Source organism: Eufriesea mexicana, unplaced genomic scaffold, assembly GCF_001483705.2.
Source record: "Eufriesea mexicana isolate 0111107269 unplaced genomic scaffold, ASM148370v2 scaffold611, whole genome shotgun sequence".
NCBI lineage: Eukaryota > Metazoa > Arthropoda > Insecta > Hymenoptera > Apidae > Eufriesea > Eufriesea mexicana.
In genome coordinates, this window is record NW_016908771.1 from 1749876 (window position 1) to 1821340 (window position 71465).

General features: G+C 48.4%; 1 protein-coding gene across 2 annotated transcripts; it reads right to left on the bottom strand.

The window, feature by feature from the left end:
• Positions 1-24462: 24462 nt before the first annotated feature.
• LOC108546151 (homeobox protein abdominal-B) lies at positions 24463-33478 on the bottom strand. Of its 2 annotated transcripts, XM_017898091.1 has the most exons (3): positions 32044-33478; positions 25026-25469; positions 24463-24911 (listed from the first exon to the last, which is right to left on the bottom strand). In XM_017898091.1, exons 1-3 carry the CDS (start codon positions 33110-33112, stop codon positions 24670-24672), a joined length of 1755 nt encoding a protein of 584 aa, XP_017753580.1. In that variant the 5' UTR covers positions 33113-33478; the 3' UTR covers positions 24463-24669. The 2 variants fall into 2 exon arrangements, with proteins under 2 accessions (XP_017753580.1, XP_017753581.1); XM_017898092.1 differs by having other exon boundaries at positions 24827-25508.
• Positions 33479-71465: the final 37987 nt, after the last annotated feature.

The window sequence follows — 71465 nt, forward strand, 5'->3', positions numbered from 1 at the left end:
TGAGATAATAGCATAAAGGATTTTGATAACTTTTGGTATTTAACCCAGTTCGCAGACTCGATTAAACTGCAGGAACGAATTGTTGTTTGAGAAAAAGAAAAAAAAGGAAAAGGAAAGTGCGATGTAACAACAGTTTTCGAAATCACTATGCATCGCAGTCGATCGTACGATTGGTCGCGCGACACACCAACACAAGCATGGTAGGGAACATTATGCGATCGGTAAAGTAGGGTGCGACTCGAGTTATCGACCCGTATAGCACTGAACCGAACAAACTCCGGAGCAGAATTAATAAACTAAAAGAAAACGATACAGCCACCATGCACTTTGTACCAAAGATTATCGACGAACATTATGCGAGAGTTAAACAAATGACATTCGAAACTCAATTTTGCTACCACGCTGTACAATTTAAAAGTCTTCTTACAAAAAGAATCGAAAATTATTATCCATAACCTCAAACAATAATAATAACAATTATTGCAATTAATAACTTGCGTATTAACCAAATATTTTAGCAACGTTATCGTACGTAATACCTGACCTACGAAATATACTCGAAGTTAGTCATCTCCAACGACCGTCAGATGTTTCGATAAAATGAAAAAATTTTTCGAAAAGCTGCATAGATCGATCACGAAAATCCCGAAATGTTACCTGGTCGCGAGGACAGCTGAACCTGGTCTCGAATTGCTTTACCCTCGAAGATTTAACATACACAAGGATAGCGGGGCTCGCTGGAGGGATGGAAAACGCTGGCGGCGGCGAGGTGGTGGGGGAGATGCTGGATAGCGAGCGGCCATGATGCTCGCGGCGGCCAATCAGCGTGCCGCATCGCGCCGTTACGGCGTAATGGCCGCGGGACACCGCCCAATGTAAAACTCGGTGGACGATACGCTTATTGGACACGAAGGCGTTAAAAGTTTTATTGCATCACTGACAGTTACACCCCGCATTTCAAACCCCGCCACGCTCGTCTTTCTCCCTTAAATCGTAAAAACCAAGGCGCGGATCTGTCGTAGCCGCGGATACTCTGGAAAACCCTCTATGACTGAGAATGCCCCCTGGGCTACGCCCTATGAACTGCGCTCCGCGTTCCTTGGCAACTCCATTTTCTAGTTACTTTTCCACCTCCATTTCCCTAATCACGGTCGCTCGTGGAATTTCCAACTCGAGCCGGGATTCGATGAATTTTCCTCCGCACTTGCGCAACCGTTCCGCTTCGAAATTCGCGCTAGTGGATGATCTACGCGTCTCGTTCTTCCCTAATCTTCCCGTTATTTTTCTTTTTCCTTTTTTCCCCTTTCCGCCGTTTAATTACCGCCTATCAGGGAGGAGTACGCGATGCAAAAAGTCGTTACGACCTGACCATTAACCAGATACGGCATCTGAAATTCGTGTAGCGTGTAAGTACCTAGGCGGCACTATCGACGTTGGAATCACGGAATTCGACGAAGCATTTTGAGAATTTGTACTTTATTAATCTCACGACTCAATCGGGTTTCAGACTGCTGAAGAAACGTGCGCGAATTTTTGCCGCGAATCTCGTGCCTTTTTCCCGAGTCACCGGGAATATATATTTAGTTGTCAGCGTTACAAATTACAACGCCGCTGACGCATCATAGTAAACCCGCAGGAATTACACGCCGCAATAACGATAAATTTAATTAACAGACAGCTAAAGGAGCACTAAAATGCGGAGAAAATACGCTCAGGCTAATCCAGCTATCTCATCGAAAGTCTCTTTAATAACGTTGCATATTAATTACGTCATATCGCTGCAAGCAGATTGAACGGACATAATTATGCTCGATACCACCGACGGGCTATTGTATATTCGAGCTGTTAATTACGCGGGCCTTAATTATTTCTTATTGCAACGCCGATGTAAGCCACCAATAGTAGGTGGTGCACCCAGCATTGTAATTAGCTCATTCGTTAACGATTTATACGCGTGTTTCCTGCGATCGACTAGCGGTACTGGCCACCCACATGACGTATTTATTTTCGCACCCATCGAATTTATATATGGCGCAATATACACCGATCGAATTGAAATCGCGATAAATAGATTGGTTTTACAACCGCATGGAATCGAAATGCAAGCGTACTCTTGTTCGCGGTATCGGGAAAACGGGTGAAATAAAAGAAAGAAAAATTATCCGATAATTCGATAAATGGCAATGATACATATTCGAAAGATCAACAGGCATAGAAACAGTTTACTCACCCCTGGTCTCGATCGATGAACTCCTGATCTCGTGGTCTTAGGACACTGCACTCTATTACAGTCAGCACGCGAATGTTTAATAATAGACCACTACGGCACTACGGTCTTTCCAATATCACAGAGTTCGTCCATAAATTTTCTTAAGGAACCACGATCATCATTTACGAGTGGTACCGACACAAAGAGACCATTGATGACTTTTTGCCCTGGGTCAAGGACGTCGAGTTTGCGACCTCTCGGGCCTCTTGCATCTCGCTTCCTCGGTTAATTCGTCTCGTTTCTGACGTACAACGTCGTTTTACTACCTTCGGCATAATTCGCCTGCATTCCTCGGGTCTTGCTCTCATTCACTCTCGACCTAAACAAACGTAATCTTTGAATCCGAACGAGTTCATTTTTGCGTCGTTCCTCGTATGCGTTAACGTACCTTTTAATTTTGTAACTCGAGGTGCTCTCTTCTTTCGCGAATTTTTCCTCTCTCTCTCTCTGTCGCCACAGTGTCCAATATTTTGTGGATTAAGTATCGTATAGTTATACTAACTTTTAGAGTACGCTTCTCTTCGTTTGACTTGGTCCACGATACGTGCTATAACTCTGTTTATTCTTCTCGGAGCTTATGGGGCAGGATAGTGCGCTTCCATTAGCGATCTATATTTACAACACCGCAACATCTATCGAGTTTATGCACCGAAAGTTCGTCCACTCTCCAACGTTTGATGTTCCTTTTCTGTCCCCTCTCTTCGTTTCGGGAAACATCTTCTCTCCGAGCACTCGTCGTTTCACTCCGATCGAAATTTCGAGGCGTCCCTTTGCGCGTTTCCCGTTCGCGAAGCACGTGTCATCGTCCCCGTTCGTTCCCGTGCAACGTACTCGATCGCGCGTCGCGAGAAGTTGTTCAAGGACACGACGAACTAATCGTGCCTCGGATAAACAAGTATCCTTCACCACCGTCGAGTCTTCTGTCCGGAATTGCGAGATTCCTCGCCGAGCCGTCGCCCCTCTTTCGTCACGGTGGTCCAAGGTGGAATAAACAAACACTGGGTTTAATGGAGAGAACGGCGAGCTCGCGAGCAGAGCGATTATTTACATGTTTCGAGGCGAAAGGAAAGATAGGAAGCCGAGAGAGGACCGCGGAATAGGAGTCAGGGCGACCATGTGCTCCGCGAGTCTCACGAATATAACTGCGCTTGCGCCCCTTCCCTATGTCTGACCCCTGCAAACGTCACACAAGCTCTTCAAGCCGGTGTTCCCTGGCCCGGGTACAGGAGATGGATATGCTGTAAAGGCACGTCGAGTGAACTGTTACGGCTACCGTGTCGGCCATCTACGCGTTGCGGCCGTTGAGAAGAAGAAAGGGGGTGGCTGCGTCGAGGCTGCGGTTGTCCGAGGTAACGTACACGCGTGCTTCTCCTTCGATGACTGTATTTCTTCCTCTCGTCAGGGTGACTCGTTCACTGTCCACTTTAATTGCCCGTACTCGTGCTTGCTCGCATACCGAGCTCGCCACGGACAAGCCTCCTCCGTGCGTCACGCACTTTACAGCACGTCCCCGTAACTGATTCGGAGGGACAGCGAGAGAAGGGTAGTGGTCCAAGTGGGCGTCATTTAATGGATCCGGACAGAGACATCGGAAATTAACTCGATTAGACGTCGAAGGATGGCGACGGTGACGAGATTAGCGCTCCCGTACACGGATAATTCTAGCCAAGCCATCGATAACACCAACACTGACTCTCCGTTGCTTTCGTGAATTTGGTTTAATTTCGCAGCGAGCAGCGAGTCGATATCGCGAACGGGCACCACCACCGCGATTGCTTCCTCTCTTGGTCTGTCCTTGGAATCACCACTAAAGGGGACGTCTCTCGGAAGAAAACTCGAAATCGTGCGGTCTACATGTCTCCATCGTGATGGTGCGCGATCGAAGTCGCGGACAACACCAACGCTGGATACTCGTGGCGACCCTTCCACTGCGCTCGAGGCGCATCCTGTGCACCCGATGCACCCCCTTTTACGCACTTGCTCCGGCTGCCGGCGTACTTCCTTCCAGGTATACCCATGCGCACTGCACGAAAAACGAAAGAGGCAGCATCGTCGAAGAAGGTGAAGCTTATTCGTGTATCGAACATTCGCGTCACGTTGGTAGTCAGTAGGAAGCCAGCGGTCACAAACACGAAAGGTTACGAACCAATGGCGGCGAATGGGCGTTCACGTGATGCCTCTCTTTCTGTCTATTAAATCGGCGAGATGCTCATTTTCCGCGACCGCACCAACTATCAATTAAAATTTCCGAGAGTCGGGTATGCCTCGTTTTCACCCTTCGTCTTCTCTCTCTCGTCGATTCCGCTCGACCACCACGACCGAGTCGAATTAAGCCTGAGAAACGTCTTCCTTCTCCTTCGGCAATTAACCACTCACTGACGCGCGTATTCTTCGTGGAATTTTCGAGCGCGCGTATTCGTCGCTACGATTTCGGGCCAGCGTTTAGAGGTCGCCTCTCGTTTCTGCCGATCCAGTCTCTTTGTTTATATTCGCGCGCAGATAACGTTCGCCTCCGATGGCTTCCGAGTGTTCCTCGGGTGTTTTCAAAATTCCACCATGCGTGCCGACCCGATGACCGAATGACGAACGAGTCGATAGCATACCGAGTCTCGAATCTTCCTCTCTGCGTTCCTCTCTTGGTCAAGGCGGTATTACGAAACCGGTATATCGGGGAAATATTCGTGGCCCGCGAGCGTAAAGAGCCCGCGATAGAAATAACGCAGACAGAGAGGTCGTAACGCTGGCGAATTTAAAAGCCGTTCTTTACCCTCGCCGAGCTAATAATTTACTCGAGTTTCCTTTGAACCGACAGAGTTCTCGACGCACGGGCATTAAGGTAAACAGTATGACGTACTGTAACTCGGTGGATCAAGAGATTAGCCTGCTGGCTAATTTCCAAAGCGTTAAAAATATTCCTGGACTCGAGGGGAATGAGACGAGTCCACGGAACACGATGGGAAACGAACGGACAATGGGACGTCGGATAAACCCCGTAAGATTTTCGAAGAATTTCGCGAAAAATCGATCGGACGCGATGGAAGGATGGAGGAAGGAGTGGAGGGACAGGATTATCGCGATTCGTTCGGAAGATATATTCTTAGAGCTGCTCGTCCGCGGTCGAATGGCAGCGAAGCAACCGCGGATGAAAAAATGCACGCGGACAGAACGTCGTCTCGTAAAATCCGTGATTTGCATACGATATAAATTACGCGATAAGAGCATAAAATCCTGATTGCTTCATACGCGTTATAAACCTGTTGTCATGCACGATCTTTGATGCAAATCGTTGCGTGTTATTGCCGTTGATATCTTCGTGACCGGGGAATAGAACACGCCTTCGTTGTTACTTTGCCCGTGGAACAACGCGAACACAGCCACTTAGCCACGCGAATGGCCACACCGATCCTAAAAACCAACGATTTAAGAGTTTCCCCCGATCGCGATAAGAAATCGTTACTTCGCGACAATGTGCTCGCACGACTGCGCCCCGTTCCGAGAAGCCTCGCTTCCGGCTCGAGTCTCCAACTTTCGACCACGGTCACTCGAGTTCCGTAAATTTCAAAATGGAAGCGTCGAATCGCGCTTCTTCGAACACGCGTTCGTGTTTAGCCGCGCGGATCTACCAGGATTCGTGGAAAATAGAAAGCGAAAGCGCGGAGCGAAGCTGCTCATTGTCCCTCACGATTCGTGCAGCTTTCCAAGGGATCGCGTATAAAAACTCGGGTCGAAATTGAAAACATAACCTACTTTCACTTCTGGGGATTCAGCTGCGGGCCAGACGAACGATGACAAGAAACAAGAAAAAAAAAGGGGGGGGAACATGCAACCCTGACTAGACGAAACAAGGGAGGGCAAAGAGAAAGTACGGTACCTGCGTGTACGCGGTTCGGCGAGCAAAGGAAATCCTCGATGCCGATCTCACGGGCATAGCCCGAGATCGAGAAACGGGTTCCAGGAAAATAACTTTTCCCGAAATCCCGGATGAGAAACGCTAACCGGGAATAATTTGTCACTTTATTCATCGCGCATAGTAACCTCGATAAACAGCTTCTTTCGCAGCCGCTATATTTACCCTGTCCGAATATTTTCAAACGTTTACACAACCCTGATTTGATTTACGCTCGTCGTATCTTCGCGTTGGTAAAACAGCAAACCGATAAATCGGGAATTTTGTAGACGACCTTGAGAGAAACGCGAGAGGCACATGGGGTACCTGTAAATTTAGCGCGAATTAAGATAATATCTGTAACAGGGACGCGCCTCGGGCCCCTCGGTTCTCTTTTCCCGCGTAATTTAACGCGACTGAACATCGCCCCCGTTTAACGCTATTCAGATCTGCATCGCGTTCGAGCGACAGTGACTATTGTTTTCAGCGCGCTCGCTCGACTTTATCTGGGCTTTTTGTACCGATCCGGATAAAACAGCCACTCTCATTTCCATACAAATTAGACAACGGCGATAACGCCGGGTAAATTACGGTGGTAAATTCGACTGGCCGGAGTTAAACGCTCGTGGGCGTTATTTATCGCGGGGGCAGCCGCGCGCGACACACTCCAAATCCATTTCGATTCCTCTCCCGCTTCGGCCGAACAATCGTATCCTATGTTATCCCGCGTCGACAAGCTACCGAATACTTTATTTATCCCGTGGAAACGCGCGATCGTTTAGAAGATACGATCGTGTCGGAGGAATCCGCGCGAATCGATTTACAACTGGATACAGACGTGTCCGTTATTTATCCGATCAAAGACTCGAATATTTCACCCGCTTCGTGTAGATTGCACGTGGAACGAGAAGGAGGCCCAGCACGGAAGGCAAGAAAAGAAAAATAAAAAGAGGAAGAGGAAAAATATACGAGAGTGTACGGCAACGTAGACGCGAGATAGAACGTTGGTTAAAATGTCGTCGCGGGACAACACGTTCGCCAACGTTATCTAAACAGCCGAGTGGAAACGCGTTCGTTCGGTAGAGGTGATCAGCGATGTCATTCGAATCGCCTCGAGAGTCGGCATTCATCACAGACGATTCCGACGCACCGGAGCGTCGGTTATTATACGATCGGCGACGAGGTTGATTTGCGAAGGAGAGGAGAGGGCGCGGTGTATCAACAAAGAGCGGAATCGGACGGAGGACCAGGGGTGTCAGGTGGAGAACGCGTGGGGAGGATGAAGGCATCGGCGAAACATTTACGAGGAGGCTACTTTGCATCCGGAGGTCGATAACGCGGTGATCCCGACCTGCGCGAGTATTTTCCTGCATCGCGAAAATGCACACGAGAGTCACATGGCGCATGGTCGCGATATATGAACGGCTGACGGCTGCGGCCGATGGGCGTGGCCAAGCGCGTTACGGCCGCACGGCCAATCGATAACCGCGCATCCCCACCACGCGGTCGCGGCCGTCGCTGCCGCGACAGCGATGCACCGTTCGACGAGGAATTCGCCGGGTTCCCCTCTCGCGTTGCGATCTTCCTCGTTGCCGTCCTGACGCGGTTCTCGACCGCGAAAAAACCACGCTAATCGAGTATTTGGGTGGCAACGTTTGTTTATCCGCCGCGGCGCATTCTTCGCGAACAGACGAACGGAGACACGCTGACCGTCATGGCCACTGGAACCAGCGGCCGGGCATTGCCATGCTTGTCGATCGAAGCGAGGAATTTCAGCGTCCGCCGAGCCGCGGAAATTTGCGCGATGTTTGTTTAGACGGTAGGCATGCATGCGCGATTCGGTTAGGTCCAGCCGAAAGAACGGGAACGTTGGTTACGAGTCTGTTCGGACGTTGGAGATAGGCGAGGAGTGGTGGATCCCGATGGCACGCATAGGAAAAGGCCTCGGTCGAGGTTCGCTCTTTTCCTACCCGTACAGAGTGGAGCAGGGAATCGCGAATAACGACGGGGATATCACTCGTGGTGGTCGGTCGATTTCGTTGCACGGTGTTGATCTGAAGCGTGGACAAACGAGTGGCGGAGCGACGCGGAGCGGTATAAGAAGCTTTTCCGAGCACGCGAAAGCAGAAACCTCGTATCGGAGGAGAGCATAGCGAGAAGGAGACGATGGTTGTTAGGACGCTTACCGTGAGGATCGTAATAGGCTGCTCGACATCCCCGTTGCTCCGACGGCGGTGGCGGCGGCGTTGGCGACGCTCGTCGCGACGCGGCACGCACTCAACGGCACGCAACCGGCCAACTGATCCACGATAATAGCGGACAATCACGTGACTCGGGTTATTCCGCGAGGTAACTGGAGGAACGTTGAACTTTCCCTGGCACATCACTGACCGGTAACACGCTCGGCGTTGGCGAAACTCGGCGGCTAGACCGCGAGACGCGCACGAACGGAAGTGGCCGACTCGTCGGTTTCCCGCAGGTTTTCGCGAGTGATTCGCGAGTGAGATTCGCTGGCGGCTAGCAAAGCTACGAAACCGCGAGAAGGGAGACGGTAAAAGGGCCGGTGGCTGTGGCGGCAGCGAGAGGAAGCGTAGAAGCCGGCGAACCGCGAGCGTGCTGGAGCGCGGCGTCTCGGCGAGAACGAGAGGAACGCGGCGCCGGCCCTGACGGAAAGGGCGATCGTTTCGCGACTAGAAACCGAAAATACCGGCGAAATACTGTTGGCTAACGCGATGGAACAGCCGTACGTTCGGCGTTCGGCGCGCTATACGCCTTTGGCTTTGCTATACTATAAGGTAGTAAGTGAGTGAGAGACCAAGCGGGACCCCTACCGGCGCAGCCGTACATCTTAGTATTATGGGCAACTCACATTGGAAGATACGCCATCAAGCATAGCCCTAGCGAGAACGCGAGAGCGAGCGAGCCAAGCCGAGCGATTGTAAAAGTTTTAGGGACACTTTGCGAACGCTCTCCCCTCTCACCCTGCCCCACCCGCCGTACTGGAACAGCTCCGGCTACTCTCCTCTCTTTCTCCGCCATGCCGTTCTCCTCTCCTCGTCTCTCCTCTTCCTTCCACCTTTCTCGCTTTTCTCTCTCGCCCGCTCTCCTCTCGCTCCGCTCCTCTCCGTTCCCCTCTACGGGTGCGCGGAGCCGCGCCCCGGTTCTCTCACCCCGCAGCAGACCCGAGCCGATCGCGAATGTACGTGCCGCGCGAGTACGACGAAGAGGAACCGAGCGTGAACCACGTCGGGAACGGAGATGCTCGCTCCCGTCCAAATAACCGCCCGCCCACCCCTCGTTCTCCCTTCCCCGACCGGCTGGCTGGCGTTGGCCACCACTGCAGGAAGATGGCGAGGCCGGAGGCAAAAGCGAGACACGGGGTCCGGAGAAAATGACGATGCTTCTCGTCTCTCGCCGTTGCTGCCGTTCCCTCGTTTCTTCCTCGCCACGACGTCTTGCCCCCGTGCACGGGTCGGACAAGGACCGAGTTAACCCGCTCTCTCTTCTCTCGTTCGTTCGATACACGGACCAGCGTCGCTCCGGCGAGCCTCGACGATCCGCGTCGGAATGAAGACGACACACCGGGACCAGAGAATTACGCGTCGCCCTCCTCGTCGCTCTTTCCCGACTCGCCGGAGCGTGCACGAGGAGCAGGCGTTCTCTTGTCCGGCCAAGCAGGAAGACGAAGAGGGATGCCTCGAAGGGGTACGCAGCCGACGAAGGCGTCTGTGTTTGTCCACGTCGCGTCGACGTCGTCGTCGACATGGGCGCGGCACTCGATCGCAAGAGGAGAGTAACCGACTGAAATGGCAAAGGTGAGACAATGGAAGGAGAGATAGCCGAGGAAGGAACAGGGAAGGGGATTATGCCAGATAGAGCGTCGCAGAAGGGAGAAAGAGACGCGGGAAGAATGGCTCTCTGTCCGGCACTGGTATCGCGGAGAGAAGGGTTCGGAGAGAGGAAGAGAGACGGTGGAAAACGGAGACAAGGAGAAAATGTTCCCTTGCTCGAGGTGTTTCCTGTCACTGTGCAGTGGCGCCCTCAGATATTCGTTTTGAACACGTGTAACGCGCACGCATTCTTTACTTTACGTACATACTTAACCCTCGTAAGTCTCCGATATTTATTCCGTAGTCGCTATTACTGTGTACCGTCGTCGCGTAAAATGGAAGCGAGTGACCAACTTCAGAGTCTCCGTCCGTGTATCCAAGTCTGTTAAACGTCTAGCATATTTGTCGTTACCGATTCGAGAATAAACGGTAAAATTTCCGAAGGAGAGACGGCGCGGATCGAGATGAAAAATGACAGCCACGACCCGTTTCTTCCGTTAAAGTCTCTCTGCGAGATGGAAATCGTGCTGTCCGGCCAGCTTACTGGACCGTGTCTTCGTGCTCTGATAAACTTCGACGTAATGCAGGATGAATTAGTCACGAATTTTCGGAATCGACTTTCACGCGAATAATCCGCGTAATAACGAATTTAGAAGGACGCGTTTCCTCGATCGTCGGTTCGGGAACGTTGCGGGAATTAATCACTTGCGCTAGAAGGACGTGCCACGCACGTCGAGATGCTTTTCTCCCAAAATCACCAGCGACGTGTACCGCAACCGTGAGTTTATTGGAAGCGCAAGTGGTTAAAGCGGGAAATTCGACTAATTTTGAATTACACGGAATTCGTAGATTTAGTCGTCGTTATGGTTTTAATCACAGATGCAGAATAAAAATGCATATTTTTCCTTCGTTTCGCGTTGAAGCGGATCAAAACGCGATGTCAAACACCTTCTTTCCGTCTATGTTATCTTCGACAGTGCACTGTCAGTTATTTTAACGGATTGCGATAAAGAACAGTCTAATAATAACGACACGTGCTTCCCCGTAATCGACGCGATACATCGTAACGAAGAAACGTTAAATATATTACCACACGGAGGCATTCCTAGTGGCTAGGTCACGTATTTAGTGTTCACGGTCAAGGCAAGAGATTAGAATCTCAATATACACCGTCCTCGTTTCCTAATCGCGGAGTATTTCAACAAATCTAGAAAATTCGTCGCCGTCGGGGAGACGTTTCTAACGTTTCCAACGAGCAGCGTAGCTTTGGTCAGCGCGCGAAACTTGTCCCGGCGTATGACCCAGTACGATTCCTGGAAAGAAGTTAATGTACCGCGACTCCATAGGCATTGTCTGGATCGATCGCATCGTCGTTTCCGCGAACGCGCAATTCCCGGTAATGGTGCTCTCCCGTGGAACAAGCAACGAAAGAAACGTTATTCTCCCATTCCGTTCTCCCTCTCCTCGTCAGCGTCCATTCGCGAATATTCCTCGCCGAATGAAAACGCGGTGAATAATTAATCTTCACGCGGTTCCGATTAATATCGCGCGCCATCTTGCGTCGTCGTTCATAGCACGATCTTGTAACCACGATCAACGGCGTTCAGAGGAACGCTTAAATGCCCTCATCTCCGTTTGCGTTATGGAATTAAAAGCAACGAGGAACGAGAGAAACGAGAGGAACGAGAGGAACGAGAGGAACGAGAGCCGGAGGAACGTAGAATTTTCGATTGTTCGTTGCACCGTGGACGAAATCCTCGGAGCAGGCCCGTCAAAATTTGCAAGAGGATCCGTCGTGGCAAACGAGCCCCGTCTCGCGGATAAAATCGGCTTTCCGTTGGAAGGCGTATAGAGGAAGCGGCTCGAAACGCGGAGAGAAAACGGCCTGGGCCTCGTGGGAAGCCCGGGGCAGCTCGGGATCCATCGGCGCTCGAGGTATCGTCCAATTACAAACTTGCAAAGTCGGCGAGGATAGGCTGCCGGGCGCTGTTTCGCGGGCGAATCGCGAAAAACGTTAAACGCGGAGCGGCAGCTCGGGCCCCGTTTCGAATTAAAACGTGAAGAAACTTTAAGCACCGCTCGTGCACGCACACAGGTGAACGATTCGGCCGCAATACATGTCGCGAACGTCGTCCGTATTAATCCCAATTAAGGCGGATACCGGGAGCGCGCGCTTAAGTCCTGTCCGCGAGGGGAGGACAAACGGCGATATAATAAAATCTCAAAATGACGGCACCGACCGTCTCCCGGCGTTATTATCCGGTTGCTGGCAAGAGCACCGGCCATGAGGGAGACTGTATCCTACACGAGGAGCATAAAATAGCCGGTTAAATGCGCCGAAGGAATACGAAAAAGTCTAATATGAGGAACCCTACAGCAGAAGCAGCTCTCGACCTGAACGACCACGGTTCGAGTTTATGCCGCGGACCTAGCACCGACCAATCCGAACGCCGGATTTCGCCGGACGAGTAAATAAATTCCACGCACCCCGCGATCGGCTTCCCGGAACCGATGAAACACGAACCCAGATTCCGAATTTTCAGGTTTCCACCCGAAATCGAGTCTACCGCGTCGATGAACCAGATCATGGCCCCGTGATTTCCTTTTCGTTCTAGTTTCTTTCCTTCCATTACTACGACGATATCGTTTCGTCCAATTGGCGATGTGGAGAGTTGCTGGAGAGTGACAGACGGAGTCGCAGAAATTCCAGGATGGAACGAGGCACGATTTCTCCCCGATTCGATGCATCCTGGCCACCGTGGAACACGGTCGACAGGGCAGGGGAGGAATGCGAGGCAAAGGGAAGAGAAACGAACGAATCGGGGAGGAGAGGGAGAAAACGGTGTGCAGGTTACAACGGGCAACATGGTGGCCGTGACAGCGACGATTTCGCTGTGGCGAGAGAGCCGAACGGACGACGATGGTCTCGTCCCACCCCATAACGCCCCATATACTCGGCAATTTATGCGCCGAAACGTATTAAATACCTTCCTGCCCCCCACCACGCGTGCAATCTTCGTGGCGCGCATGGTTCCAGCCACGACGGTCGCTATATATTAAGGCAATATTTTAAATGCGGTACACCTACATTGTAAATACGCCTGTTCGGGCGATCCTTTTCTAAGAATAGAGTCGCTCGCAACATTCAGACAGCGCAAAGAAACGCGAATACGGAACACGCGCCTTCTCGCTTCTATGCCCCCTTCGCGCCTACCGCTCTGCGCCTCTTTCCACCGCCTCCATCTTCTTCCTCCTTCCTTTCCAATCTCTCCAACCTTACCAATACGTCCCACAGTGGAGAAATTAACGAATAGAAAAGTCGACAGAATTTTTCCAAATCGCCTGATTTCTTTATCGTTTGTTCCTCCGCATTGACAGATTTTCCTACCGATTTCGACTTATCCTCGAGTATCGCGATGGTGGACGCGCCTCGCTGGTTGCCACGACCGATTCGCGGACCCCCGACTTCCTCGTACACCTGAAAAAGCTCGACACCCACGGCCGTGCGACGTTGAACGCGGGTTTGCACGAAAGGCTGACTCGAGCCGATTATTTTTAGACGACTCGAGAAGTCCACAGAGGAGATACGATAAAAAGGCTGTCGCGTTCGCGGAGAAGCGTCGTTACACTCGATACCAGTAATTCATTGGACGCTGAGTGTGGCACTGTACGAAAAAATGTCCCGCCAAGAAGCCTGCCCGCCGAATGAATTATTTATGAGGCAAGCAGAGCGAAGTTCCGAGATAACGAGCTCGATCGTAAGTGCTTCTGAGTCCTCTTCCTTCGCGGACGTGATAAAAACGCTGGACAGTGCCGCGATGCGAGTACTGCGCGTTTTCAGCCAGTCTTTAAAGCGATTGTTTTATCGTCGTTACGAAATTGTTCGGCTCAGGTGACGAATAACGGATATTGTTCAAACGAAACCGCAATCTTAATTGGATTAATGGCCGACCAGCCACTCTTTTTAACGCATTCCATGCTTCGTAGACGTCTCTCTTCTCAGAGACAGTCATTCATTCCGTTTATTAAACGCGCGATCAAAGTCGGCGTTTTAATGGAACAGAGGACTCGGTTTCACGAGCGAATCACAGTGCACGTGGAAATCGAATGATCGTAAACAGGGGTGTGTCGGAGCCGGAACTTTCTTCTCAGCATTATGGCGGAAAATCATTTCCTTTCTCACTTTGCAAATTTTTATTAAATAATTATACCGGTAAATACCGAAGAAAATTTCTTGTCCCTGTTTTATTCGTTTCTGCGAAGAAAAGAATCGGGTATATAGATAATTATTATACTTCGTTGTGATACGTCCTATTAGGTCAAACCGATCACCGTTTCGCTATTATTGGTTCGATACCTTAAAGCTTAAGTAACAAATACGAGGCGATAAATAGATTAGAAATAACTATAAATGAAATACTGAAATAAAATACTCGCGATTTTTCCTTTTATATTTTAGCACAAGGGGTACCAGGGAGCGTGGAAAAATTTGAGGAAAGCTTCGAATTGTTGAATCTCTATAGCGAAAAAATTGTAGAATGTAAAGAGCGAATGGACAACACTGCATATAAATAAGTCGACTCGAATTAAACATAATTCCATTTGAAATATTACAAGAATTAATTTCGGAGCTAGGGGTTCTAGGGGTCTAGATCACGATTTAGAGGTTCAATTGTTTGCTGTGTTATTATTAAAAATAATATTATTTCGAAATTACTATTGAATCGATAAAATCATTTTTCTATATTTTCCTCGAACCACTCTCGTAATTATCGACGTAGTTGACTAAAAATCAGAGAGGAGACGAGGAAAACGAAGCGGAGGATTTGCAATTTGCGCGTGAAGGTTGGCAGCACGGGTTGTGAGAGGGAGTTGACCCTCGGCAGTATCCATTGGTCCGAAATATTAGCAGAGAATCGCAGAATCGTCGGGTAACGTCTCAATCGGGTACACAGAGGAAAGCCCACCCCGATCGAACGGGGTTCGCGACTCGGTCGAATTGTTCTCTGACCCTCGTCGAGTCAGTAGACACTCGTCCGCCTCTTAATGGAATTGCTCCGTTATACGCGAATGGGATTAGTTGAAACAAAAACGGAACTCTTCCCTGCTGCCTCCGATCTGGCTTTCATCCCCTTTCCTTATCGTGTCCTTCGATCGGTCATTCGCTAAATTAACATTAGCCTCGCGTTTCATAGCATCTGCCTTCTCCGCCATCTTCTTCGTTCCGCGAAACTTTTGTTAATTACCATGAATACTAATTTATCGCAGTGTAATAGAAATTTTTTGGAATTGAAGGGTAATAGTTTCACAAGGGTGTAATTCGAAGTTCCTCATTCCTCATCGTCCATCTTCTTCTTACGAAATTTCCGATAATTACTGCGGTGTTTAATTTGTCGTATAATAATAGAAATTTTTGTTATGTAAATTTATTGTAATTTTGATAGGAGATGGTTCCCCTTTTTTGCCATCCATCTTGTTCATTTTATCAAATTTTCGATAATTACTATGAACGCTAATTTATCGTGGCGTAATACAAATTTTTTGGAATTGAATGGTAATTTTTTGAGAAGGGTACAGTTCGATATTCCGCGTTCTCTATCGGTCATCTTGTTCGTTCAATAGAACTTTCGATAATTATTGCCGTCATTGATCTTCTCTATTATTATAGATATTCTTTTTAAGTAAATTAAATAGTGATTTTGGTAAGAGATCATAGTAGATCCGAAGGTTTACTCTTTTCCACCAAGCGATTAATTTTAATTTTATCGAATCTTTGATAATTGTGGTGAACATTAATTTACTATAGTATTTACAATAACTTTGTGGAGAAGGTAGGTACAATACCAATTCTTGAGTTCTCTGCTATCCATCATGTTTCCTCTGCAAAATTTTCGATAATTATGATGAATGTTAATTTGATACACCATAATAAAAATTTTTTTCAAGCAAATAACAATTTCGCAAAAATATTGCAGTACGAAAACGTCTTCTTTATTCCACGAAATTTCCAATCATTATAATAATCATAATAGACATTGACTCATCGCTAGAAACTTTGATGAATTATATATCACTACACGTATATATTATATTATATTCTATATCACTACACTCATATATCACTAAGGAAACTTTCTCGAAATAAATAATAATTTCGCAAAGATATTACAGTGCGAACTTTCGCGTTCCCTAATTTGTTTCGCGAAATTTCCGATACTCGTAAGGAGCATTAATTTACATACCGTAATACACGTTTGCTCGAACTAAATAATAACTTTGTTTTTCCGAAACATTACGATACAAAGTTTCTTTTCCACGACGTCGGCGGTAATTTCCTTATCGTCCATTTTGAATATTTCTTCGAGACCGATAAGATATTGAAATATTCCAAGGGTACGGAGAATATTTTTCTATCGTTCGAGCGCGGGCAACCCTCGACGGGGGCGACTCTCCTTGTATGAAATTCAATTCGAGAAGAAGAATAAAATTCGCAGCGGTCATACGAACGAGTGGGCGTTCGTCTGGAAGTCGAAGATACCCGGTTGCCGGCGGTCGTGGCGAGTTCGAGTCGAATAGGTGGAACACAGTGGGCGGGTGTCTTCGTTGCCTCGAAAAACTGGCTCCTCCATTCCGCCCGAGAAGGACGTTTGGTCAACCTTTTATTAGTCCGCCGGCCGAACGCCTCTTCTCGGTCATTTTCCGCACAATGTTGCAGATTCCAATCCCGCCGCCTGGCCGATTCAAAATTTTTATTTCGCTGAAATATAGCGGTGGCCGATGAACCATTTCTTCCCTCGACATTAACGACGCGCACTGGCAAGGATATCGACTTTCATCCAGCAACCGTCTCATTCCGCTCGCCGTGGAATTTCAGAGGAACATGGCATCTCTGTGGTGCCTTCGATTCCGTGGCTCTTCCAATCTTTTCCAACCACCGCCATTTTGTATTTCGTCCGCGAAATGCTATTGCGCGTTGCATTGTCGCGATCAGGGACAGGTTGTTACCGTCCATACTCTGCCACGCGATATTTCTCGCAAAGCTCGCGCTAAAAACCGAGCTGCGTTCCGCTCGAACGTTTGTCGTTTCCAGTAACGAGGCGAGCAATCGACCTCCGTTACGACAGCCAGATAAGAAGGTTGCAGTGTCCTTCGGGTGCCGGATGACGTGTACGAATCGCTACGAAAATGTCAGCTATTTCGCGAAGGTTCGTCTCGAGGTATTCCCGTAATACCCTGCTGCGAGTTACGTTACTTTCGTACGATTTTTATTAAAACCATTGAGATTTTGGTTTAAAAGGTGGATATTGTCGAGGACGCGTAATTTATTGGATAATTCGGTGTTTATGAAGCCTCGCGTATTTTATTCGCGAATTGCAAAATTACCGCGCGAATGATCTTGGACGAATCTCAGGGCGCGAGAGAGAAACGAGTTGTGCAAGAGCGCCGATGAGATTTCATTTAAGACTTATTTGCAAGTGAACGTGGGAGCGGTAATCGTGAAATATTGTCCCACAAATTACACCTACCCAGCGAGTACGCGTTATTAGATCTTCCGCTACTCCGCTTCAATGTTTTTGCATTGAGCGCGTATGCCGTAAACGTTTATTTTCCTTCGATAGTTTGTTATTCGTGGCCTGAATAATTGTAATCGCGTCGTCGAATGAATCTGAATTTTCGGCGCGAAAATAAGCAACGCGCAATTGTTATTCCTTAGGAAAGTGTATGGAAAAAATGAAAACTGGAAAATTAAATGACAAGAAAATTCCCAAATTCCCAAATTTCTAATTTAAACAAATTTAAAAATTAAAATATACATTACAGTATTTTTCTTCTTCTTGCTGTTATATCACTGTGCGACTATTAAACACGCTACACAATAATCACAGACACTCTTATCAGTCACGATGCATCATTCACCGGCTCTATGCACTCTACTTCTTGGTCACACTGACACAATTTCACAGACACGAGACTACCAAACCGATTGTTCGATATTTTTCCAATTTTGTGCACGATGGAGCAGCTTCGAGCGACAAAACCGAGATTCGAAAATCGCGTGCTGATCGAGGAAGGCTTTTGAGAGGACTGAGGATATAGATGAAACGAAAAGCGGGTTAGAAAGTTTGGGAAGAAGTTTCGAATTTTTTTTTTCCTCGACTGGCCGGATATTCAAGGGCTGCGTCGTTTGTGCGGATAGCAATAGCACGAGCCGCCTAGCGAGGCCGTTCAATTTTTTTTATCGATAGAAAGTTGGTCACTTGACCCAGAAGGCACCATGTCGGAGTTTCCAGCAAGCGGTTTTACAACGGTTTCCTCCCGAGTGTCTGAATGTTTATACCTAGCACGATTCTTTCTACCCCTTTTCCAGCGATACCTTCTTCCCTTATCTACGACTCGAGCGAGAATCTACAATTGGAGAAAATTTCACGTGAGCATGGCGCAAGACACGGTGTCATTGCCAAAGTACAGGCATTAGGAAAAATTGTAGAAGAGTTACCAAAATGCTGGCCCGGTGAAGGTTAACGTAGGAATACTCACTGCGTGTGACGGTGCCTCGAGTTTCCTCCATTGCAGCGTGATTTATCATCTGTAAAGGATTAAAGTCGGGAATAAAGATAAGGTTATTGGTATGCTTATTGTCGCATTCGTCATCGGAACGATCGATGTAAACGAGACGCGATAGGATATTAATGGTAAAAACGGCACCTGGAATTTTCCCACACGACCGTGGCGCCATCAATGAAACGGATATCACGCGAGCATAGGTGGTTTCCAGTTTATCACGATCGACCATAAACGTATTACCTCCTTGGTTAATTAACATACGCGGTAATTTACAGGTGATACCGTGCCGATGGAGAACAGGTTCGATTTAAGAGCAAGCTCGCCGTCGATTATGACATTAAGCTTGATTTAAAAACTTTCCCGCGTTTCTGCCGTGACGCGACGTATTTTTACAACCTTCGTTTAATATACGATGATTGCTAAATCGTCGTTTAAGATAGGGGCATGATTAAACTTCTGAAATTACCTACGTACGCCGGAGTGGCTGAAGTTTCACGGAAAACCGTTTATCTTTTCCCGTTACTTCCGCGATAAAGTGGCTTACTTTATAAAGCTACTATTCGCCGTATTCCTCGGCGGGCTGCTAGGTTCGAGGATATCGTGTGTCTTCTTATCTCTGCAATTACTTTGGCACTAATTAAACATGTTTTTATTATTGCACTTCGATACAGGATAAATCTTGTGTCTTTATTTACAAGTAGCGTATAATATCTACCTTACGATCATAATTAATATCGTACAAATACAACTAAAACCAGACAGGTGTCCGATCGCGAGGGACGAACGTGTATTTCTCTCACACTCTCTCTCTCTCTCTCACTCTCTCTCTCGTTTCTTCTTCTCGTTGAACGAAATCCACTGTTCCTAAATTATCGAAACTACCAAGCAGGAGGACTCGTCATGGCATGACCCATCATGGCTAAAATAACACGGACGAACGACACGCGAATTGGCATATCGTTACTCGGCCTTCGACTTAGAATAACGTTGCAAATAATTAATTACACCGCAACGCTCGTAAGTATACGTTCGTCTCGTTTCTCACCGCGGAATTCTCGACCCTTATCGCGAACCTACGCCATTGCATCGATGAACGATCGAGTCGCGTGTGTGCGTGAACCGCGACACGACACGCGTGTCGAATCGCGCGCGAAACAAGGAACAGGACACGCTTATCCTAGCTTCAGGCTCTGCTACTTACCTCGCAGCTCGTACTGATCGGTCGCAGGTACAAGGAACCATCGTGCCAGTCGCGAGTTTCGTGCGTCCCGAAATTATTTCAGCCATGAATTCTCGCGAGGTCTTCGAAGAAGGGGTGCGCACCCTCTCCGTTGCGACGTTCTTTTGTCTGCACGTGGGGAATTCGCGAGAAAGCAGGTGCGAAGAACCGGAGGGCGAATCTCTAGGAGACTAGGGGGGTTGTCGAGGGTGCACGACGTACATAGTAAACGCGGAGTAGATAAAATTTGTCGCGGTTACAGCGGATAACCCGTGATAATGGAAGGACGTTCCGCCATGTTGAAGGTCCGGCGTTCGTTGATCGAGTAAATATAACAACGTTGAGCATGAAACAATAATATAATTGTAATTCTCTTCACATTTCCTTTCATCCACCAGGAGAAAATATAAACGTGACTTGATCGCCCAGTCGTGAATGTACAAAAAAAAAAAAAGAAAAGAAAAATTGAACGTAATAACGCAAGAACAATCTTCCCTCTCTCTCTCTTCGTTCCTCTTCGTTCGGCAGTAACTCGAATATAAAAAAAAATAAACGCGCGTTCACGCAACGCGTAACATTTTCCTCTCCTCTTTCGGGTAAACGAGATTACCTGGCGCTCCACAGACACACACGCACGCACACGCACTCGCTCGCACACGTTTTCTCTCTCACTCTCGCGCTCGTCCTATCTCCTCTAATTCCTCGGGAACCCGAGGAATCGTCCCGACGATCGTGAGACATCGTCGATCGTTCTCGCTAAACGTTGCCCGGTGATGTTATACGCGCGGATCGATATCGATGGAAAGCTCGTCGCTTCGAACGCGCTTTAAAGCTTTCGCGAGACGCGTGAAATTCGACGCAGAACGCAGCCGTCGCGGGTCCTCTCTTTCCTCTCTCGAGCGAGAGGAAGAATGGGGAAAAATTTGGGAGAAGGTGACGCGAAAAAAGAGCAAAAAGAAAATTGAAGAAGGAAGAAGAGATCGAAACGAGCGAAACGTAACAGAGGAAATAGGGTAAATACGACCCGGAAACGTAATCGCGAGGGCAAAGTATCGATTGCTCCGTTCATTCGTGGTACGCTTACGAACTCGAAGCAGATTCGAGAGGACTATCCTGCTGCAAGTTAAAATTAATCGGGCACGTTTTACGGGACCGTGTTTTCTCTGCGTGTACTCGTCGGGCTGCGCGCTTCCGCGTACACATTTATACCTGTAGATGCGCATGTAAATGTAGGTCCATTGTTTCGTTACCATTTCGTAGTAATAATATCATGATCGCAATAGGCTGATAGGTACATACAAAACAACACACAATAAAAACAATAACATAATATTAACGTGACGCTCACAATAATAATAATTAATATAATAATATAATATAATAATAATAATAATAATAAAAATAATGATATAATAATAATATTAATAATAATAATAATAATAATCGTAATAATCGCGTTAAAGATCGTCAGCGGCAAGACAATTAGCAACTAATTACAATCGACAATACGCGTTCAAGTCCGAATGGTGCGCTGACTGCAATCTTGACCTTGACGTCGAAATTTTCCCCTTCTCCCCGTTTTATCCAATCTCCAGTAACGTTCCCGTTTTCCCTAAATCTCTAAAAATCGCACGTATCCATTTTCACCTTAGCTATTACTCGTGTATTCGATACTTTATCGTCGTTACATAATTAACGTATTAATAGTAGTCGTGGCAGAATCTATATACCGTTCGTCCGAGACCCAATCTCACGGCGTATACCGTGTATGTGTACGTGTGTTTCCACTCAGCTCATACCTGTTCGTGTTCGTGTTGGTGTTCGTGTGTGTACGTTCCGTTTCGCTGTTTTCCATTCGTTTAAAAGTTACCCTAATTATACAATACATAATCTCGCTGCTCCGTTGCCTCCCCCACCCCCCACTCCGCGTCACGTTTCTGTTTATCGTTATCTGTAACTCGGTTTCTCGGTTTACCGCTCCCTTTTCTATTCTCTCTCATTCTCTCTCTCTCTCTCTCGCTCTCATACGCTCCGTCCCACTTCGTTCCTCTTCCTCGCGCTCGTTCCCTGTCTCACTCGCACTCACGCGCCGCAACTCACGCTCTCCCGCTCTGACGCGCTCGCGAGCGCACGCACGCGCGCGCGCGCGCCTACACTTTTAAGAAAATTCCGATCCTCGGCCGGCCCTACTTTCTCTTTATCGATTTTCCTCCCGTTGTAAAGCCCGTACTTACATCTCGCCGGCCCCGTGCTACGTCGCGCATGCACGCGCACGCACACGCGCGCACCGCGCAGTGACACATACCGAAAATACGCGTGTATGTATATGCGATATATACCGTAGGCATGCACACTCATTCAGCGGCCCTTATGATTTAGATAATGTTGCACCTTAGAGAATAGAGATCCACTGGGATATTTATTTTCATTTAACATCCGATTAAATTACCTACTTACTCGCTGACGTACCGATCAGAAGGTGTAAACCCTTCGTCTTCACCGCTCTTATCGTTACACCGCGCTTAGGACTCGGTTCGTTCGTTCGGTTCGCTGTTCGTCTCGCGAGTCGCTCCTTTCTTATCCCCATTCGATCGGACGACCGAGATAATATTCGTCCTGGAATCTGGAACGAGGACTTTCGGCACCTGGTCAACCGGCCTTTCTATCGTCCACGGCAGCTCGATCTTCCTCGTCTCTCGCGAGGTCTTCGAGCGTCTAATTAATCCGAAAATCCTAGTTACTCGCTGCGGTTGTTTCGTTAGGGGCCACCATCGCTAGACGCAAGGACGAATATTACTTTGCACACTCGACCAGGAGAATGTTTGAATTTGGACTTTGAATTAATCGATTCTTCGTGGATATCATGTATATATTTGCGAGAACTCTGGAATTTTTCCAAACAAAACAGTAATTTCGCATTCAACAAATAAATAATATCGAAATGACTAACAACCAAATTCCTTTTGTCTCGATGAAAGAACACTGTTCGATTGCCGTTCCCTTTCGCGAGAGGGAGAAACGAAAAATTGATCGTCGATCGATCAAACACATCGCGACTTTTTCCACCTTCCTTCCGCATCGATCGTGAGAAACGACTCGTACTCGCGTACCGTTAGTTCCGCGGCAAAACATCCTAAACTCAGCCTCAAAGCGGTGCTCCCGACCACTCGACGATCCACTAGGTATGCCTTTAAATCTAAGTCGATTTTTTTTACATATAATATAAGAATTATAGGTACTAGTTTGCGATCCTTGGTAGGCGATGAATACAACACTCTGGACATAATTAGACTAATTCTCCGAACGCATGGTTGCTTTGGACCAGGTCCGCCACCTCGCGGAAACTCACAGGGGTACCACGAACGGGCCCAGTCTCAATTTCTCGCCTCCATTTCCCACGGCTGACCACTCGCCGCGGGACGAAACGTCAAACAGAGAGTATAGAAGTTATCTACAAAGGTCCAAACCGTTTCGTCCCGTGGCAACTCGTCAGCGATCGATGGAACACGCGCGAATTGCATTCGCAGATCTTTACCGGGACAATACAGAATCGGAAATCGGTCCACGTCCCACTGTTCAGCCGAACGCGTCGACGAAGAGGGACACCTTGGATCCCGCGAGACGACCATTGATTCGAGCTTCACGCTCGTTTCCGCGACACGAATACGCCGAGAAAAATTAAACTAACACACGTTGGGCGTGCAAATATACATATATATATTTTGGACGACTGACGGCCATCGACTGAACGAAACGGAGCCTTGGCCGGGATCGTCGTTTCTGCGAATATTAGTACTTTCCGCGAAATCACAGACAGTAGCGATCAACGTTTCACGTTGCGTGCCGAACAAATAAACGTAAAATCTAACAAAACGAAAAATTCGAATTTCTCAACAGCACCGTTTCCCTCGCGCGTTCGTGCGAAGATCGACGCGCGCGTCGGGTCGTTCGATAGTCGCGAACCGAGATTGGAACATCGTCTCGCTTTCCTTCCGTTTCGGTACACTTACCCCTGGAAAGCGATCTTCGTGAGCCGCGATCCTGGACGAATCGCAGTGTCGTGGCCGTGGGATCCAACGTGGCGGTTTCTCGAACTCGGTTATGGAGTGGAACGGTGAAAATTCTGGCCGATGGAGCGCGCGGGCTGAACAGCGAGAGGCAAGGCAAACGTACGATCGAGAGTTTTGGAGCAAGTGGTATAGATCGGTGTTGAGAGGGTGTGTGGGAGTAGGGAGGACAGAAGGTGTTCGTCCAGGCGGGAATAAAGGTAGATGAGACGGGGAAGGACAGACACTAAGTGACACTAATTTGCTTTACTATATATATAATATGTATAACTGGAGGAAGTACTACCGAATTACGAATTGGACAGATTGCTTGGTGCCGCATGTGATAATGCGCACTACTCGAAGAAGACCGACACCTGACACCGACACGCGGGAAAAGAGTCCGGTGGTCGACGTTCCAAGGACGCCGCAATAAGTCACGCTCTTCTATACAACACTATTCCTTTCGTTGGTTACGATAACCATGGGTGACGATAGAGATGACGATGATCGGCAATAATAATATTAATAATAATAATAAAATAATATAATAATAATAATATACTACTCGCGAAACATTATCTCTCCTTACAAGTGGTAGGCAGTCTTTGAATAGCTGCTGAACAAAGTTCGATAAGTGTGCGGGTACATATCTATCTATCCGACGTAGTCGTGGATGTCGATTTGCAATGATGACGACGACTGCAACGACGACGACGACGACGACGACGATGAAGAAGACGACGACGACGACGACGACGATGACGACGAAAAGTTGCGTTGCAAGGTCCGAGCCGTGTATAGACGACTCATCGACGATTTCTCTGGGGCGTCAGAAACCTGAAGGATCAAGTTCAGGCAGCCAGGCCATGAGGCGTCTGATGAAGAAGCGCAGGATACTGCTGAGCCACGTGCGCCAACTGATGATGATGAGCGTGTGCGTGAATGTGAGGATGAACGACAGCGGTGGGGGGCGTGACGGTGCTGGAGGCACCGGCAGCGTGGGTCGGCAGAGGCGTTTGAGGTTGGGGCGCGTGAAGCGTGTGGCTGTGACCTGTAACCAGGCTCGGGTGGCTGCCGGAATGGCCGGTGCCGTTTCCAGTCCCGTTTCCGGTCCCGGCCCCAGTCCCAGTTCCGGCACAACCGTTCGTAGAGCCGTGGCTGTGATGATGATGGCCGAAGACGACCCCAGAGAAGGCCACGGGTCACTGATGATGCTTCGCGGAACCGTTCGCGTGGTGCGCCTGCGCGACCACGTGGTGACTCGAGGGTGGCGCATGCGCGGCGCTCGGATGGTGGTGGCTACCGGTCGCCGCGTGGTGATTCGCGTTGTTGGCGCTGCTGTTGTTGTTGTTGTTTTGCTGCTGCGTCTGCCGCTGACTGTTCTTCTTGTTCTTCATTCGTCGATTCTGGAACCAGATCTTCACCTGTCGCTCGGTCAGGTTCAAGTTGCGCGCGAGCTCCCATCGTTTCTGCTTCGACACGTACGCGTTGAAAAGGAACTCTTTCTCGAGCTCCAGGGTCTGGAACTTGGAGTACGGCTTGCGTTTCTTTCGCACCGTCACTTGCCCGGTCCATTCCAGGGGGTTCGAGCTCCCGCAACCGACGCCCATCCCGGCTACGCCGACACCGACGCCGACTCCCGCCAGGGAACCTGCGGGAAACAAGGAAGATGGGGAGGAACCCCACATCACTTAACACAATTAGTTTGCCGATAAGAAACAACCTAGTTGCTAGCTAGATATATAGCCGATCATTAAATTTTCCTCGTCGTTCCGATTGCGTTCGTAGAAATCCTTCCATTTTCCCCGTTTCACCGATTACTCGCGATCGGGCTAACTCCATCTCCATCTCCTCCGATCCGCGCAAACCAACGGAAACGAGAGCAAATATATCGCGGTTCGTTAGTCGACGTATCGGCGCGTAACTACCGTTAGTCTTTGTTCCCGATGAAGTCTCTGTTGACACTCGTTACGCGTTACAGAGCCGAATCAAGCGGACAGATCGATACGCGCGAGTAGACGGCGCGAGAAGTCTTCAAATATCTTCCGCCTACGCGCACGCGTACTACATATCGACGTAAACGAAACGAAATATCGGTAAAAAGAAGTCTCGTCTGAATGGACGAGAGTGAATCAAGCGTGACACTCGATCGGTCGTAATAATTAGCATATGTCAATATCGTAAGCAACGCTTCGTCAACGTTTATATACCCACGCAGTCGGAATCGATTAACAATCTTGGGATTATTTTTTACCCGTGCTCCGATCGAGAGAGAAAGCACGCGGGCTTGCAACCGACGTTAAATTTCGCGCCGGAGGTTAATAATCGCATTAACCGCGCTTTCCGAACTGGTTTCCGTGTCTCGAATTATTCACTCCGACGTGGGTTAGGTTAGGTTACAGTTCGCTCCGCTTACAATCGCAGCGATAACGTCTGATCGTTCGTTCTTTCAGAACGCATAGAGGGTGAAGAGAGGAAAGGCAATCGCGATTTCGAGTTCGAATCGACCCGGACTTCTCGATGTATCGATAGGTTCGTCGAGAAGTGGGAACCGGTTGATCGAGTTCCCCGATTAGAATTTTCCCGCGAAGAGAGATCGCGGGGTGACGAGATGGCGAGATTCGAACCCAAAGCGGATCCCCGGCGCGAGAGCGTGCACTCGGAACCTGTGCGCGCGTGTGTGCGTGACTCACGTACGCGAAGGGTTCGTCACGACCGGCCGATACGATATAATTGGACCGAGTGTACTAACCGCGCGGAAAACATGAAACCGGGACGCAAAAGGCGCGACTGTTAGTACGATGTGGCCGGTGGTTCGAAATCGTTACGAATCTCGTGACTGCGGTTTCGTGGACGTTCGTATTTAGCTTTCGGCAACGACATTTCGCGATTTTGAAAAATCGATTTGACTCGTGACTGATTTTTTTTTTTTTTATTAACCCTTTGCACTCGAGAGGCGCCTCAGTCACCATTTAATCAAATTCCAAAGAACCATGTTAATTGATATATCAAATTTAAAGTTACCCAACGATGCGTGGAATGTCAAAGTAAAATAATTCTACGTCTCAATTTGCATATGATTTCTTATGTACCGTTTTAAAAATATCGTTGGCTCGTGGCAGAAAGTCTTCGAATTATTATTTTTTTGTAACGAAAAAATCACCGAGTGCAAAGGGTTAACATTAGGTTTAAGGCAATTTCTCGTATGCTATTCGAACATGAACGAAATCGGACATTTTCTTTAAAAACGTAACTTTAAAAGCTACACGATTATGCGCTATTAAGTTATAAATGACAATATGAGATACATAGTTATGTGAAATTAATAAGATTCGAACAGATTATTTTTATTTAAATGCGAATGGTTTTAGTAATTTTCGGAACATATCGAAATGACGTAAGTGTTAATATTAAACCTATCACGATGAAATGATGAAAAAGGAGTAGAATCTTTAATAAATGGAAAGATCGATAACGGTGAACGCGGAATTTGGAATGAAATTTTTGAAAACGGTAATTTAAGCCGTGGTAGGTATAGTGTTAATTTGTTAAAGGAAAAACTAGGATACTAGTTTCTAAGTAAAATTGAATTTCATATTTCGCGCGAAAAGTTTCTACACTCTTTTTCCAACGATGTTTCAAAATCAATGGTTAGTCAATGACCGAATTCTTTCCACTCGTTTCCTTTCTTCTCTATTAATTAATTCGTAATAATTCGTTTGCCACTCGAGTAGCGCGAAAATCGATGTAACAAATTAGGAGGAAGATTAGACAAGTTTCTGCGTTTCCTTCGATTTCGCGACAACGAAGCTAATAAGGATTTACGTACTCGTGTTTCCTGGTGGGTAAAGTAATTCGAAGATTTATTTGCGGTCGCGATAGGTTAATCGCATTCGCATCGCGCGAGCGCCGTGTTTTTACCCGGCCGGCGATAAAATAATTGCGCAATCCGTGTGTCTGCTGGTGTTTTTACACGGCCGGAGCAAAAGGTGAGCGAAAGGAGGAAAAAAGGGAGGAAAAATCGTGGTCGCTTTTTCCGAATCGCGATACTCTCGCGAGCAACTCGGGATATAAATATCGTCTTTTTGGGAGATAGACGGGAGAACGCGATGCTCGAAGTACGCCTGCGAAAGCGCGGGGATTACGAAAGCGGTCGACTTGTCCGGCTATCTTTAACCCAAGTACGGACAACGGTGGCGAGGAATCGCTTTGGACGCAACAGCCTCGCGAGGCTGAAGTTACACGCTCGCGAACGCGTGCGAGCTCCGCTTTCCCACCTGCTGTCCCCTAACCCCATCCACGTCCGCAGCCCAACCCCGTTGCTAAATAAACGCTCGCGTGTCCTCCGCGCGATTGTCATTTCTCAACCGACACGCGTCGCCGCGGAATTTTACCAAAACGACCGAAAATAGGCGGGTTTATTTAAAATTGAAATCGCACGGCCGTCGAGACGCGAATAAATTACGACCATGCTCGAATTTAACCCCTTGCCTCCCGATTTCCTCCGAAAATCCCAACCAAAGTCCCAACCAAATTTTTCCCATCTATGAATATTTAACGCTGAACCTACCATAACCTAAATCACCGTTTCCCAAACTTTCGTTAAAAATTCAACGTTGTCACCTTGATCACTCGTCTTCGCGATTTTTCTTCCGATACGCGTATAATAATTTTCCCAATCCATTCTTTATCTCCCATTAATCCATTTTTTAAAGCTTCTGCTTCTTTTCCATTCACTAATCACTTGACCATGATAGATTTAGTGTCAATCCACCGATATATAAATCACCGTTTTGCAAACTTTTATTTAAAAAATTTCGCGTTCAACGTTTTTGGGATCATTCTCCCAATATATCTCGTATAATCATTTTCCCTATGTCTACAATGTCGAACTGTCTTTCTTACACCGGTCATTTGATCGCGATAGGTTTGCTATTGAACGTCATTACGTGCAGTAGAACGGCGATTATGAAAATTAACTGTACACCTATCGCGACTAGGGAAATGGAATAGAGATAGTGAAAAATTTGTAACACGTACATCGAGAGAAATGTCGAGAAGTCGAGCGTAACTAATAACACTGAATAAAAGATTTAAAAACGTTCGCTTAGGCTGTGGTAGGTTTAGCGTTAACTGGTAGACAAACCCGTTCGCATAATTGCTCCGAGAGAAACAAATTGAAAATTATTCGTAATTTTATACTCCGAATTATTTTAATTTATGCGCATACATAACTCGTGCCACGATAGGCTTCACATCTAGGAACGTAGAAAGTTTTCTAATTTCAATTTTCCGATTTAAATACGCATAAACTAGACGCACTGTATTAGGATAATCCGTCCCCCGCCTAACCGAAACTCGCGTTGCAGACTTTGTACCGTAATTCGTGTTTAACGAGTAATTAAATCGATTAAATGCTAATGATAATTGCTTCGATACGACGGAAACGAATAACTGCGCGAAATTTCGCTTCGAGATTTATGCATTCAGGGCAAAAATTAAACATCGTCCAGTCTTTTTGACTATTTCGATCGTTCTGGCTAGAGGAGCGCGAGACCCGAGTATTCAAGAACAGATGAGACGAGATCTTGAAAGTATCTGAGCATTCGAAAATATCGTATTATATTTAACACGCGTTAAATAAATCCCGCGTGTAATTTAACCAAAGAAATCTTGAAAAATCTAACAATTTTTGAAATTATCCCTTATATCGAGATTCTCGAATGACGAGTTACTTCCGAGATATAGGTGAGACCTCGTCTCGAAATTTTTGAAATCTTGTACACCTCTAGATCCAACGTTAAGATCCGAGATCCAAGAAATCAGAATTCAAAGCGACCCTTACCCCTCTATCGAATCGAAACGAGCATGACTCGATTTAAATAACAAGCGAAGGGGTTAAAGTCTCCGTCACCGGGTTCTATCCCATAAAACCCCCTCCTATATTTTCCGCAATATTTCACGAATACGTATCGTTGCAAATGTCTGATTAAATCTCGAGGATCAGAAAGCGCGTAACAACCACTCTCGGTTTTTCTAGTATTTTCTCTCCTTTTTCCTGTACGTAAGATTCTAGGGGACTGAAATTCGCGTTTTTCTGCTGCCTTATTAGAACACGTAATATCCTCCCTCTATCCTGCCTTCTATCTTCTTCGCCACGTCCGCTGTCTCACCCTCGCGCTCACCTACCCCACGGCCAAGCAACGCTGTCCTCGGCGTTCGTCTCGTCTCATTTCGCGCAGTATCGCGGCGCGATTGCTTAAGCGAGAGAAATTTATCGACCACTAAAACGCTGGAATATGGAAATTATTTAACAAAGGTCAGAATTCTCGCGAATGTGAATGTGTGCGAGGGGTGTACGCGCGTACGAAAGTGTGGAATAAATGACGTATCGATTCGCGGCTGGCGTGCTGCCAGCTAGGAGCGTGTTACGGTTATCGCGCCGGCCTTTCGAGCAATCACCGTTGTCCACCGATATCCACGCTGCGAATGTCTTTCCGGAGGTAATTCGGACACGTCTGTTCCACGAATTCGCGCCAAAAATAAATAAAAAAAAAAAAAAAAGCAGGAAAGGAAAGGAAAGGAAGCGTTTCGCGGTGAAGAAATTTCGGACTGGAAATTGAGCATCGAGAACGAAAGGACGAGACCGATCGGAGATTAACGATCGGTGGCTCGCGCGGCTGGCCGGTAATTCGCGATGGCGCTAATTAGAGACGGCGAGGGACGCGGAGAAGCGCGCGATAAATTAAAAAGCGAAACGTCGGACGTCGTTTAGGGTTGTAAAGTGGCCTTTAAACGGCGGACGCGCAACGTTTCGATGCAACCGGTCGGTTTTCGAACGCGGCGTTTCCCGGGGCCTGGAGATGCTATCTACACGGTTGCGAACGATGAATCGCGAACGGCCGGCAGCTGCGGTCGAAAATCGCGCGAGACTACGACCAGAGGCATTCGGGACGCGACACCGTGTGGTCTGCGGCGCGGTCTGGGATACCAGGCAGACGAACAAAGATAATGGAGCTGCCATCTATTGGGCTACGGTTAAACTATACGCGGCGCTCGTATTCAGCTACTTTGTATGTATCGCACGCCTGCGCGTGCACCTCCCTACCACGCATACGATTAACTCCAGGGCCGAGAGGATCACGCGAACGTTATCTCGTTTATCGGACCGAGCGTGTTCCAACCACAGGCCACTGTCGTCTCGCGTTTTCCTCGCGATTCGGGAGAAAGGAAAAGAGGGAAACGCTTTTCCTTTCAACGACCTGTCGCAACGTCTACGAGCGTGGTTGCGTCTTCGATCATCGATCAGCTAGAGAGTTAGCGTTGACCTTCTATTCCGGCTATGACGCGTCGGACTCTAGCGCGGAATGTCGGAACGCGCTGGCCGTGCTCGCGAATGTTCCCAGTCACGAGAGAATTCGAGACGCGATTACGTAAGTAACCGGGCAAGGATCTATAGAGAACTGGTCGCGTAAAAGGTATCGAAACGGGTTAAAGGCTGGGACGAGGCAGACGGAAAGAGGGATGGAGGCGCGAAGGAGAGTCGACGACAGCATTTGCAAGAAGGAAAGCGAGAACGGCCGTTAGTAGGAGAAGAATGAACGGCTGCACGGGTCATGGAACGGATCAGCTGATCGGAGGCGCACGCCAGAGTTTACGAGTTACGGCCGCCAATAAACCTGCCGTGGTTCGTTGTTGCTCATGCGACGTTTCATGGGTTCCAGGCTCCCGAGGAAAGGACGCCGAGTGGGGACGAAAGAGAATGACCAAATACGTGAATGAACGATGACTGGATCTCCGGGTGTGACAGGTCAGGATCTCCGCGATTTTTGACCATTTAAATTCTCCCTTCTTCTCTCTCCTTCACATTTTATCTCTCTCTCTCTCTCTCTCTCTCTCTCGCTCTCTCGCATCCGACTCGATCTCGGTTCAAGGTCGAGCTGAGAGAGATTCGGAGCACGATCTCGCGACTTTCGGCGACGGTTTCGTTTCCCTGCGAGGACTCGCCGGAGCACGTACGACGGATGACCTCGCGTTTACGAGCAAACAAATTTGCGCGCGCGTTACGAGACCGCGAGTTGTGGAATAAACAGCGTATACACATCGGTGGCCAAGCGCTGGCGTATGTACGTTACCTCGGACAACGCGGTACTAGATAGAGGTTAGGCTGAAAATAAGAGCAAAGGGAGATTAAAGCGAGGGAAGACGACAGAGTCGATGCTTACCTGGAGGTGGGTACGGGCTGGAGGTGACAGGTTCGGGTGCCCCGTAATTTCTCAGGCCACCGTATCCGTCGTGAGGGAAGGCGCCCTCGGCTGCGACCATGGCGGCAGTGACCCTTCCCCGGTCGTCGGCCGCGGACGGCGTGAGATACGGGACCCCGGCTTGCGAGTGAGGATGATGATGGCCGGCCGTGTCGACCGGGTGGTGATGCCTGGCCGTGGTGTACGGCGCGTAGTTGCACCAGCTCTGCGAGAAGCTCTGATGACAGGAGGAAACTGCCGGATCGGCGGCCCCCGAGGCCGCTGAGGAGGAACCGCCACCGGTGGAGGAACTGGTGGTGGCGACGCCGGCCGAATTGTAGGACTTGTAGTCGGGAGTGGAGCCGGCGGTGGCGGCGGAACCCGCTGTCGCCGCGGCCGGCGACCAAAAGCTGAGCGTGCCGGCTTTCCGGTTGTCCCTGGAGGAGCCGGAGGTGGAGGTAGGGTCGGCCGCCAGATTGTAGTAGGTCGGGGGATTGTTACCCCCGTAGGTTTGGTGATGATTGAGGGAGTCAGCCGCGGACGCGGCGGACGAGTAGTGAGAGTCCTGGGGATGATGGGGACTGTAACTCCAGCCGCCTTGCGAGCCAGCCGAGGACGAATGGGAATGACGAATGACGCCCGCTGGTCCAGCGGCGGGCGCGGCTGTAGACTCGACGCAGCCGACTTCGCCGTAAGACGAAGCGGCCGGTGTGGCGGTCAACCTCTTTGCGGGTATGTGGAGCGGGCCGGGCGCGCTGTTGCTCGCCACCGAGGAGGCGCTCGGCGAGGTCGAGCTGGCGCTGGCCGTGGGCGGCGGAGGCGCGCTCGTTGCCGAGGACACCGGTGCAGCTGGCGAGGTCGGTGTGGTGGCTTGCTGGTGGGAAGCCGGCGTCGAGGTTGCTTGTTGTTGCTGTTGTTGCTGTTGCTGGATGGAAACGAGGCTGGAGGCTGTTGGCGGGATCGGTGGCGGGCTGTCCTCGTAGAGGGAACCGTTCATCATGGCCCACCAGGTCACCCCGGTGGAATTCCCCGCTCCGGTGGCTGCCCCCATCGGCGTGACGGAGCCAGGGTGGCCCACGCCGGAGCCGCACAGCGGCGCGGCGTGAACATTGTCGTACAGCGTCGCCGTCGAGCAAGCCACGTGATCGGCGATGGTGCAGATGGTGACAGGTGATTGCCGGTGTTATAACGGCGACGCCCGGGACGGTGGTGATGTCGACGTGGATAGCGAGTGTCGCGACGCGGCCGATACCGTGGCCGCGCGATTCGCGTGCGTTTCCGCGCGATGGATGACGCCGACGACGACGACGAGGACGATGGCGTTTCAGCCGAGAGAGAGAGCGCGCGCGGGAACCACAGACGACGGGTGCCGATCGATTTTTCACCAGTCGACCGGGAACCGCGATCGCATCGTCGTTTCACGCGGTTGCGTTTACGACGCGCGCATACGATCCAAGGACGGACGTAAGCGAGACGATGTAACCGTCCGAGTAACGTTAGTCCGACAGAACGAGACACCGTACACGCCGGTGAAAGAGGAGCAGGTGGAGTAGGAGGACGGGGAGGAGGGGGCGGTGGAAGTGGAGGTGGTGACGAAGGTGGAGGTGGAGGAGGAAGAAGAAGAACACGAAGAAGAAAACGACGATGAAGAAGAAGAAGAAGAAGAAGAAGTAGAAGAAGAAGAGGTTGAAAAAGAGTAGGAGACGTGAGAGAAGAAGAGAGAGAAGAAAAGGGACAACGGGGATGCCGGAGGAGTGGGGACAGGAGCAAAGTAGCGAAGCGGTAGTTATTATCGGCGATTTTACGAGGACGGTCTCGTCGAGCGTAGCCGAGACGAGATCGGCAACGATGACCAATGGTCGGTACGCGAGACGCGTGGAGAATACCGCGCGCGAGTAGCCGCGCGAGTGGGCACGCGAGCGGACGATTTCAAATAGACGAGGATAGACGGGACGCGAGGTTCATCGCGTGCGAAGAAGCATCGTCGTTGCGTTGCTCCGTGGAATCGCGGAATAAATAAAGAAAACGCGTGCGGAAGGCAGAGGAGGCGCGCGGAAGGTGGGGATAGGGAAAATTGCACGGGTGTACGCGATCGTGCGAGCACAGGGTTGGCGAAGGGAGGAGGAGGAGGAGAGGGTGTGCAGCGGCGCGGCAGACAGGTGGAGGGGTTGGTAAGCGTGGGGTGGAGGGAGACGGCACACGGCGATGCAGAAAGAGAGAAACGGAGGGAAAGACGGAGAGAGGAAGAGAGAGGGCGCGAGAGAGTAGGCGAGAGCGCGAGCGATGTAGGGAAGAAGGAGAGGGAACGAGACGAGGATAGACAGAGAGGGAGACGAAGACGCCCAGGGGCGCGATAAAACGCGTAGCAAATCCGTGGAGAAAAGGTCCATGCACCACCACCACCACCACCACCACCGCGACAACGCGTCCAAGACGACGACCGAGGTTGATCGAGGTTGACGGGCGGCAAGCAGGACAGGCCACGTGCGGAGACGACGTCGTCGATGAGGATCGGTGAGCGGGTCGTGTCCCGATACGGACGTCCAACGAGGATCCCCGGTGGTCGTAGATCGGTGTACAGCAATGTCGATGACGGTCACGTTGACGATCACGATGACGATCGCGTACGTTCGTGTACGTGGCCAGTAGGTGTACGTACCACGATACGCACGGACGATGAGCGACGCGCGTTGTTGGAACGAACGAAAACAAAAGAAATGACACAGCACACCTTTAGAAACGATGGTTCGAATCGAGCGTCTGGCTCGGATCGTGCGGCACGTCGATCGTTTCGACGATTCGCGCAAGTACACGGGTATGCGTACGTAGGATCAGCTACGCGGTTTCTCTTTGCCCGCTTCGAGAATCAGACTGTCTCGTTTCGCGCGTTCCACGCAACTTGACGATCGTCGAACGTCGTCGGCGACGACGATGGATGCACGAAACGATCAACGAGTATTATCGCGCGGCTGAAACATGTCGCGGTCAGGACACTTGGCAATCGTGGTCTCCTCGGTAGGCGAATCGACGAGCACGTCGCGTCGTACGAACGGTACGAGCACGTTTCTCTCACTGCTCCGCCGATCTTGCTGTCGTCGTCGTCCCGGTCCAGGCCATGCTCCAGCTGCATGTCGTCCGGTCTCCTTCCTCAAAGGAAACTGTCACCTTGCTCATTACTCTCTTCGAATGCACACGCGACGTCCACTTCGAGCGCGCACTTCCTTCTCTCTCTTTCTCTCTTTCTCTCTTCCTCTCCCTCCCTCTCCCTCTCGCCCTCTTCACCAGTGACACACTCGGTGATACTCGTCTCTATTTTTCACCCTATCCTCCGTACTCTGGAAACGCGCGTACGTCGTGCTTGTAATCCGGGATTCCACGCGTTCTCCTCTCCTGTCTCCTTTTTCCGTCCCGCTGTTATCCACGACGAGCCGTGGAATTTCGGTCGAGTAGACGCGGATGGTAGACCGTGCCCGTAGACTCGCGTCGAGCAATCGCCACACGGTCAGGAGAAACGGAGCGTTCGTGATCGGACCGACGAGGATCTCTCGCCGCTTTTTTCCCTCTTCTCGTCCCTCTCTGTCCTGAAAAGTCAGGTAGCAGACCCCTGGACGCGTATCATGGGGAGCACGCGGCTTCGGGTTCCTCAGGTAGAGAGAGTCCCCGTGGAACCGTGGCTGATACGACGATACACACACGCGCGGTGTTTACACACACGAAAAGACTCCCTTTCTTCTCTCTGGCCTCGCTGAGCCGAACTGAGCGTCAACTGAGAGCTCTGCCCGCGGCTCGGACGCGCAAACGGGCTGAACGCGACGCGAGCGCGATCTCTCGGATCGTTTGGCAACCAAACCCTGCACGGACACGTCTCTCTTCCCCCTACCACTTCGCGCTCTGCCGAGCTGTTAGCCCCGTACCCCTTTCCTACCCTCTCCCATCGCACTCTAATCTGCCGCTCTCCCTTCTCTGCATCGTGCCACAGCCAGCGAGCACAAACGCAGCCAGGCACGCATACACTCCGCGAATGCCTCGATTTCGCGCGCGCCGCCACCGTCACGCGCCGCCACTCTTTTTCTTTCCCATCTATTCCCGACCTTTTCTTCCCTTCCAATTTTTCCACGCCGATTTTTTACTCGGGAAAAAAATGAAAAACCAAACGAAATCGAGACCCCGACCGAATTAAATTCCATTCCTACGCGCGTCGCGCAATTTCCACGCTTTTACCCTCGTCGCGCTGCATCCTGGCGTTCGCGCGATAAATGGACCCGAGAGTCGACTCGATTCGCTAATTACCCGCGCCATCCTCGTCCGTTTCTATTTAATATTTCTATCGGAAATATTCGTTCATTTTATTCCATCTAGCCTCGTATCGCGTTTGTCCGTGGCCGCGACTTTCGTCGATCCTCGCCGAGTTCCGTCGTCGAACACCGAGCCTTTTACGATACCCATTATCTTCCGGAATAACGGCCAGCCGTTATCGTTCTTAAATTATTTGTTTACAGCGGTGTTGTTCCAAGCAATCGTCGAAATTGTCCGAACCTCGCGGATAGTCGAACACGATCTAAGTTTATCCCTGTCTATATTCTTCGCCCAGCTCTGACCGGGTCACGGAGACTTTTGCGGAGGTGACTATCGAGAGAGTCGCAGAGAGGGTGGCGAGTTTGGGCCGCGCGGATTTAATGGTCACGGTGGCGCTAGTGTGCTCGCGGTTCCATCGCCGCGATCCGCGATTCCAACGGTCGCGATCCATCGACCGAGTCCTCTTTTCTACGCGCGTGACGTCACGCGCGAAAGGAGGCGCGGATGATGTCTCGCGGCCGCCACGATCTCCGCTGTGCGTAGACGCACTCACACGCCGACACGCTGCGCGTGTACGCGCACGGCCGGCGACGATACGTCATGGCGGTATTGCAGTCTAAATCTCGGTACTTTTATGGGGCAGTAAAGTAAAACGGTCTGACAACAACTCCGGTGGCACATACGCCTTCCATCTGTCCATCAGGCTCGCGCGCCACGCGCGACGCCAGCGCCGCTTGATCGACGGGAGGATTACGAATTAGTTGGCCTGACGAGTTTCATCGTTATGCTCCGCGACGATATGATAGCACGCTCTATGATCTTCGCACTGTTCCTCGAGTGGTCTGATTGTATTGCGGGATTATAAATCAATTTCGATTTTAGGTTAGTATTATGCGAGGCAGTTGGTGAAGATATTGAAACGAATATTAACCCTTTATGGGCCCGTGTAACTTTCAAGTTACATGCCAATGTATGGGTATTTTCTTAAATACTCCATTCAACGTTATCGTCTTGATCACTCCAGTTCGCGATTTTTCTTTCGATATATTTATAATTATTTTTACAATATCTCCCGTGGTTCCATTTTTAAAAATTCTAATTCTTTTTCATTTACGGGTTATTCGATCATGATAGGTTAGGTCCTCTATGGCCCCCTGTGACCTTTTCTCCACAAGATGGCGTATAAAATTATCTTGTCTATCTATTGCGCATTATCTTGGCACAATAGTACAACCGTTGTTAATTCAAACTTTCAATACGAATTCGTTATAATAAAATTGTCAAAACTGCTGAATTTATTGCTTGATATTTGTTGATTTTATGTTACATACGATTCTTATAGTGAAGAAAAATATATATTCGGTCCATAGAAGGTTAAATATATTACACACGAATGTGAAAAATTGGAGTGTACGATGAAGATAATTCCTATCCGAGTAAAAGTCAAAATTAATTTCCTTTAAATCGTAAATTTTAAATAACAAGTCATTTTGACGTTCGAGATCGATGACGTGACCGTACGACGTTTCGATTTCTGTAAGCGAAGGCACGTGATGTACTTGTAAGTACATGTATGTGGGATGGGAATAAGTAGAGCCCTGGAAGAATAAGTATGTTTGGGCTTAGAACGAAAGAGACCGCGTGCAAGAGGATTTATGAATGCGCCTGACTGTTTAGAATACGTGACCGACCGATTGAGAAGAGAGAACGTGGGTATAGATGAGGACAGAGTGAATGCTTAAATAAGGGTGCAAGGGCGCGGGCAGACCAGTCCTTCACGATTCTCAAGATAGTGTCTAAGAAGTAAAAGTCGAGCGTACCCCTAGCGGGTCTCTAGTTTCGTAACCGATAATATAAGTTTATTGTATTTTAAAAAGCAGTAAAACAACATTACTTTGGCCCATCCACCCACCCCGATCCTACATGTATATCGCGTTTTGAACTTTTCAAGTGGACGTCAGTGATGAATAGTAAACTCCCATGATACTAGGCTACAGAAATTTAGAAATTATTCCAAAAATAAAATTACCACTAGAACTAACAAATTAATCAAAATAACTCGTTTTAGATTTTCTATTTTTCCAATTGTTGAAGTATATATTAAAGTTAAAGTATATATTTGATTTTGGCAGAATTAATATCGATTTTAATTCGAACATGATCGTAATTACGTATGTTCTTTACGCTATACAGCTTTAATTATCACGGATGATGTATATCATGTTTAGGTACTCCTTGCAGATCGGTAATTCTAGTGTTAAGCAAACAACGGCGGGGATATAAGATCTAGTTAAGAATGTGATAAATGGAACTGTAGATCATAAGCTATTCGGACACGAAAGAAGATACTCGGTGTACGTTAGACCACAAACACGATACGGGAGTTTTTCCCTGGGTATTTATGAACAGATTGAACTTGAAACTCGCAATAAACGATGGCGGCAAGAGGTGGCTGAACTTGACTCCGATATTCAGACGGAGGATAGCTATCCGTTATGTAATTGATCCATTAGCGAGTTTATTATTGGTGCAATAACTCGCCGAGTAAGAGGTACTCCGGAGGAATCTATAAACTTCTCTTTTGAATTCTGACGTTGACACCGGTGCACACGCAGAGCTCTGCCGTTTCCCAACCGTTTCCAACATCTTCCCTCGTAACTCCGGGTCCCGAGCAATCCGCGTGAAATATCGAGAAGAGGGCGACTCCGTGCCACGGAAGATTTTACGGGATTTCGATCGAAACGGGAAAACAGGATAAATCACGGTCCAGCGATTAATCGGGGATTTCAACTTCCTAACTGGCCGATTAAAATATCGGGTTGACCAAAAATTACTCGGTGATAATCGGCTCGTTTGAAAGCAAAAATGTCGGATTACGTAATTCCTCAGACTGCACAAATTACATTCAAACTGCGATATCTCGAAGACGGAAATGCGTGACCAATCACGGATTCATGGATCATTTTGATCTACGATAAATTACTCCAATTAGGAATATTGCTTCGAGCTAGAAGACAAAGATAGGAAAAATCAACGCTACTTTGATCAACCTAGCATCGTGAAAAACAATCGATCCCTAGTCGATACTAATTATTAATCACCTTATTATCTATTTTTCTCAAATAACCTGCAGTTAGATGCACTTCGCGCAAAATCAGATTCGTCTTAAAAATTCTTTTCCCTTTTATTTTCCCCTTTCGAAATTTCTATTGACACGTTGACTGCCACGATGGTCATCGATCGACTCATGGTGTTCGTTCTATTTGAACCATTTTTTGAAAATTCCAGCTAGGCTAATAAATAGAGAACGCTGCAAAATGAACAGCACGTCATTTTTATCTTTTCTCCATATCATGTTCTTCGATAATTCTCCATATTCTAAGAATAATGGGAATTTTATCGTGGCAGTGAACGCGTTAAACACCCATTCCTGCGACTAAAAGTAAGGCGTAAAAATAGGTAAAAACAGGTAAAAACAGGCAAAAACAGGCAAAAACAGAGGAAATTGCCGCGTTTCGTTCGAATATATGGTAGATGGGAGGTGGGATCGATGATCGGTTGCATGGTACCATTTTTCCAATCGATGATCATTGCAAAGAATACATGGAACGATTGCGAGCGTCGGAAGGACGAAGAAAGCAGGTCGTGTGTGACGATGACGGCGTCGCGAGTAGGAAGCACGAGACTCTCGGTCGAATAGGAGCGCGATAAATCGCGGGGGAGGCGCGAGCCACCTGACGTTTGTTGTACAGGCGACGCGATCATGAATGGGCTTTATAGCAACCCGCCCATTTATAGGTAGTATGCGCGGTTTAGTAGCTATGGGTTTTAGTGCGACGCAGTTGTATACAATCCGCTGTTTACGGCAAGTACGTACCAAGGAAACGGTACGTTATCGTCGACTTTTTAGCTCGAGGTTTCGAGGTCGTCTGCGAGCTGCAGATTAACTCGTCTGACCTGAACGAGACGTCGAAGCCGCTCCAAGATGGGTGAATTTTTTAACACGGTAGATGCTCTTCTCTCTCTCTCTCTTTATCTCTCGTCGAATCATTTTCTCTTTCTATAATCTCGTCGATGTTCCTTTGAACATTGCGTGTTTCTCGGTTGAAAGATCATTTTATACGATTATCTCTCGTCGAATCATTTTCTCTTCCTATAATCTCGTCGATGTTCCTTTGAACATTGCGTGTTTCTCGGTTGAAAGATCATTTTATACGGTCGATTGCCAAGTGTCGCTGCGGACGGACATTTTCCAGGTGCAACGCGTTCGCAAACACGATGAAATGAATTTTAGACATCGGGATTGAAATGTTTATTGAACGTGCCGTGGGCGGGTAATGGTTTCATTTAAACAATAAGCGAAAGAAAATACAGAAATAGGCGCGTGCGCAACTCACCTTGTATACCGGCCAGTGTTCCCGGCTGGAACACGCGGGAAAGCCTGAAACATTAGCAAACACAGTGAAACGGTGATACGTCGAATCGAAAGCGTTTCATAAACGTCGCGGTCGCTCGTATCGATTGTCGCATAAACATTACTCCCACGAGTTTTACTTTCGTTTCCAACGCGTAGTCCGCGTCGCTATCTCGTCGCGAATTTCCAAAACTGTAACGCGTCGCGACGACATCGCGATTTTCCAAAATGGCGGCGACACGTTGCAATGATATCACAATTTGCCAAAACGGTAACGTTTCGCGACGACATCGCAATGACATTGCAATTTTCCAAAATTGTAACGCGTCGCGATGACATCGTAATTTTCTAAAATGGCAACGCATCGCGATGACATTGCAATTTTCCAAAATTGTAACGCGTCGCGATGACATCGTAATTTTCTAAAATGACAACGCGTCGCTATCTCGTCGCGATTTTCTAAAATGGCGGCGACACGTTGCAATGACATAGCAATTTTCCAAAATTGTAACGCGTCGCGATGACATCGTAATTTTCTAAAATGGCAACGCATCGCGATGACATTGCAATTTTCCAAAATTGTAACGCGTCGCGATGACATCGTAATTTTCTAAAATGACAACGCGTCGCTATCTCGTCCCAAATTTCGAAAATAGTAACGCGTCGCAACAACATAGTGATTTTCGGAGCAATCGCTCGATCTCGGGTCAGCCCTCGCGCAATTTTCTAAATTTTACGGTTTTAACGCGATCGAGCATATTTGCATATACAAATTCCATCAACTGACCTGCTGCACAGCTCGAACGGGTGAAACGTCTTCTCCACGGCGCCGTACACTTTGAGGCCTTTTATTTACAAGTTTAGAAAGAAAAACATCAGCCTGAAACAGAAAGAAAGGGAAACTCTCATCGAGATTCTACCGCGTGACACATTATCCTGTCACGGTAACTTTATGTACGTTTTTGTGGTTTATATCGCGGCAGGTATAAAGTTCCATATCTTGTACAGCCATTAACAGACCCGTAATGGGCCACCGCTTAGCCCGATACTTTCGAAAACTCGCTTCCGTTCGCTAAATCGATGCAACCGTCCACGTCATCGCCATTTTCACAAAATCGAGACACAGTGACGATTTCTCCGAAGCTTCCCTACTACGAATTTTCTTTGTTGAAACACCACTATGGTCGAATTTGGGACGAAAAATGTACGGAAGGGACCCAGTCGATCGCGTTTTCCTTCACGGAAAGACGAATTCAATCGTACACCTGCCTAGGAATTTCGATTCGCTGCGCTGAACGTAAATATCGAAATCGAAACTGCAGGTGGGAAACGTGGAAATGCTCTCAGGAGATGTCTACGGAGCCAAATCTCCGGGGATGAGTTTACGGCGGTCGGTGAACATCGCTTGAAGGGAACGAGGATCCGTGTCAATCCGGGGTGTAAGGGAGAAACGCTGAGAAGCCGAGAGAAATACTTTCCAGTCGACGAAATGCTTTAAGCAGATTCCTATATAAGTACGCTTTCATACCAATTCCAACTTTGCTTTCTAAAATCAGTACGAATAGACAACGATCTCTTCCCAATTTTTGTCAAACTTATTTTTAGAAAAATTAATGGACCAAACAAAACAACCAAATTCCGAATCCTGATTAAATATATTTTTAGAAAAATTAACGGATCAAACAACAATTGAATTTCTGGACCTCGATTGTACTTTTTTAAAATAAATTATTCAATTAATCAATCATATTTTTTAGATTTTAATCAAATCCTCTCCCTGAACACGTTGACTGCCACGGTGGTCATGAGAAACCAATGATACTAATTATTTTAACCATTATTTGAAGATTTCAACAACTTTGAAAGGGGAACATTAATAATTTCCGCTTATCTTCTTCTTTTGGTTTGCCATAGATAATTCATGACTGTATGAAAAGTGCGTGGCAGTGGACGTGTTAAATGATTGGATTGGCTGATTTCTCTCGAAATGTTCCTCCGATAAAATAGAAAGAATCAATGGGCAAAGTCGCCATGACCCGTTCCGTAACAGGGAGTTGTCCGACAGGCATCTACGCAACAATCCTCGACAAACTATCGTGTTGGGATCTCCTGTGCCATGAGCCAGACATCTTATCCCCGTGGTCGATACACAAATCCTGCCCATTTATGCGACACGAGAGGTCGACCAGTTTCTTTGGTCAATAGATGGAACGACGCGAGGTTGTGAAGCGAGCAAGAGGGATGGAAATGGTGAAGCTCGGCGAAATGTGGGCAGGACGTGCCAGCAGGGATATTACCGTGGAGGAGAGCAAAGTAAGGACGAAGGAGAGGGATGGTCGCGTGAAAAACAAGCCGGCCAACGTCGGTGTGTACAGAAGAGATTGGTCGAGGGTGCGCAACAGCCGGACACGAGAAAGCTCTTGCTTCCCTGTCGCATCTAACCCTGGCCAGGGGTGGCTCTGTTGTGCCGTTTCTATGAAACGCTTCGCAGAAGCCGTCCATTTACCATATACACCGTCCACCCGAACCATGAGCGCGCATTTCGCCGTGTAATCGAATTAAAAGTCCCATGGCCCTCCGCGATTACGCGCCATTGTCACAGCGATTGAAACGGTCCGCTGTTGGATTTATGCAAATTTTGGAGCAACGCGAGGGGGTTAAATGAAATTCGAGAAACGGAAAGGGTTTTGGGCACGAGTCCTCGATTATGGTTGGAACTTGGGTATAATATTTAATTTAATTATTTAACATTTGACTAAATTCGTTTCGTTCATTTCTCAATATTTCGATATAAGGTTCATTTTTCTATGTTTTGTCATCCACAGATCATTTCAGCAATCGTGACAGATGTAGCGTTAATTTAAATGTCAGGTCGATCAACGAACAGTTTATCCGTCGATGCAAAATTGGTATAGGTCGTTTAAAGAATTTGAGATAATACTGAACCTCGAAATGGAAGTGGGCTATCTCGAAATTTACGTTCCCTGGTCGTGCAGCGATAGTTAAGAATTATCAAGCGACTGCTAAAAATATAGGACACTTAACCTTGACCCGCGGATTACAATGAAATTTATTACCCTCGAAGTTTATTACTCTCGAACGCACGTTTTCGATAACACCCTCTATCACTGTAATGGGTCGATATTTATCGCCTCGTTATCCCACAGGGGTGGTTTACGCGGAGTAGACAGATTTTTCAATAAACACCGAGCTCTCCGGCCACAACTTCTGTATCGATTCGTCAAAGTATAAAGACCGCGATGACCGATGCGAAAATTAATATTCCCCTTTCGATTACCATCTTCGCCGAATACAATTTTAACATTCGAGAAAAAATTAATTTCACGGTAAACACCAGCCGCGCGCCATTTACCCCTACGAGGCGAAGGGGGTTGGATGTTCGGCCAAAAAAGAAAACAGAGATATAACGCTGCGAGATGATTAAAAAAAATCCAATCCCCGCGGAGCCAGTGGCAGTCTTAATTCACGCCGGGCAACAGTACTAAAAGTTCAGCAGAAAGGGTTGCACTCATTGCGCGGAAAGCCCCCTTAGAGATTACGAAACTCGAATCGTGAAAAAAGTTTCCTGCAAAATTACACTCCGCGGAGAAGTTCCGTCTTTCGGAAGGGTATCCTGAAAACGACGGAGATTAGACTCCAACTTTTATTTATTTATCCCAACCCCGTTCCCGAGACTCCAACGTAACAGACCGACGTGTCCTCGATTCTCCTTCTCGACTCGTTCGAGCAGCAATCGCTCGGTCGAGTACGCGTCTCTGACAATTCATCCGCGAAATACGCTCCCATTTCTCTGCACGAAGACTCTTCAACCCCGTTTCGCGTCCCGACTCCAACGACCCCGAGATTCCTCGTGCACGATAACTCCATCTACCCACCCTTCTCGACCCCGAAACGTCCCTTCCCCCTCCCCCGAGAGAACATGTCGCGCTTCATCGAAGACTATCCGCATCGAGATCAACCCTTTGGATCCAGGGGTGGAAATTTTGGGTGAATCGTAGCCGAGAAGAGTATGGAAATATACGGCGATGAGAGGGGTCGAAAGAGGGGTCGTCTGCGAGACTCGGTGAACTGGTTGTGACGGTGGTCTGGCGAGAGGGGCGGAAAAGGGGTCGAGTCCCGTAGCCATGTGACGCGACGCGTGCCGTTTTTAGCAGGGCGTCGAGACGCCTTTCGCGTGGAACACCGCCAGCACCGGGACGCCCTCTCGTTTCCACAGGCAGACGGTATGGCCGCGCGACCAATCGCCGACGCCGCTTTCGACACTCGCCTCCAACATGGCAGTGGCGTGCGCTCTACGAGATCGGCCAGACCTCCAATTCCCAGTCCGGGCTTCTCCCTGCGACTCGCCAGCCGAGCCACACGCTTGCCCGTCACCGTCCACGCACCTTCTCGCGCTCCATTATCCCTCAGATCTATCCTATCCGCGAATTTATCGCACCGCGAGATCCGAGATGCAGAGTTCCTGCGAGATTACGCGATTGAGCGGGACTAGATGTCGATCGTGCTCATCGGTGACCTTGTTTCGTAACTTCCCTGCAGTTCACACGCGCTTCCGATTGGGAGGTAATAACGGGATACGTAGAACAGGGTTTCGAAATCCTTCGGCGAGATTCCGTAATGGCTTGCTCTAGTATCGATCGAGATATCTAACTCAGCCATAGAGTTTTTCTCACCGATGCCTTTGCAGGGTCCGCCTCTTCGAGATAAGGCCACGGAGACTTTTATGTCCTTGCGTGATACTCCTCAGATGAAAATGTCTAGACGAAACGATGGATCAGACAGAAATTATTCAAAGTCGATTAACCCTCTGACTCCTACCCTAACCGATTTCGCACGGTACAACATACGTCCCTGCGTGTCAATTTTCCTTTTAATTACTTCGCGTTAATCCTGATAACGTTGAGAGTCTTTGCACTTGTGAGATTTACTCGTTTTATATATCTCTTCCCAGCATTCAAGAGTATTCCTCTTCTAGATACGTAATGATACTTCTCTAACTTCGCTCCAACATGCTCGTGTCTGGAAACTGTCTTTCAGTTTGCACTCAGGTGTTAAGATACGGAAAAATCAAGCTCGTGCTGCTCCTCCCAATTGCGATTCGCAGATTGCAATAGAAATAATACACGACCAGAAGCCAGGAGCCCAGTGGTCACCTATTTATCTCGCTCACGTTCGCTCTTTAGCCAGGAACCGTGTTCGAATCGGCAAAAGGCGAACACGTCCGAGTGACTCCCCTAATGCAGCAATTCCGAGTCTGCTCGCGCTTTTCCTTTTCTTTTTCCCTTTAGCGCGCCGGATCGTTTGTATTCCGCGTTCGGTCCGTCGCTCACACGCACGCCTACGCAGACGCGTGTGCGCGCGAGCGCGCGATATGGACCCGCAGATGGAACAAAGTATGAGCGTGGGATATTCCATTTGGCCAGGGACGCGGCGGTGAAAGTGGGTGGGGGCCCGGGGGTGCAGGGACGACGCGGGGGAGCAGCCAGAGCTTAAGAGGGTTTGAAGACCGAAGAAGTGGTGGTGAGGTTCGATGCGAGCTACGTGAGTATATGGCGGGCCGGTATTGAGTCAAGGATGGCTAGACCGTTTCGTGTTCCTGGGGTTGCGTCGTCATGGGAACCGTCCTCATCAGGCAAAGTCTCCCAACATCTTTCTTCCCTCTTCTGTCCACCGGTCCCTGCTTACCGTCCTCCTTCTGCACCTTCGTCTCTTCCTACCCGTCGATTTCCCCTGCAGCTTGTTTTTGCCACGCTGTTTTGCATTCTATCGCCGCTGCCCCGAGATAAAGTCCTCCGCGATGGAGAAGCCGCCTCGGCTCTCGCACACCCAAACGAACGCACGATGATAACGTTGATGGGAACAAGGGTTGCTTCGACCGTCCACTCTACAATGTATCGCGTCCTCGTATCCTAATCGTCCGACTTGGAAGCTTCTATTACCTCGTTTTGTATTTTTATTTCTCCACGCTATATTTAGAAGCAGTCTTTCAACGGACTACCCTCGAAGAATTCGCAATTCGCGAATTTCTTGCATATTTTTACCCGAGTGCCCGTAATAAAGTAACGTTTCGCGTATATCGAGATTTTCAAACCGAGAAAGACATCCTTGCCCTGTGGGGTCAGGTACGTCGGCGAGGCTATAGATGGAAGGTTATATCGCAACCACGCCTCGAGAGATAGCCAGATGGCGAGCCACCAATCTCGCCCCTGGCCTCGGCTCTCTCCACCCTTTCTCTCGAATTTATCGGCGAATTCCTCCGTATCTCAGCCCGCTTTTCGGGCGACACGCGAAAATGCCGGCGAGCTCGAAACTCGGCCATTGATCGAGCCGACGTTTATCCCGCGAGCGAACAACCCCCGCGGATGAACGATCCTGTGATTGTTTAAGAAAAGTTTTTACGGCCTCCCAGAGAGTATTTCCTTAAATCTCGAGCTCGAACCGGCGACAACTTTTTCCCGAATTCCGCTCCCGCTTGCCACGAGGGAAACGTCCATTTCCGTTCTCCTTCATTCCCCAACCCCGTCCGCGCGAATGTATTTTTCTCCAGGTGAAATCTTCGCGAAGAACACGGAGACGATGCGCGCGGCCTTTTTCCCGGCAACGTTCTATAAATAATTCAACTAAAATAATATGATCCCCTCGCTTGGTCCTGGCCTTTCCTTAGCATTCAATCCTGGCTTTCACCACCGCACGTAAACACTATGGCCGTCGTGGAATTACTTGGAAGCTGCACGCGGAAAAACGTGCCTGCTTTATCCCTCCGGCTTTCCCTCGTCCTCCCCTTCGCCCCGAATCACGGGTAAAAGTACCCGCTCGAAAGTCCTAATAATTAATAGCGGACCTGCACTTTCTAGCGTCTCCAGATTCCAATGTCATTCACCTTCGCTGAAGGTTCACCTGGCATTTCACTGACATTACGCAATGGTCTTAAGATCAGACAGACACAGCTATCGAGCGACGACTCCGAGCTTTCTCGTTGCGCTTTGTAAAGGAATTTTGTAATTACATCGGTAGGTAAGAAGAGATTCCTTTAACAGAATTTCGAAATTTCGACGGAAGATTCAACCGCTAAGTATTCGAGGCTGGAAGCTTCGTGTATTGGCAGCCGCTGCGGAACTTTCACGAAGGAAAAATTCCCATTGATCCGAGACTCGGTGGCACCGTTGGTGACCCGAATTTTCAGTGAAATCCGCTGCGATCGGGGCCCAAGAATTTTTTCATACGAAGAGAAAGCTGCAACCCCAAGAGGGAAAGCCGGCCGCAGTGTTCCATCGGCTTCATTTGGCCCTTGTCGCTCGAACCGCTTGCCCGATCCATGGTTTACGTGCTTCTAGACGACACGTTCGTTAAACAGTGGCCAGCGTCTCTAACGTTCGACGTGTCTGCGACGATAAAACCTGCACCGGGTGATCGTAATGGAGTGGAGGTGGCTCGTGTTCCGCGGTGGGATTTTCGACACGTTGCGACGTCGTACAGTGCAGTGAAAATGTGAATCGTTCGGCTTATCTTCCAAATTTTTATTCCTTCCTTCTCGAATTGTCGGGTTGAGTTTGCGAAAATCGATCGCGCCTTGGTTCGGTACGTCCTGGACAATTGGTGACAGGAAAGATCCGCGTCGAGTAATTTGGGCGGCGAATTCAAGCGACTGACGTAAGTATAAAACAGTGACAAAAATTCGAATCGCGAAATTAACGAGTTACAACCGAAGTGAGTCGAGTTTCCGAAAACGATTACAATGTTTCGTTGACGCGTATGATGAAAGAGATCCGAGACGAGTCGCCACGAGCCGGAGTCGCGCAAAGCACAGCTGCGAGAAATGCACACCTATAGGTACTAAGCATCGACGGACCGCGCGCGACCATAAAATGATCGTAAAAACTTAATTTTACGAGAGGCATAATATATTTGCCACCACCAGCGCCGTCGCCGCCACCACCGGCAGCACCGTAGCCGCCCAACAACAAACGGTTAACCAGCGCCGGGGTGGAATTTCGTAGACGTACGCGAACTCGCGGCACGCGCGACATTTCTCCCTTGGAACACCCTGTAGATCGCGGGTACACGTTTCCAACGAAATCCCTAGCTCATCGCGCGTTTCCTCCGAGTCTAATTGCCCGACATGGCGTCGCGTAGCGTCCCTCTCCGTTGTCAAAGACAATCCTCGTCACTGAAACACGCGTCTCAATCCCGTCTACTCCTTCCCGCAAGTTGTTACCGGTGAAATCGCGATGGGAGTACAGAGAAGGCGTAAATAATACCTCTTCCAGGTACTATTTCCCTGCCCTACGTTTCCAAAGTGCACCGATCTGTCGCTCGATACGGAGTTGCAGAAGAATCGAAATATATGAGCCCACGATCTTCAAAGTCAATCCTCATAGACGAAAAGATACGCGTGTGCCTTAATTCTATTCTGTAAATGAAATCGCAACAGGAGTAAAGGAAGGAAATCATCTCTTCCAGGTGTTTCCCAGGTATTGTCCTAAACTTCGAAAGTGTCACCCGATCTCAACACGCAGAAGAATCGAAATATATCGGCCCACGCTCTTCAAAGTCAATTCTCGTTCTAGACAAAAAGATACGCGTGTGTCTTAATTTTATTTCCTTCTCCGTCCAGCAAGTTGTCATAGATGAAATCGCAACAAGAGTAAAGGGGGGAAATCATCTCTTCCAGGTGTTTCCCAGGTATTGTCCTAAACTTCGAAAGTGTCACCGATCTCGACACGCAGAAGAATCGAAATATATCGACGCATGAATTCGGTGCTCGTTGTAATTCATAGCCTGTGCGCTGGTCTCAATTAGCCAGCCGATTTCAAACGCGAAGTGGTCCGGGTCTTAAAGTTCGTTACGCGAATGCGCGTCTGGATGGAAGCCTCTCGCAAGCTTATCTCGACGAGCGATATCTAGACAAGCGCGCGAGGTTGTTTAACGCGAGGAAATCTCGACAAAGAAGCTAATCCGTGGAGCCGGCCGAGGCCCTTCCCGCGCAGCGAGTAGCGGAGTCCGTTTGAGAGGACGAGCCAGGAACATAATTTCCTTTACGACCAATTAGTAGATCCAGAAACACATCTACGCCATTCGATGCCGCAAGAGGGGGGTTAAAAAAGAAGGAAATGAGGAGGACGAGCAGCGAATGAGACGCGGAGGGGGCAGAAGTCTGTGGTAATCTCTTAAAACGCGTTCCAAGCCCGGAGTCTCACGACCGTCCTCGGTTTTCGGATTTTTGCCAGATGAAATGCCGCGAGAGCCAAGAAGGTGGAACGTCGAAAACGGCCGAAATCGAGGTATATATAATCAGCCAGCTCCATGAGGTGGGTGGTCTCGACGCGTGAACCTCGTTTAAAATGACCGCCGCGTCATGAGAACGTGAAGAGGCTCCGTACCGACATCCTCCTCTCCCTTCTAGCCCTCTTGCCCACCCGCGTGTCTTTCAAGGGAGCCGATAATTGCGGATGTTGAACACCGCGAATTCCTCGTTTGTCTTTGGTCGGCTTTGCCTCTCGATTTCTCTTCCCTCCCGAGCACCGAAATGGCGACCCCCCCGGTCGTCCATGCGTCAACTCGCTGCTTATCTCGGAGTCGGAGACGATCGAGATCGAGATCGCGGAAGTTTCTCGCGCCAATTTCACGGTTGCGAAGACCGACGGAAAAATCGAAGAAACTTATCGCGAAATATCACTGGACTCGTGGCTACAGTACCCGTGTGATTTCCCTTCGCCGTTGCCGGTGGAGGAAATTATTATAATCACCGTCGGCTGGACCACGCGACTTTAACTACCTTTATCGAAGCGATAAAGTCGATTATTTACAACGCACGGTATATTATAAGATTAAAAGAACAGCCCCCCGAGGCCATTCGCGGCCGATTAATTCCCATTTGTCGAGAAGCTGAAAAGAATTTCTATAAAGATAAATTTCTTCCGATGCAACGTTTCCGAAACGGCGATCCGCCCAGGCCGCTTTTTCCACGAACAGGCGTGAAACTGGCACGGTATCCCATTAACCGGCCGACAAAGTGGTCGATTTCACGTGTAACAAAGTAAAGAATCGACGATCGAGATTAATTAACGACCAGCGTCCTCTTTTTTCCCCGCCGGAGGCCCCCGGGGACCGTTCCCCTTCGGTGACCTTGGCGAAAGCGCAGAATTATTAAGATCTCTCGCGGGTTAGGCGCTCGACCCGTAAAATCCTCGAGTTGCGAGATTTCCTCGTCATCTTCCCCCGATGATTCTTCCCTAGCGAGCGTTCGCCGTAGTTCTCCGGTTGCTGGTCGGATTCGAACGATAACTATAAAATTATCGAGACGTCGGGATTCCAGCGTCCTAGGCGCAGTCGGGTAATACCCAGTCGGAATTTTCTCCCATTAAACGCGGCCATCGAAAGAAGCCGGTGCGCAACGGAACGTTAAAGAGCTTGCACGAACGAAATAACCAGGCTGTAAATAGAGACGTTCCGGGTGCGTGTAGCACGCGCGAACGGCTCTCTGGCCGAATCGATTAATCGGCGTTTTAACGCGAGGAACGTCCGCAAATTGGGAATCGCGTGTCACGGCCCTCCGCGGCCGCGTCTAAGATGGCTAAACGGGCCATTATAGGTGCGAGAGTAGTCCGCGCTACCGGCAATTACTTTAACGACGCATATTAATCGGCACAATAAAGCCCGTTACGAGGGTATAATTACAATATTGAATTATGGCCGACGTTTATTCTTGTCACGCGATATTAACGGCGCCGTTGCCCACGCAGCCCGTTGTCGTTTATGCGTTCATTCACAACCTCGCGGACACTGGATTAGCAAAAGTCAAGTGAGAGACTTGTCTTCCTCCCACTCCCCTGCCCTCTACCCTTTCCGTCTTCCTCGCCCAGACACCACCGCCACCTTCTTTCCTCTCTTTGTCTCTTCTCTCTCCGAGGCTCTTTGTTACTGCCGGATTCATTGGCCGCGCTGATGTCTCTATTTCAATGTCCACGGAACTTGACAAACTGGTACCGCTTCGCGGAACGACTTCCCGATTTCTTCTGCCGCGTTTAATGGCGGAGCGCTGCCAGTCACGATCCCCGACCATCGCGTAGGAATTCGTAAAAGCAACCGCCTCCACCTACCACCGTGCATCCCGTCCACTGGATCCTCGCTCCACGATCATCCCGCGTCTCCAAACACCCCCGGATCCCTTCCGCGCCCTCTCCGATCGCGAGATCTCGATCCGACTCCGCCGTAAAGATTCCTCCGGTTCGACAAGCGCGAATAAAGGATCGTCCGCGATCGCAGTTCGGATACCGCTCGCGCGATTTCCAGGCTACCGTGGAATATCTCCTATCGCGCCATCTCGTGCTCGAGGAACGGGCGAATATCGCGCTTCCCGACTCTAATCGGTATCGGGAATGGCGGACGACCGGGGAAAATGGCGCGACGAAAACGGACGGGGTGGAAAGGACACGCGTAGCAGGTAGGAAACGGAAAGATGCACTTTTGCCAAAGGACATTAGCCCAGTCACCGGTTGAATGTCTTGCACAGAAGCCCGCTTAAACATTTTATGAGGTGGTCGGCGTAATTTGATGGCCCATAAAAACGCCTAGTCTAGTTTTTCCCGGGGCATCGTGATCCATCGTTGCGGCGCGGGCCACGCGCCACCTCGTGTCCCTGACTTCTTCGTTCCGTCGCTCACGGATTTATTCCTCTTTAACCTCCATTAAGCCCGTAGATGCGTGGCCCAGATTACCGGCACTCCTTTCGGCTCCAACTCTCCCCCGATCGCGGACTTATTGCGCCCCGCGATTCGCCCCCGTGGCGGCCAACCGTGTTCCGCGCTCAAAGTCCGCACAGCCTTTCCAATTTACGACCGCTTAGGCCTTTTTCTCCTACGCTTTCGAAATAGAATCTCTTTGCAACTCTCTGTCGCCCAACCACGCAAACTGAGATTGAAACGCGGAACCGAGAGTGGGTACAGTTCCACGTTGCATCGTGGTTTAGATACTTTCCTCCTCCATTTTTGTCCTCAAACGCGAGACATTTCGAGGATGTAATTAATACCGAACCTCGTACCTCGTGGTGTCTTTCTTTGATAACGCGAGCAATTAATTTTTGGATGATTATCGATGAAATATTCACGTATGCACCGTGTAGAAGTCGACACCGAGAAGAAACGTACCATCCACGGCTAAACCTAGCACGAATGATAAAAGGACTGATAGATGAAAGAAAAGAAGCAGAATCCTAAAATAAATGGAGTAAGATAACAAATATTCTACAATTAATTTTACATACAATGAAAGTAGTAACATAGGTTTAATATTAAAAAATAAATCTGACAAAGATGTTCATAGAGACTTCGATTGGCAACGAAATTTTAAAAACAGGAAATTCTACGAAAAACGATGAACTGCACTAATTATCTGTATAATTACACGAGGGGTAAGTGAGCAACGTGTAAAGGGTGTACGTAACACCATTCAAAAATGTAAAGAGAGCTAAAGGAAGGAATACAGGTCTGATTGGTCATAGTGCAAGAGATGAAGCTTCTCTAACCGCGATAGCCTAGAAGTGTTACGTTAGGGATACGTGATTCCATCGAATCGTCACCATGCAGGGGCCCCCCGTGCCCTCTGTCCGCACAGTAGTCGCTATTTTGATATCTCGAGTTTGTCAACGACGAATTAAAACTCCTAGGCGAAAAATTGTACACGATTGAGAGAATAACGAGCGATCGGAGTTTTTCCTTCGTTGAACGAACGCTCCTACTACCGGTCTAGGAGGCTGTCGGTATAAACGAGCGTGAAGCAGTTAGCCCCAGTAGGGCCAATGAAACGGTGTACCCAGCACGACGAGAGAGAGCTAGGCCAGAAGCAGGAAACGAGAAACGTGGTGGAAATTGAAAATGGGATGGACGGTGCGGCATGGGGGACAGATGGCGGCCCGGATATAGGAACAGAGCTGCAAGTCTGCGGAAATTACGTGAGCCGCTTTCGTACCCCCACGATTTTCGTGAACGTGATCCATGGAATCATTTCCGACGTCGTTCGCGTGTACGATAATCGAGTAGTTACGGTAAGTCGGCAACAATTTCGCTGTATAGTCCGTCACGAATAACCTCTCTACATTCGAATACGTCGGTCGAACCCTTTTCGCTTTGTGTTACAACGTATATACTGTACTCGACCATTTTCAGCGATTGTTGTAGAAATAAATTCACAGATATTTCATTGTCGTAATCCAATGTATTATTTATAATTTAAATTTAATTACTGTCACTGGAGGATAATATATAATACGACAATCGCTCTCTCAACGTCGTCTCTCTACTTTGTTCTGTCTTCTATCACAAATTAGATAAAAATACGCAGACCATACTAAGTACATGCAATTGTACGCCATGTAATTGTCATTACACGCATACCCATTTTTCATAACAACCTAAAATCGTTCGCATAAAAATTCTATGCATAGTCACCGCACTTGTCCTGTCATACAAACATCACGTCCTTTTAGACTCTGATATATTAAAATCTATGTTAACCATTACCATAATTACTCCTCTGTAATTATTACTTAGTCCCAAATCTGTCTGTCAGAGTGTAACAAGAAAATTGTAAGAATGCGAGACAATTTATTATTTGCATGTAATCCAAATTCAATAACGATTCTCGAGAAACTGTCTGTCCCAAAGCTGTCTGTCACTGTCAAAAAGTTAATTTCAATTCGAATTATTTTTACGATACGACGTAATTTAACGTTAATATTTTTAATGGACCATTTTCAGACCCCGGATTTCCAATTACGATAAATATCCCGTAAGGATGTCTTCCTGGAGTGCGTCCCGTTAATGGCACAGGGAGAAAAGGACGACACGGAAAAAATCGACGACGCGATTCTCGGTATCATAATGAATGGAATATCTTGCTCGCCCCCTTTGCATCGAAAGGCAAGTCGCGGAGACAAAGAAGGAGAAGGTTCCGGCGAGCAACCAATAAGTCGCGCACCCTATAGCGGTTGGTACGTTACATATAGTAATCTAAGTCGTGTTTATGGCTGAATATATATGCATAGCAGTCCGGCGGATCGTGGTGGCGCGAGGAACTCATTACCCTACGTCGGGGGTATTAGCATATTTAGAGGCAGCTCTCCCTCTTCGTCTCCGTCTCCACCTCTTATCAAACCCCTACTCCGTCTCTTGCTCATTCCCCACCCTCCGACGCTTTCTTCTCGTCCCTTTCCTCGCCCCGCTGCACCCCTTTTCCGCCATCCCTTTCGAAGGTGAACTCGTTGCGTTCAATTTCTCCGAGCCAAGGAAAAGAAAAGAAACCGTGGAATATCCTTCGATAACTTTTTTCTCCCCCTCTTTCAGAGGATCGTCCAAGGATACTCTCTCTGGCCTATCTCCCGACTCGTTGGATCGAGGAATTTTTAGAAGAGGACAAGCTGTTGCGAAAATTATGGAAGGAACAACAAGCATGCAGAGTAAACGGCGAGGAAAAGGAGAGCAAAAGGACGCGCGACGACCCCCCAAAAACCACGTCTGTGAATTTTCATTCCTCCTTAATTACGATTCGCCCTCAGGTATTCGCGGGCCAGCGAGAAGGCATCCGGAGAGGCTCGTACGAGGATCCAGTCTCGCGAATAAAATTTGTATCCGCGCCGGTATGCGCGAATAAAAGGCGAGACATCGTTTGCTGGGGCTGCCAGGGCAGCCAGCCAGGCTAAGTAATTAAGGAAGCTCATCCTCAGAGACAATTTAGCTTAATGAGAGTCAGCCAGTTCCACCCTGGCTATCTCCCGACTCCAGCAAACCTCCCGACACCCCTACCCTTTCCCTCCCTTCGCCCGTTTTCCCTCTGTTTCCCCGTTCCAGGGTTCTTCTTCCATCTTGGAAGTAAAATGTCTACTTCTCAGACGCCCGCCCCTTTTCCCTTTTTTCGTCTGTATCTCGCCTCGCAATCCGTCCGAGAATTTAGATAAAGCTTTATACTCGGCCTGCCGGCTACGAATCCTCCGCTTCTGTTTCCTTCCTCGATACTTTCCCGGTCTTTATAGACAATCGGATACCGTTGCTTTTGATACGATTCGCAGGATTTTCGCGAGCAGAGATGAGATCGGAGGAATGACGGAAAGTGTCCTCATATTTATTTCAAATTTCAGCGAGGACTGTGCACAGCGTGAGCTTTCGACACGACGCACGTTTAAGAGAATCGTATCAGTAGGAAAAGCGTGAAAATTTGATTAAGGAAGACGGGTCGTAGAGGATGATTTCAGCGAGTGAACGAGGAATTAATTTCTCGAAAATTCATTCGACACGGGCGGTATGTCGGTGGAATTTTTGCTCGAGTTACGACGGACGTTTGATCCCCGACGAATTCGACGGCGTGCTTTTTATACGCGGAATTCGTTGCATCAGACCGTAGGAGAGTCTGCGTTTACATACCGGGAATTTGTGTTTAGACCGCTACATTTGCCGTTCAGCTGTACCGCTCGCGAAAGTTTACTCGATCGTAGTCGCCGCAGACGGATCAGAGAATAGATCGCGCCTCGAATGCGAAGCTCGGACTCTGGATCGTCGGTTGGAACAAAAATTCTTTCGTTTTTCATACCATTCGACTCGTGCGGAATTTAGACAAGTGTAAAATGTGGAAATTTGAGATGGTAAATATGCAGAAAGCGAAGACAGACCTGGGAAGATCTATGATATTTTATGAATTTATCAAATGATCATAAGCACGCAATTTTTTATTATTAATTTATTATAAAAATTCCATTTTAGACTAGAATTTGATCTACTAATTTGTTTAACAATATTCGATTTTTTTAAATTATTTTATCGTCGTTTGAATGTAGTCTTAATATGCAGTGCTTTCGAAGAATACAGAAATTTTGATGAAGACAGATTTGTGTATGTAGCCGAAAGAATATTTGTTAATTTAGTAATAATGGGTATATATTTTTGTAATTAATTTTTTATAGTTCGATCCGTAAATTAGAATTTCGATGCTCGAGTTAAGCAGAATCTGTACTTCTAAATGGCAGAATTTAATTTTCTCGTATTACTTTAATTTAATTATAACTTAAAAACGATTCTAGGAACTCTTTAAGAAGACATATCTATGCTGAACTCATGCTATGCGATACAAAGAATATTTCATTAATTTATCTAATAATAAGAAACACAATTTTCCACAATTTTCCCATAAATATTCCATCTTCTATCTATAATTTCCCCACTCGAGTTCTCCCCAATCCACGACTCTAAATAATAGAATTTCATTCTCCTAAGCAACTTTACCACCATTGAAAACTAATCCTACGAAATTTTAAAGCGTTCGAGGAATCTAAAAATTGCAATAAATGCTAAAATTATCGTACACAGTCGACAGAAAATATAATTTCCTAAAAAAATCCAATTTCCAAACTATAATTCTTTCACTCGAGTTCTATCCAATCCACGACCCTAAATATCAGAATTTCATTCTCCTAAACAACTCTACATCGTTGAAAGCTGATCCTACGAATTTTCGAAACGTTCGAGGAATCGTATGACCACCCTGTCGTTACGTAAACGAGTCTCGGGGATCGTGGAGTGTCTGCAGCACGTCGACAGAAACGTAAACGATTAGTTATGCCCGTTGCATTCCCGAAGGGTGTGAAAAATCGAAGGAGAACGGGAAGTAGGGGGGCTCCTCGAATTCGAGTGTCGAACGCTTCAGACGTCATTGGTCTGCTTGCCTCGATCGGCTATATAATTCCAGACGCGACTTCGAAACGCGGAGAAGAAGCTCTTCAGCCACTCGACTCGGTCGTTTGGTATCCTTCGAGAGGTTATTCGCTGTAAAACGAAACCTCGACTCACGAGAGAGAAAAAAAAAAAAAGGAAAAGAAAAAGGTGTACGGGAACAACGCGGGTTCCTATGTACCACACCCATGATTTACTCGGTTCAGGAAATGTCAAATATCTAGGAAGATTTATTTCGAACCGACGCGATAACGGCTGATTAAGCGTGGAAAGATTTGGGTATGACTTTGGGCAGAGAATTTTATGAAAATATTTCAGGAAATAGTTGCTCGCGTCGTACGTGATTGACAAGTGATTGTGGGATTATCGCGGAGAATCAGCAGAGCAGGCGAGCGTCGTATCTTCACACTTGTTGCGTTCGCTGCCCTTCGCTTTTATCGCAAAACAGGTAATGTCAGGCCATATTTTATCTCGGCCACGACGGTGGAACACGTCTGTCCCGGGAATTTTAAATAAGTAAACAAATACCGTGTCGCCGGATCGAGAATCGAATTAGTCACGCGTGCAAACCAGCGCAGGGATATTTTTATTCATTAAAACACGTGTGATCGAATGCTACCAAATTTGCATAAAATTTAAATAATCGGTTAAACGTTTGAATAACGCGAAATTATTTAAAATTAACTTGTGCAGTATAAAGGCGACGATATTTTTTAAAGCAGCAAATAAGAAATCGTAAAATTATTCGATTTCAATATCTCGCACACTGTTACATTACCTTAAATTTCATATATTAACCCTTTGCACTCGACGATTTTTTCGTTGCAGAAAAATAGTAATTCGAAGACTTTCTGTCATAGAGTCGACGATATTTTTAAAATGGTAAATGAGATATCATATGCAAATTAAGACTGAATTATTTTTCTTCGACATTGCACACATCGTTAAATAATTTTAAATTTGATATATTAATTAACGTCGATCTTCAGAATTTGATTAAATGGTGACTGAGAGTCACCTCTCGAGTGCAAAGGGTTAATATCCATCTTCAAAATTTTATTAGATGGTGACTGAAGGTCGGCTCTCATGTGCAAAGAGTTAATTAGTCCTCCTTCACGCTACTGCAATGAACTATATATCATTCATAAGTCCATCTATATACATATATATTTACTCATCTATATAGATTGTAAATAAAAATTAAATAAAAAGATTTAAAAAGAAGGAATTTCTCTCGTGACACCTATTTCCTTAATTTTTCAATATCCCCTTCGATCCTCTATCTCCTTATTATACTATGACCGATCACAAAACCTCCAGTGACAAATGCCACTTCATCCCTGGGTAATCAATCAACCCCAATCCACGGGCACAAAGGCAGCTATCCAAAATTCGCTGTCCAACCGAGAAAGCTGTCGAATCTATGCTAACGTCTGAGCATTCTCGTGTCGAAAATGGCCGTGGAAGAAAGCCAAGACGGTTAAGATCTAACGAAGAAGAAGCAGAGACGAGTGGAGACGATAAATAACCTCGGGGTCGACTGTTTTGCATTTTTTCCGCCAGCAACTAAGTCTCAGGGCTGGGAAGAGGGAACATGGCCGGGTCCTTGGGACTGCTGCAGGGTGGAAGAAGGGATCTGTCGGCGGAGAGAGGCAAGGGACGGGATCATTGTTACGGAAAATGGATGGAGATCCGCGATGGAATCTTTTCTGCAAGGTAAATGGAACGGAGATGGAAGCCGGGGTATAAAAGATGAACGACGCGATTGCCTGCCGCGTGTATGTGCATCGCTGACTTCCGACGTGCGTTCGCTTGAATTACGATTCGCCTAACGCCGATGAAAATCTTGCGAGAGCAGGTTGATCGAGCAAAATTGCCAATTGCGCTCCGTTTTGAAAAGAATCGCGTGTATTGATATGATTCATCGTTCGTTAGACAAAGGAGCGTTAACTCGCTCCTTTTTCCTGTCACGTGATCATTTACACCGTACAGGTGTAAAAAGTCGAAAAATTTGACTTCGAAGGCCTTTGAATGTTTGGATCGAGTGGATTGATCGTTAAATGAATCTGTGATGTTTAATTATTGGTAAATTGTTTCGGAGGAAATGGAAATTTTGAAATTTTGGAAATTGCTAAATAACAACTTACGAGAATAAAATTTTTATGAAAATGCAAATGAGTTATGTTTGCAATAGGATAAAGTTTAATTATTTAGGTTTTTAACGATGATATTTTAATGTTTTTACGAATGATATTGTCATTGTTTGTTTGTAACTTGGATAACACGGGGTGAAAGTAAAGTGAAAGGAAGGGTTCGAAGCTGCGATTCGACTGCAGCGCCATCGTACGAAGCACGTGAAAGGTCATTAGCCAAGAATCGATAAGGCAGAGAAGGGTGGGTCGATAAGGTCGGCTGGTATAAAGCAACCCCATTTCATTACCCGTATTGCGACGTCGGGGAATGTGCAGAGGGGGAGGTAATATAAATAAAAGGACCGTTCCACGAAAATGAAAAGTTATTTTCCCGGCGAAGAAAATAGGCAGCTACATAAATGCTCGCCGCGAGACGTAAACAAACGAGGCTTCTAGAAAAGACAAACAAAGGAAACGGAGAACGAGAGGAATAAAATTTTCGGATTGTACTGGTACAACGGCGTAACTCGATTATTCATTCACTTATATTTAACGTTAAACTTAAAAAAAAAAATATATATATAAAATAAAAAAAAATAAAATTGAATTTGTTATATTGCACTACATATTACATATTATTTAAAAATCTCAAACGAGTAACCCAGCTATAAAATTTACCTACTGAATAAAATAAAATAAAATAAAATAAAAAAAAAAAATTGAATTTGTTATATTGCACTACATATTATATATTATTTAAAAATCTCAAGTAAACCAGTTATAAAATTCACCTACTGAATAAAATAAAATAAATCTCAAATGAGTAACCCAGTTATAAAATTTACCTACTGAATAAAATAAAATAAATCTCAAATGAGTAACCCAGTTATAAGATTTACCTACTGAATAAAATAAAATGAATCTGAAATGAGTAACCCAGTTATAAAATTTACCTACTGAATAAAATAAAATAAAATTTGTGAAATCGAGTTACATTTTGCAAGTTACTTAAAAACGTGAGACGAGCAACCTGATTATAAAATTCACATCGGTACAACGAAAACAAAATACCAGTTCGTTCCGAATAAGGTTGCAGTTGTAAACCAGCAAAATCATGGTTAGGAAGAAGGCTGAAACCTGCCAACAAGGGGCTGTCTGAAACATGGCGAGAAAAACAGGTGCGAGAATTCTCAGGACGATAATTGTCGCTGATAATGCGGCCTGTGCTTTCGAGGAACAGGCATCTGGCTGTGAGTTAATTTCGCGATCAATTACGCGCGAATGGAGGACGTAGCTTCGGTTAGAGCTTCTGTTCCTCGAGCGCGTTCCTGGAACAGTGGTTTTCAAACCGTTCCACCGACTCTTCCCATCCCGAACATATCCGGATCGAAGACATCTCCGATCCTTCTTTCGAAATTCCTCAGCAGATCAAGAAATCCCTCCGCTCCTCGCCTCGTCTCGTCGCAGAATCGAACGTTAACATTAATCAACCTAATGCCAAGCGTCTTAAATTCTTACGGCCGTTAAACGCTGCCATTCCACCCGTCAATTGACCCCATAACTAATGGCCCAATCACGGCACACTGGTATCTTTCGCTCAGCCATTAACAATCCCTTCGTTCTCAAAGGGACAGAAGCTTCCAAATATTCCTAATCGCCTCCCAACGCGTCCAGCAACGATACCATGCGCGCTGCACCTCGTGTCTTGTACCCTGTCCAGTGTAAATCAACCTTAAGCACGCTGCACGAGCGTAAATTCCGTATATTTACAACGCGAACATGCCAACTTTCCTACCCCAGGTTCAACTCCTAATTCTCATTCCGATTTTCACAAATCCTCGAACCTCCCCGACGATACCCTTTAAAAATCCGCGTGCACGCTATCGACTCGCGAATCTTCGAGTGGTCCCCGCCAGGTGGACAGCTGCTCTGCATTTCTACTCGATCACGAGACACGGATAGGTCGGAGAAGGTGCACGGGTAACGAGCGATTCGCGTAAACTTGTCGTCGCTCGTAAAACGCAGCGTTTACAGATCGGCCGGCCGATCCGCCGGTTTTATGCGCGCGCACGCGATCCCAAACATAGGAAGTTGATATAGAAGTCTATTCTCGTTGAGTAAATAATCAGCCGCCGCTGGAAAACACACGGCCCCTCGTGGCTGCCGCGATTTCCACCAGAACCGTGCCCACTCGCCGATCCTCGCGCCGCCCTCGCTTTTTCGGAACGTCCTCTGCTTGCTCCGCGAAGGCTGAGCCTCGAGGATGAGAACTCGCGGGAATTCTCAGCTGGAAACGATTCGACGAACACGTCGTCTCGTGTACGAGATAATCCATCAAGTTCGACGATGATACACTGTACCGCTTCTTCAGCGGAGAACAATAAGCTTTTGCTACTGGGGGTTGGAGGACATTCCACGCGTTTGGGTTATTCGTGGTATTTCGAGAATCCCTGTATTTTCAGGGAACAACGGGTTCCCCTAGATAAACGCAAAAGTGTCTACAGGTTTCAACTGTTGTCAAAGGATGCTCCCGACGAATACTCCGAGGCCGTGGAAAGCAAGGATAACGATCGTGGAATAGAGAACCGTCTCGGGGCAAGGTCGTTCGAGGGAAAAAGGGGGAAAAAAAAGGCAAAGGAGGGTAACAGACTGGATGGAGTGTACCGAGAAGCGATCGCGACGATTCTACCTCATAACACGTCGATTCCGTGAGATAACCTTCTTCGAGGCACTTTCTCGGAATTAGGTGCGTATGCACGCGTATTTAAAAGCACGGTAAATTAGTCGGGTGGAAAAATGACGGGTATCGCGAGCTGGATCGTCGAAGAAGGAAAGCGACGATGGAAAAATGGCGGAGGCTGATAAACGAACCGGTCGTAGAACGTAGAACACGCGAGCCGCATAACAAGAGAAGCCCTTCTCGCAGCACGTGGACGGTCTGTCGCGGGGAAAATAAATTCTACAGCTTATTAGACACGAAAGCACAGGCGAAAGGGTAGCGGCGAGAGGCGCGGGGGGAGGAAGAAAAGAAAGGAAAAAGGAAGCAATGCCAGCGACGAAAGTGGAAGCGGGCTGCTGCGTGATAAAGACTGGCTGCGTCGAAGAGGAATACGCGAGGAGGCGAGCCGAGTGTAGAAAATGGTGGCCGAAGCGGCACGGGAATTCGAATAAATTCGAGGCCGTTCCGTAAAAACACGGACACGGGATAAACTTTACGACATTATACCCCGTAAGTTATGAATATTGCGGCTCGTACGGTTGATTAAGTGGACGAGCGCCAGCGGAAAGCTCCGGCACTACTCGCTGCTCTCTATCTCCGCCAAATCGCGGCCGCCATTAAGCGGAAGACATCCAACACCTCTGGCGACGCGACGCTCCGAGCGCGAGCAACGCGTTCAAAGCCCCCTCTTTCTCACGCTCACCTAGCCGCCATTAGATTATCGAGGCTAACGGGAAACGATCTCTACCATCTCTATACGCGCACCGATTAAACGTCTTTCTACGTTTATGCCCGTCTCTGCGTTTTTACCATCTACCAAGTTTCCCCGATGCTGAGACAACCGGTATCTAGGAACGCGGTAGACCAGGCGATTCCATTAACCAGTATTTACGTCACGCTATCAATCACCCGAGTCGATATTAGATGTTCCCTTCGTTCAGGATTCCCGGATCGGCGTCGGACTCGATGTAATCCTGCGAATCGACTATCGTGTGGAATCGAGAGGACGAGAGGGAGGGAGAGAGAGAGAGGAGGAGGAGGAGGAGGAGGAGGAGGAGGAGGAGGACAGGGCTGGCAGTCGAAAAGAATGAAAACTGGCGAGCAAGCTCCGGTAGAAAAAGAAGGGACGGAAGAAAAGGAAGAGGATCTCCCGCCAAGAGGAGCGGCGCGGCAGTCGAGCCCTGGAATATGGCTGCAACATCAAGTATCAACAATATTGCCTCGTGGCCTCGGTCCTTTGACATCTGAAAAATAAGACGAGGACACCGTATCCGCAGGCTCCCTCCCTTGCCGACTCGGCCGCTGCAGAGAGCCTGCTGGAATTCAAAATGGCTGGCTCGGGTTGCAGCGTGCGTGGGCAACCCGGTAACACCGACGACGTCGTCGTCGTCGTCGTCGTTCCCTCGACTATGCACACCACATGTGCGTCTCCTTTGGCCGAAACGTTTCTATTTCTCCGCGTTGGCATCGCGTTCCACGAACCGTGACCCATGAAAATGGCCTCCGTGAAAAGCTCCGACTCTATTCCCTCCGATCCACTGACATTGTCTATCCGCGATGGATCGTTAAATCGTTGAGAGAAAGAATAGAAAAATTTTCCGAACGTTCGAGCATAATCCTGATAAAATTTTCCAAGTTTAATCGTGGAACGAAAGCGAAGGTACGCGTCTAGTCACGTTCCGAAGCTGGATACGCGAAGGGAATTGGCCGGAGGATAGGTTGGACACGATCCAACGAACGTTACAGGTATATACGCGGCTGTGCGCGGCTTCGATCAGGTTAGGTTGGGCCTGGGCTGGGTTCTGGATTCCCTGGTGCACGCTCGTAGGTTCGCACCAAATCGTGATTCCCCGAAGTGGGGATGTCGGGTGAAAGGAATAGCCGAAGGAGGTAGAACCGAGAGAGGAACGAACGGATCGAAAGCGGGAGAACGCCATCGTCCGACGGCGGCCATGCTTCTCCACGCGGCGCAAAATCGTTTCCATCTTTGAACACGTTTCCCATGACCTCCTCGATCGGAGAACCCGTTCGCGATAAAATCGAAACGGTATAACGCGTTGCTTTTATCGAACGATATTAAAATGAGAAATCGATAAGGCTTTGCGACACGCACGGTGACAGGATCAATTAAACTGGATTTCGCAACGACAGTTTATCAAATCCAGCCCTGGACGACGGTGGGTTTAAAGTGGCCGGGACCAAGGATCGTATAACTACAAGGGAAATTAGAAAAGTTTCGACAGAACTTTGAATTCCCCGTCGGTAGTTACACAGCCAGCCAATATACGCCATCTATCGCCACCTAGCCTACTACCTCGTGTCCCACTGGTATCGAAATTCATAGAAAATCCAGCCGCGTTTATTGCATGCAAAGTAACCTATTAAACGGCTAACCGGGCCAATTAGAACGTTGCCGCTGAATTATTGCTCGGATTAAGCTATCACCCGATCCATTACTCCGCGGGTGAAAAGGAAAAAGAGCGGAATCGAAAGGTGTGGAACCGTTTTCCCCTAGATTCGATACCCGGCCATGTTCCAGCGAGTCCGTCTTAAACGGCCACGACCACGAAGCTTATGCTCGCGCCGAAATAACGCGGAAAAAATAAAAGAGGAGTCAGCTACCTCCGAATCGGTCTTTTCACCGCGAACAACATAAACCGACGTTGTAAAAACATGTTAGTCATATATGGCGACGCTGCACATACGGACATCAGAGTATCCATTTTTCTCATGCGAACAGAAACACAACGCGCCATAACCGCCTACCCATTCGACCACCCCTGCAACTCTCTCTCCGTCCTCGTCCAGCCTTCATCCCCCTACTCCCGCGCCCCTCGGCTATTCCACCTCGTCACGCGTCCCATTTTTATTCAAATTCATCGGGGAGCTCCTCTCGGCGACGGTCGAGGGAGCCCTAGCCGACTCGCCGGTTTACAGGCTGCACCTCTCCCCCTGATCCGCCATCTCGCTCCACCTCCACCGATCTCCAGCCACCGCTCTTTCTCTCCTCTCGTTTTCCATAAATTTTGGATTTTATTTAGTCCACCCGGTTGCAACCTCGCTGCTTCGCGTCTTTATCCTCGTGCCGGGGACCGGTCCCTGGACGAACAGGTCATCGGTGAGCTCCCTGAGAGTTCGCTGCGAGTTCCACGCCGATTCCGATCCGACAATCCGGGATTCGTCGGTGCAAACTTGCCCCGATGATCGGGGGAGCGATAAACATCTCGATCATTCGGAAAAAGGACTTTTCTAAGTGTTGTACAGATGATTACGCTCAACTATTTAAGGAATGGCAGAGGAAATGGTACCAAGTCTAAGGTTTTAATAGATTTTCCTAGGGACAAGGGAAAAATCTGTGCTTTATTTCAAGGCCGATCCTCGATTTAAAATTTCTCAGACGTCTATAATAGTCGTAATCGATGGTAGCAATAAGTCAGCGAGTTGAATTCGAGCGACTGGATCGTCTATCCGATCTCTGGTCGGTGGAATTTCGCGGGCATGGCCGCGCGTGCACGTGTAACAGGATGGCGTGTGCGGTGCGTGCGTGAAAAGGAGTAAAATAATGCTGAACATGCGCGCACCATCGGCCGATCGTAAAAGCAGAGGGACCGAAACGAACCGTACTCGTTGATAGTTCCTGTACACGGTTTTCTTTCGGTCGCGTTTAATGAAATTGCCTCTTCGTGGCGGGAATTCCGGGGCCCTAATGAAGATCATACGGCCAACCTCGCTGAAATATGGCCGCTGATAGCCGATGATAAAACAAAGCCCCGCTGGATCGCGTTAAACCCACCCCGAGGTGGAGGAGGGAGCGGGATGAACGAGAGGACGCCACGACAACGACTGACGCGAACGTGTCCGACCGTTAATCTCCGGATTACGACGACCGCCTCGTGAAAACGCGACGCGGGTATTTCTTCTTCCATGAAAGAAATCGTTCCAAGCTTCCGGAAGCGTGTCCCTTCGAGGGGGTCCTTTGTCGCGACCCTATACTCGAAACCCCGCGAGGATTCGCGTATTCGCGTTATCCCATACGCGATTCCGAGTATATTTCTTCGAGAAGGTTCGATTACTTGCACGAAAGCGACGAGAAAGCGATGATACGCGTAAGTCGGGTCGCAAAGCATGAGTGCGTACCGCAGGGTGGCGAAAAGTCGAGGGAAATAGGAGCGGATGCGCCTAGAGGAAGAAGGTGAAACGAAGAAGAAAGAAGGTGAAACGGAACGAGAAATGGACACTCACCTTCCGGCTGAAACGACAAGGGCGAAGAGGTGGTTGCGGAGCGACGACGGTGCAGCGTCGCCGGGCGTCGCGACGGTAGCAGGGCTGAGGGAGGGGATGCCGCTGCCCTTTTCCCTTCCAAGGGTTTCCACGACCCGAGCGGCTAGTCCATGCCGTCTCGTTTTCCAGCTGCTGAAACATCCAATGCACGTTCAGGCGATTTGCAACGTGGCCGCCGGCCAAACACATCGGATATTGCCGCTCGTTCCTCGTCTCTGCGCGTCCACCAACGCTTCTCTCTCTTTCGACGCGTTCCAAAGCAGAAGAACCAGCCTCGAATCGCGTCCCCTGCGCTAACTCTTACGATCCAGTCCCGCGAGAAACGGCTTGTCTCTTTTTTCTCCTCCCTTTTCCTCTCCCTTTCCGTCCTTTCTTCCTTTCCTCCCTGTCAACGACTCCTCACCGACACTCGTGTTTAACTCTTTAACCGCGATAATCTCCGTTCCTCCTCGCTCGCGTACGCGTTGCACTCACTGGTAACGATCGAGCTGCCCCGTTCCAGCCGCTCGATCCAGAGATTACTCGAACGCGCTCGAGAGCGTGTACCGAAGAAACGCGCGGCTCGCGAACGAGCAACGATCCATGTCCACCGAACGAACGGATGCAGCACACCTCGACGGCAGCGCGAGGCGTTCCGAGTGCACACGTGGCTGCCACGGCCGAGAGCGGAACGAGAGGCGAAGGAGAGAATTGGCGATGGCGCGGAATAATCGCGATGGCGAAGAGCGATGGAAACGCACGGGTGCGAGGTTAGCGGCGATGCATCGCGTTGGCAGAGTTTCGACTGCGGCTGCCGGCGGCGAGTAGCGAAGCGGAGAGAAGAGAGGCTACACGACTCTATACGCGCATTGGCGAACGTAACGGAACGGAAATACACGCGAACAGCGAGGCGAGCGAGGCGAGCGAGTTAGCTCGTTGCCAAAGCTTGGCAGGTCTACACTACGCGTGCAGCAGAGGCCAGATCGTCGGTAGGTACCGCGGCCAACGGGATTTACTACTATGCTCCAACTGTACCGGGCTTTTCTATCTCCCTTTCTCTCTCTTTCTCTCGCTTTCTCCGCTGGTCACCGCGTCTCGCGGCGGTCGGCTCTCTCGGCCAGCCGACAGAGCGAGCAGGCAACGGAGCACAGGCTAAGAGCGGACTTGTTGCGAGCGACACGTAACAACGACCGCCTCTCTGTGCCTCGCACACGCTAGCGTCGCAAAACTGTAGGATGGAACCCGGTCGAAGCAGGCCAATCAGGCGGCCACCGTATCTACCTGCGGACTGCCTTCTGTGTAGCACCTGCGGCCAACGTGGCCGGGCCTTATACTTTGTAAAATGCCGGCTCGCGTCGATGACAGATCGGCCGCGGCCAGGTCCTCTAACCCCTTTCGAACCCCACCTAGCCCTTCTTTTCCACTCTCTCTCTCTTTCTTTCTCTCTCTCTCCGACTCACCGGAGTCCTGTAGTACCCTACTCTTCCATCCTCTCGCATCGTCCATCTCTTTGTCCTTAACAAATTTTGTCACGCTCTTCGTGTTCCAATATCGAAGAACGACTGTCGAACCGCGTTTAGACTCGGTATTTTTCTCTAATCGATCGAGTACCTGCCATTCCGTTTGTTACACACCGATGAATTTATGCAAGGATCGTTTACGGGAGCTAAATCGTCTAATCTTCCCATCGCGATACCTCCGCGGAGTCGCTCAAGATGGTCCCCGAGATGGTCCCCCCTGGGGATTCTCGGAAAGTGGGAGAAGCTTCCCGTGCACCTGGAGCATCTCGGAGACGGAAGACCCGGAGGATCGAACTAATTGCGCGAGGTCGTGGAAACGAGTGGCCGGAGCGCGAGTCTCGGTGCAGAACGTCGACTGATTGAGTCACTAGTCGCTTTTATTTCGTTGCCTATTACCCGGCCTCGAGGCAGCCGCGGCCGCAAATGCGAAACAAAGGCTCGCCATTGATTGAACTCGCTTGTCTCTCGGAAACGTTTAGCGGCCGGGGCCGGAATTGGCGGTGCTCCGGAGCTTTCTCGGCGCGGTGCCGGCCCTCAGAGACCGCTCATTACCTCTATCATCATCGTCATCTTCTTCATCGTCACGGGGCGTCGTAATCATCATCGGTATCGTGGCGAATCGGACCGCGAAAACACCGCCGTCGCCACCGCTCCTTCTCCGATGCCTCCGCGTCGCTCGTAAAAATATCCGAGGCCGTTTGCGGAACGCTTCGTACCGGCGTAAACGCTCCGCGAAGCGCGCGGAATGTCAGCGTTTATCGCGCATACGTGTATCGCTTTTATTCCGCCGATAGACACGCGTGCGTTCGTGATTTGTTTAGCTTCGAGCCGGATGGCGCCAGCAGCTGCTAGATCGCCGCCATTCTAACCGATTCCTCCGTGTCTCGTTCCATCTTGACGATCGACGCGACCAGGCGGATTTCGCGACAGGTATATTTACTCTCGAGCGTTTCCCGCCTCTGCGAGAGATACTTTTAGAAGCGCTAGGGATTTCGTAGATCTTTTAACGGTTTGAATTATCCGAGTGGCCGTAGGAAAATTTTACTGCGATATTTTAGCCGCGTAATGGCGCTTGTTTTCCGTTTACGTTGGAAACACCGAGCTGCGAAATGGGCATTTGTTTGTTACTACTATCGGCTGTTGTAATGTTTGAGATCACCGTCAATGACGTGCCACGTTCGCATCGTTGTTCCATGCTACGGTTTATTACGTAGTATTTAATACCGGATACGATACACCCTCTGGTATTTAATAGCATATAATTTGCTATTTAACTATTTCGGTGGCTCGAATCATTGGAAAGTAATATCCGATACTGTGATTTACCGTTTAATTTTAAACGCTATAGTTTATCTACTGTTCACTGTCACTGCAATAACTGTAGGCGTTGGAAGAATCTCGTCTGAAAATAAGACGCGACGCTTTATCCTTTCTCCTATCGTACAATAAATATCGATAATGTCGAGAACTCTATTCGATAAATCGCAAGAACTGGGCAAAAGTCGCAGGAAAATGATGGACCCTACTGTGCTATAATTAATCCTGGAAACTAGCCGCTACTTTACCATTTCGAATTATTAGGAAAATCTCGTGGAGAAAAATTACTTTGTCATCGTGCCTCCCTTTGTCCCAATTATATCGGTAACACTGAGAACTCGTTATGGAAAAATTCGAGCAGTACCTACTCCTGAACACCTATCCTGGCATAATCGAAGCAGCTTGCTCGAAGACAGAGACTCGAGCGTTAAAGAAATTAAAGAAAAATGTTCAGAGTAACTACGGAGGTTCGGGGACTCGTCTTTTTCTACGAAACCTATACGAAATCCTATCTGCCGGGCGATAAAAGTGTCTAATATATTCGTTGCCCTTCGCAGGCCGGCGTACAACGTCGAATGCTTTAATTAACACGCCAGAAAAGGGAAAACGGCGGTTCGCCGAGAAGAATTTCGAAAGAATCGCTGGCACGGACCTCGCGCGGATTTTAATGTTAATTCCAGCGATTGGTTCGCCCTGGCTGTCTCGAGATTTCAGGTCCAGCCCACGATATCTTAATAGATCATTTGCGCGGAATTTCTGCCCTCTACTGTGCTTTAATATGTTCGGCTTGTCACTGGGAATGATAGCAGTAATAGTATCGGCACGCTACGTTGAGATATCCAACGTTCGTCTATGTTAGGTTTGGTCTGGTTAGGTTAGCATATCTTTGACTTTTGTGCTTAACACTGCGGTGTGGCGCATTACTGCGCTCTACTGTGCTCTGGTAGATTCTTTCTGTCCCTGTGGTGGTCAGCAATAGTGGTCTGGGCACGATTGGTTCAGTTAGTTTGCGTCTGGCTCTGCGACGTCTGGATAGGCTAGGCAAGGACTGCTTTGACTTTTGCGCTATATACTTCCATCCGGTTGTTTTCTGCGCTGTATATTGCTCTACATCGCTATGCCCGACACTGGGGAGGCCAGGAGTAGTGGTCGTCGCACGAAAGGTTGAATTAGGTTACGTTTGATCGTGTTAGGTACTGTTAGGTTAGGCTGCGGCAGGGGATGATGGCTTTAACTTTTGTGCTATACACTGATATTCGGTGTACTTCCGCGCTCTACTGTGCTCTAATATGCTGTGCTTGACTCTGAGGTGGCCAGCAATATTGGTCTCGGCAAGTTATTTTGAGTTATGTTACGTTCGGTTATTTTAAGGTTTTTCAGGTTAGGGAACGATGGCTTGTACCTTCGTGCTGTACGCTGCCATAAGATGCATTTATGCGCTCTACTCTGCTCTAATGTGTTCTGCTTTGAGCTGTGGATCTCAGAAATTATGGCCTATGCACGTTGGGTTGGGTTACGTTACGCTTGCTTCTGCTATGTCCGTCTATGTTATGCAAGGACAGCTTTGAGTTTCGTGCTATACACGCCTATTCGGTGGATTCCTGCGCTCTACCGTGATCTAATATTCGCTGCTTTGCTCTGGGGAGGCTAGAAATTTTGTACGCGCCGCGTTAGGTTGTGTTAGGTTATGTTTGGTTATGTTACGTTTGGGTGGGTTAGGATAGGATATATCAGACTTTTGCCCTGTACAGTGCTATTCGGCGGATATCTGCTCTCTTCGATCCCCTACTATACGCTACTCGACTCTGGGGAAGCCGGCAATGGCGGTCTCGGCACGTTAGGGTTAGTTGTGGTACGTTTGGCTTGGCTATGTTTCGTTATGTTTGGTAAGAATGGCATTGACTTTTGTGGTTTACACTGCTATCGGCCGATATCTGCACTCTGCAATGCTCTACTAGCCTCTGCTTGTCTCTGGGGAGGCCAGCCATAGTAGTCGTGGCACGTTTGGTT

Bases quoted from the DNA above. Each gene is read 5' to 3' on its own strand.
- LOC108546151 (XM_017898091.1), bottom strand. From the start codon at position 33,112: ATGGGGGCAGCCACCGGAGCGGGGAATTCCACCGGGGTGACCTGGTGG. The intron at 25,470-32,043 runs GTAAGCATCGAC...TGTTTCCCGCAG, and splicing joins CAGCCCGTACCCACCTCCAG to GTTCCCTGGCGGGAGTCGGC. The intron at 24,912-25,025 runs AGTGACCCGTGG...ACGGGACTGGAA, and splicing joins CGGTTCCGCGAAGCATCATC to ACGGCACCGGCCATTCCGGC.